This window comes from Papaver somniferum, chromosome 11, assembly GCF_003573695.1.
Source record: "Papaver somniferum cultivar HN1 chromosome 11, ASM357369v1, whole genome shotgun sequence".
In the NCBI taxonomy this organism is placed as follows: domain Eukaryota; kingdom Viridiplantae; phylum Streptophyta; class Magnoliopsida; order Ranunculales; family Papaveraceae; genus Papaver; species Papaver somniferum.
Genome location: NC_039368.1, coordinates 55951098 through 56023186, shown reverse-complemented (window position 1 = coordinate 56023186; position 72089 = coordinate 55951098). Strand labels below are relative to the sequence as shown.

The 72089-nt window shown below is 38.7% G+C and overlaps 3 protein-coding genes across 4 annotated transcripts; 2 read left to right on the top strand and 1 right to left on the bottom strand.

Moving 5' to 3' along the window:
- Positions 1-31215: 31215 nt before the first annotated feature.
- Positions 31216-36529, top strand: LOC113321916 (protein ZINC INDUCED FACILITATOR-LIKE 1-like). The gene is made up of 18 exons (XM_026569875.1): positions 31216-31371; positions 31599-31732; positions 31832-31872; positions 32342-32402; positions 32535-32637; positions 32755-32857; positions 33130-33183; positions 33263-33325; positions 33480-33529; positions 33621-33696; positions 33902-34084; positions 34249-34336; positions 34466-34551; positions 34668-34775; positions 35064-35108; positions 35252-35340; positions 35466-35509; positions 35769-36529. Exons 1-18 carry the CDS (start codon positions 31343-31345, stop codon positions 35864-35866), a joined length of 1455 nt encoding a protein of 484 aa, XP_026425660.1. The 5' UTR covers positions 31216-31342; the 3' UTR covers positions 35867-36529.
- A 249-nt stretch (positions 36530-36778) lies between these two features.
- On the top strand, positions 36779-40468 carry LOC113322799 (protein ZINC INDUCED FACILITATOR-LIKE 1-like). The gene is made up of 17 exons (XM_026570950.1): positions 36779-37277; positions 37408-37448; positions 37535-37595; positions 37702-37804; positions 37896-37998; positions 38083-38136; positions 38235-38297; positions 38379-38428; positions 38515-38590; positions 38822-39010; positions 39096-39183; positions 39306-39391; positions 39480-39587; positions 39685-39729; positions 39846-39934; positions 40015-40058; positions 40229-40468. Exons 1-17 carry the CDS (start codon positions 37112-37114, stop codon positions 40324-40326), a joined length of 1464 nt encoding a protein of 487 aa, XP_026426735.1. The 5' UTR covers positions 36779-37111; the 3' UTR covers positions 40327-40468.
- Positions 40469-41146: 678 nt separating this feature from the next.
- Positions 41147-44919, bottom strand: LOC113320198. 2 transcript variants are annotated; one of them, XM_026568136.1, is made up of 9 exons: positions 44652-44919; positions 44095-44178; positions 43421-43990; positions 43214-43332; positions 43021-43097; positions 42569-42641; positions 42349-42439; positions 42203-42247; positions 41147-41856 (listed from the first exon to the last, which is right to left on the bottom strand). In XM_026568136.1, the coding sequence occupies exons 2-9, from the start codon at positions 44173-44175 to the stop codon at positions 41353-41355; spliced, it is 1560 nt and encodes a 519-aa protein (XP_026423921.1). In that variant the 5' UTR covers positions 44176-44178; positions 44652-44919; the 3' UTR covers positions 41147-41352. The 2 variants fall into 2 exon arrangements, with proteins under 2 accessions (XP_026423921.1, XP_026423920.1); XM_026568135.1 differs by having other exon boundaries at positions 44680-44919.
- Between the last annotated feature and the right edge of the window lie 27170 nt (positions 44920-72089).

The following is a 72089-nucleotide window of genomic DNA, read 5'->3' as shown; positions in this document are numbered from 1 at the left end:
GATTGAATGTAATCTGACATAGTTGAACTGTATTTCTTGATGGAGGAAAGAGATTCCTTGAGATGAATAAGATGTGCATCAGTTTTGGATGCAAAGAGAGCATCAAGTTTGGTTCATATAGATAACAAAGTATCACACGCCTTAACCTTACCTAGGATTGGAGCAATGAGAGAAGACATAATCCAGCCGATAAGGAGTTTAGCTGTGCGTCTCCAGGACAAAAATTGTGGGTTAGGGAGATCATTGACAAGGGCTGGTGGACTTGTAAAAGAACCATCTACATATTTCTCTAAATCATAACCCTGTAGATACAACGTAAATTGAGCTTTCCATAGAAAATAGTTGTGACCTGTTAGCTTCTCTAAAACAGCACCATGAAGACGCTCAAAAGGTACTTTATCTAAGGGTAAAGAAGTGGCAGAAAAAGAAGACATTGAGGAAGTTGTAAAGGACACAGATGTAGTTGAAGAAGAAGAAGTGAATGAGGATTGAGAGGCTGTAGTATCCATGAAGAAGAAGATTGAGAGGCTGTAGGTGAGAAAAGAAAAAAAAAACTAAAAACAGGTCGTAATTTGGATCGACCTGTCTGATACCAAGACAAGATTTATATTTGAATAAGTTTCTCAATGTGAGAAAACCAAAGAAAAGAAACTATATATATATATATATATATATATTGGGTTACATACAGGAAATACAATATCCTAACTTAAGACACGGTACATAAAAAACTTAGCTAAACTAAAAACAGAAAGACTAAGTATTAACATGAAACAAGTAAAAGTGTTCTTATTCTCTAACACAACTGCACTCTCTGACTCGTTGGGGTGTCCCTCCTTATGTGCAATCGGCCCCTATTTTCAAAGCTGTTATTCAACAACACCTTTTAAATTTTTGAGTTTATCTTTGACAAAGAAAGGAAGGGAATATTTGGTTTGGGTTTGGCAAAATCGGCTATCCGTCAAATCTAGTAAAATTTCTTCATTTTTCCAAGATTATACAACTGGAAGGACATCAAAATATGTGTCCTTGTTATCAAAAAACTAACACGTGATATTGGAAAAGCGTTGAAGACTGGTTACTAAAATTAATATCGCATTGCTGGGTGAAAACTGAAAAAACCTACTCGGTATCAGATAAACAACAAAATTCATGTTAAATATTGCAGATAAGCAAAACATGGACAAAACCTGCATCATAAACAACTGGAAGGTAATGTATATCTCTATAAGAAAACCGTAGATTTAAGAAAGATAATTTAATTTAAAGCATAAGTAACCAACGTTGACTTGTCAGACGAAGCAAAAGCAATATCAGATAAGCCTCTTGGTACTTCGAATCCATGCACAGTGACAGTAAGCCTCTTCCTTAACACCTAGCAAGATATTTGTCATGAATATTGGGGGTTAAGGTTAAAAAACATGTATGACCAGGTTGGAAAAACTTGTTGCATGTTTTAATGGCTATGGATATGAAGACAACTATCTGATGGTGCTAGCACCTTTACGGTGTACTAAAGAATGCAAAAACCCATTTGCTTTTATCCATTCATCAATAGGTAAAAGTTATCTAAAAAAAGTGATGTATTTTTTTTTTAGTTTTCAAACTTCTTCCTAAAAGTTATTTGAGTTCATGTAAAATGTAATGCATGTTGAGATTGCAGAATCAGCATACAACCAATGTAAATCCAGTCCTTGTGTTAATGACAACATAATGGGAGTTCATTACCAGTACTCATTAAGCCTCTTATACCCTAGATCTAACGAATGATTTAAGGATAGGATCCCCTGAAACAGCTGCGAACAACCACTAAATTTCAACTACGTTGTATAATTTTTCTATTGCAATCTCAAAACCAGCATTGTTCTTAACAAACACATACATCCATCTTTGACGTCGTTAAGAAACTTCCAAGTGCAGCAAATTTTCACAGATTGTATGACAAAGTAAGAACAGGCAAGGCTGCACTCAAGTACCCAGGCTAGGATGGTTGCTTACTAACCATAGTGCATATTCTACTATGTTAATCTGAAAGTAGTTATTCATCTAACGGTGATTATTTATTACTTGGTTCCAAAGATATCCTAGCTTAAACCTAAAGCAGGATTGACCTTTTTAGTCTATAAAAGGAGAACCTCAAATACTGGGATCTTTGAATCCCTGACACTATTCTTGTGTATGGCCGGATTTTGAGGTTGCTCTTCAGGAGTCATATGACCAGATTTTGAGGTTTGATAGACTTGTCTATTGCAATCGATTTCCTACCTCATTTTGATCTTTGATTAGAACAGAAATCACATATAGGATTATCTGTGGGAGGCAGATTGGTTTAAAGTCTTCAATTGAGTTGAAGCAACTTTTAGGTTGTAAAGGACGTCATCTAAGGGAATCATTTGCGCGGAGTCCTGCTGAGATTCAGGAGACATAAGGAGCGCAACTGTAACTGAATTGTTGTGACGGTTTAATTAGGTCTCAACTACATTCCAGTCTGAAGTTCTGATAGTAGGATAGTGTAGCGGTTTAATACAGTTTGGTTTCAAATATGGACTAGGTCTCGGGGGTTGTCTGCATTTGTGGTTTCCTCGTTAACAAAATATTTGGTGTTTGTGTTATTTATTTTTCCGCATTATATTGTTTATCTTTATAATTGAAATATCACAGGTTGTACATCAATCAATCAAAGTGGATATTTTAGCGCCCCCAAAGCTAGCAGCTGACTAACCCAAGAGATTAACTAAATAAAGAGGCACTAAGGATCTAAATCATATACTTAAACATTCAATTAAGAAATATGCTACAAAACTTAACCCAAAAACTATCCCCTCTCTGAAATATATATATACAAGAATTACTCTCAAGTGATACATATACAATAGTCATTTGGTTTGCAAATAGAATACACCATAATAAACATAGCAGAAGTTAACTAATTAACGGAGTCAACTTCTCGAAGCTTTCGCTGCGCCAACTCTGATCTGTCTCTAAAACTTAAAGTGGGAAAGGGTGAGCACATTATCCCTAAAAGGGGTACCCAGTAGGAATAACATTTAACTTTAAAGAAATCATGAGCAAGATTTGGAAAACAATACATGTTTTCCCAAACATCAAAGTGACTAAGTCACTGGAAATGCACAAACATGTATATGGACAAACTCCTTCTCCAAACAATTTATATTAATGATGCCGGTTTTTTCCACACCTACATAGCTATATTGATGCCGGGTTGTTCCACACCTAATAAGCATAAAAGCTTAAATTAAATAGATATAAATATGAATGAGCGTATCCTATATACCACACGTGGAAAATCTCATTTCCCATAACAATTCATAATGAAGAACATTACAAGTCCTTTCCAATTCGTGGAAAGATTCAAAGAATCAACATAACAATTATAATAGAAACCCTAATTCTACTAATCTCTTAATCGACCTTCAGAACAACTTCACAACTTCCTTTATATACCAATTAAGAACAAACCCATCTTCTAACTTCTCCTTAATCACCTTTAATCGAATTCTATATCATTTACAGAAACCTTAACTCACTGGTTCGTCACTGAATCGACTTCAAGTCTTCAATTAAACAACTATCGAAGACTCTTCATCGACAATAACTCCATAATTCATCTTCCAACTCTTCAGAACATCATTCAACTCTAACTCATATCTTCTCTCTTCGTCCAGCCAAGAACAACACCACCTATATCAATAAACCATGACTCTTGTCTAATTATATCGACCTCACAATCTCAGAACTCTAACACGAACTCACCGGAGGTGAAGAACAGAAGAAGAAGAAGAAGAAAATCAGGAAAGAAGAAAGAGAATACAAGAATGAAAAAGAAAATAAGAGAAAAGAAGATGAGTTTGTCTTCTCGGTAGGGTGAAGATAAGACCAAGGATAATACTATTGCACGCACTCGCTTCACTAAGGGAAGCCCAGGTCGGTCTACTTGTGAAAATACTATTTTTATCTTCAAATAAATCTGATGATATCTTCTTCGTCTGGTATCCGATTGACACGTTCGGGTAGTCTATTTCGCATAAGTTTCGAGATCTATTTAACGGTACTAGTTTCGTATCTAGATCATTTTTAGATTAATTTATATTAATTAACGTCCGTTTTAAACTAGTCGAGATATTACTAGCTAATACGTCTCTTGACTAGTCTAATAGCGTTGAAAAGATTGAGGGTCTTTACAGATATATCCATACTTGTTTGTTAGATACGACTTGATTGATTCTTGGATATTGATCTTTGGAATCGTCCAAGTACTCTCACACATAACCAAGTTCACGGTTTTGGTTGTGTAAACTTTCTGATTGTGAGAGAAAGAGACATACGCTCTTCATATAATTGCTTGATTGAGTTTCATTAAGTTGAAATCTCGGAATTGTATTCGAGTTTAGTCCATACAGGTTGCCTAAGAAAAATTTGGTGGTGTATTTTGGTACCCCCATGTTTTCAGAAGTTATAACCTGCAGCAGGTCAACTATCCACGAAAGAGCTGAAACTAGACTGAATGCAGTTATCATCTCTCTTGTTAAAATAAATATCCCAGTTGTGCTACATGGGATAAAAGGAGAGGCTGCAATCTATACTTTTATTTTTCTCACAGTCTCACAACATGGAATGAGTACTTCTAGGGTGAGATTGTTTCCTACTAGAAATTGTGCAAAACTACTACCAAACTCAACCAAGATGCATCTGCCAAGCTACTCGATGACATCATGTGACTTGATTCCTCATCCTTAAAGTGTCATGTACCAGTGTTTGAGGGTTAAAACAGTTTCTGCTGGTTTCGGTAATTTCGTGTGTTGTGGGTGAGAAACGAGTCTTAACCCTAAACGATATACTGCAAGGGAGTACTTTAGATTCGAGAGATCAATCTGTACAAATCTGGCCTAAACCAAGAAATGGTCGTTCCAGACTTGTTTCGGTCACAAAGTGAAGGAGAAGGGTTGGTTTTGGGGATGGAAGCGAAGAGAGTGTTGAGACCAGAGTAGTTGATTCTGGAAGAGTAGTTGTTTGACTTGTATCAGAAAGTGAAAGCTAACAGATGTGAAAGCTAACAAGTGATTTTTGAGTGTTGCATGCTCCTCAAAACTTATTGTTCGGTGGTAATAGGTAAGACCTATTTATACAAGTCGAAGTGAAACGTACTCTGATCACGTAAGAATGGAAACGGATGAGTAAATAGGAGGAGGTGGTAAGTGGTAACGCCTGGAATTGATGTTCCATAATGAAGGAAAGCGTTTCACCATTACTCCCTGTATTTACTAACCGCCTCATTCTTATGACACTGTCTGGTAACGGGCGTAGTGTACACTGCATGCTGTAAACCGCCAAACCAATACCCAAATGAGCATCCCCCAGTTTGTGACATGTGTTGATGTCTCGAGTTTTTTCGTGGAAAACATGTAGCATGTTGTTGTTGTTTGGCAAATTGAGCTTGGGAGACTTGCCGGCTCGGTGGTGACCCTCGACGGTTGAGATTTGCATCTTGAGAGGAAAGGTAGCCGTTAATTATTGCAACCCTTCATTTGGTAGCCAGAGGCATGAAAGCATGGATGGCATGGCTTTGACATGGTTAGGCATGGCCAATCTTGGATTTTGGCATAGTTTAGGCGTGACCAAGAACTAGGGTTTTGGCATAGTTTGGGCGCGGCTAAAATTAGGGATTGGCGTTGGGGAAAAGGTCGCCATGCGTTAGCTAGTGACCTTGGACGACTAAGATCTGCATATTAAATGGAAGGGCGGCCATTGATTGTCGCAACCCTTCGTTTTTGCAGCCGACGACATGGAGAAAGGCTGGCATGTCTTTGGCACAGCGGTGCTGCTGGCATGGTTGGCATGCCTTGGCGTGGAGATGTGGCGGGCATGCTATTGGCACATGTGGAGTGTCGGCATGGTTGTATGCTTTGGACGCGTAGATGTGGCGCGGCATGCCGTTGGCACGTGCGACATGGTTGGCATGCCTTGACGTGGAAAGGTTGCACGGCATGCCATCGGCACATGTGGCATGGTTGGCATGCCTTGGCACGGAAAGGTTGCACGACATGCCATTGGCACATGCGGTGCGGATGGCATGGTTTAGGCATGGACAAGCTAGTATTTTAGCATAGTTTAGCCGCAGACAAAAACTAGGGTTTTGGCATAGTTTGGGCGCGGCCAAAATTGGGGCTTGGCGTTGGGCCAAAGGTAACCACGCATTAGATGGCGACCTTGGACGGCTAAGATTTGCATCTTAAATGGAAGGGTGGCCATTGATTGTTGCAACCCTTCGTTTTGGCAACCGTGAAGGAAAGGTCGGTCATGGCATGATTTAGGCGTGGCCAAACTAGGATTTTGGCATAGTTTAGGCGCGGCCAAATACTAGGGTTTTGGCATAGTTTGGGCGCGGCCAAAATTAGGGCTTGACGTTGGGCCAAAGGTTACCACGCGTTAGCTGGCGACCTTGAACGGCTAAGATTTGCATCTTAGATGGAAGGGTGGCCGTTGATTGTTGCAATCCTTCGTTTTTGCAGCCGTGAAGGAAAGGTCGGTCATGGCATGATTTAGGCGTGGCCAAGCTAGGATTTTGGCATAGTTTAGGCGTGGCCAAAAACTAGGGTTTTGGCATAATTTGGGCGCGGCCAAAATTAGGGCTTGACGTTGGGCCAAAGGTTACAGCGCGTTAGCTGGCGACCTTGGACGGCTTAGATTTGCATCTTAGATGGAAGGGTGGTCGTTGATTGTTGTAACCCTTCACTTTGGCAGCCAACGGCATGTAGTAGGGACGACATGGCTTTGGCACGGAGACGTATGTGACATGGTTTGCCATTGGCACGGTGGCGCGGCTGTCATGGTTGGCATGCCTTGGCGCGGAGACGTGGCTGGCACGGTTGGCATGCCTTGACGCGGAGACGTGGCTGGCATGGTTTGCTATTGGCACGTTGGCGCGGCTGGCATGGTTGGCATGCCTTGGTGCGGAGACTTGGCTGGCATGGTTTGACATTGGCACGGTGGTGCGGCTGGCATGGTTGGCATGCCTTGGCGCGGAGACGTGGCTGGCATGGTTTGCCATTGGCACGGTGGCGAGGCTGGCATGCCTTGGCGCGGAGACATGGATGGCATGGTTTGCCATTGGCACGGTGGCGCGGCTGGCATGGTTGGCATGCCTTGGCGCAGAGACGTGACTGACATGGTTTTCCATTGGAACGGTGGCGCAGATGGCATGGTTGGCATGCCTTGGCGCGGAGACGTGGCTGGCATGGTTTTCCACTGGCATGGTTTTCCACTGGCATGGTGGTGCGGCTGGCATGGTTGGCATGCCTTGGCGCAGAGACGTGACTGGCATGGTTTTCCATTGGAACGGTGGCGCGGATGGCATGGTTGGCATGCCTTGGCGCAGAGACGTGGATGGAATGGTTTGCCATTGGCACGGTGGCGTGGCTGGCATGGTTAGCATGCTTTGGCGCGGAGACGTGGCTGGCATGGTTTGCCACTGGCATGGTAGTGCGGCTGGCATGGTTGGCATGCTTTGGCGTGGAGATGTGTCTGGCATGGTTGGCATGCCTTGGTGCGGAGACGTGTCTAGCATGGTTTTCCATTGGCATGGTGGTGCGTCTGGCATGGTTGGCATGCCTTGGCGCGGTGGGGTGAGAATTATGGTTTGGTATGTACGAAAATGATGTCTGTCAATATTAAGGGTTCAACCGTGGAACATGACACATGTATAAAAAAAAAGGTACCCTGTTAATTCTTACGTAAGCATGTTGAATGATTCAATAAATGCGCTAGTGGTCATAGTGTCGTCATATCAAATGTAAGGATTTACGATTTTAATCCTAAGCTAAAATCCACCATCAACATTAAGTCCCCTGCTTAGCTCGGAACATGAGCATTGTTGTGAGGTAAGCATAAGATGGTGACAGGCAAGGACAAAATCAAAATGGAAAGTCATGAAAAGATGGTCAGGAAGACCTGAATAACCTTTTTTGAGAGGAAAGAAGAATTCGTGATTCTTGTGTTGGCGGCCTTGCGTAAATTCTATTCGCGGTGTTGCTGGCTAGACCATGAAATGGTAGAGGCGGTTGCTGGTTGAGATGAAGACTGTCGACTTGGCTTGGTCACGCGTCATCTGGGATGGGCTAGGGAACACGGAGGTGCTGGCTTAGCAAGATGTCGGCGTTGGTGTGGCTTGAGCGGAGCCGCTGGCGTTGGTCGGCTTGGAATGTGAGTCAGAGGCGTTGGTCGGCTTGGAATGGGAGCCGCAGGTGTTGGTCGACTTGAAATGGGAGCCACAGGCGTTGGTTGGATTGGAATGGGAGCCGAAGGCATTGGTTGGCTTGGAATGGAGCCGTTAGCATTGTGCGGCTTGGAATGGAGCCACGGGCATTGCACGGATATGAGTGGAGTCGCAGGCGTTGCACGTCTTGGAGTGGATCCGCAGGCATTGCGCGGCTTGGATTGGAGCTAGCTTGAGTTCCTTGAAAGGATGACGACTGGCTTCAGTTCCTTGGAAGGATGACGACCGGCTTCAGTTCCGTGGAATGATGGCAACTTTGTCTAAATTAGGGTTTGGTATGTCGAAACCCTAATTAGCGCCCTTTTACTAGAATCGCTGTAGAATTCTCGTACAACCTCGGATTTTGACGGTCCGCCCCTCTATTATGAACGAAAAAGAATTTCTTATCTCCTTATCAGGGAATATTTAGGTTTTGAGCTCGTTTAGGAGGTGAAAACGGCCCGACAGTGAAACTCAGGAAGAATTCAGGAGGGATGTTGCGGGCCCGGGGTAGCATAGTCGCGTCGATTCATCTATTCACGTTCATGTAGCAAGAAGGAAACTTTATTCTTTGCAAACTCTAGAAACTCCGTCCATATGAAAAGAGGTATTGACCTTCTTCTATTTTCTGCTGCTCGTCCGGATCCGTGCTTTCGTCTGCAGTGTCTCTCCAGTGGATTCCAAAATTTACCAAACTCCATTGCATTCTTGGGACGGATGGATGTGGTTGCATTGTCGGTCCATCCTTGATTTTAGGTTGTTCAGTACCTGGACCTTCTAATCGCGACGACAGTATGATGTGGATGCTTGTATGGTCGAAATCTTTCGGAGCCACTGGATAAAATAGATGAGTTGGGAGACATTTCCTTACCGACGTGTTGCTATCTGATGAGTGCTAAAAAGTGCATATTTCTATATATTTTTCTTGGCATTTAACTCATCTTTTGTGCATTAATTCTACATTTTATCCCATATTCTGTATTTTCATTGTTTTCAAGAATAAATATTTTTGTTAATTAATTTTGCATTTTTAGGTAATAAATAAAGTTTGGATGAATAGCGGAGCGAAAAGAGCAGAAAAGTAGTGAAAAGCCGGGAGGAATTACGCTAAGAAGCCGCGAAGAATGTTGTGCATAAGACCAAAAGGCTAGAAGTGGGCTTGAAGAGGAAGAATTGTTCTTAAATAAGATATGGGCTTGGCATACCCAAGGCCCAAAACCCTCACCCAAATCCATTTCATATATCCATACCCGTTTCCCTTTCTAGCCGTCAGATTGGATCATCTCAGCATCCTACGGTCGCAGCATCGTCAGTGCATCAAACTCTGAAGTCCTGTCTAACACTACAACACCTAACTCCATCTTGGACCGTCAGTTTTGACGTATCTCAGATCCAACGGTCTTTCCACACCCATCTCCATCACGCCGTTGGATCATTCCTTCATCTTTTCATCCAACGGATTCCCCTTACAAAACATCAAATATTGATGATCCCGCACAACACTCTAGTACCTAATATCTATACCCCAAAACAAACGATCCCTAAACCTAAATCCATCGATCTCTTCTCCTCCACCTCCTCCCTCACCGTCTGCAGAGAACACCCATGTCCGCCTCTGCCACCACCACAACTCTCACCAAAGACATCATGGCTCCTACCAAATGAAACCCACTCTTCCCCTACTCCTCTAGCTTTCTATAACATCAATTCCTCGATCTTTTCCTCTCACAGGAACCCTAGGTTAGGGGTTGATGAAATAGATGAGCTAGAAAAGCAATTAGGGCATAAGAAGAACAAGAGAAGCATCAGGAGAAGAATTGGAGGCATGGGTCGACATCTACCAGTGTCATCAGTGATTAGGTAAATTTTAATAGAAATTTTTATAAGAACCCTAATTCCATAAATTGGGGATTTTTGGGGGAAATTGATTGTACGTCTAATTAGAAGCATGGGTCACGTATTAGGGTTGTTATCAGTGTGTTAGGTGAGTGAATTTTGGATTTTTGGGTAAACCCTAATTTCACTGATTTGGAGGATTTTTGGGATTTTGCTTATATGTATAAATAGATGATGTGGGGGTGTGTTGTAACTATGCTGGAATAGCCAGTGTCATTTGGTCTGATTTTGGGAGAGCTGGATTAGCCAGTCTCTCCAATCTTTGTGTTGTTCATATTTTGCTCTTGTTTTATCCACTGTTAACTGTTACTGTGAGGTTATTGTTGTTGTTTTCTTTTAATTTTAGTTTTACCATGTTTTAGTTTGTCACCTTGCTGAGGAAAAAGATGAAGCTTCATGTGAATGCTAGTTAACTGATATGTAGAGAAGAGTTTTGTGGTCTGAAATTGTGCAGGATAATCATAATTTAAGCACTTAGTTAGGCTAGCCTTGTGACTAATGGTGCTGCAGCTCATGCACAGTTGTTGCTAAGCCCTTAGACTAGTTGTACTTTAATAAGACAATTAGTACTTTGGTAAGTATTTTAGCTGTAATTAGGATATCCCATAGGAAGAACAAGAGGCAGAAATTTGAGTCACATTGAAGATTGATTAGCATAAGTTTGAGGTGAAATCAAAAACCTCAGTGTCACTGCCCTATTACCATTTTGTCTCACTGTTTCTACTTCACTATTAACTTAATTTCTCATCTCCACTGCCCTTGGCTTAGGCCTTGGTTATCTCTTTGTCATTCTTTGTGTCACTGTCATTTTTCCAGTCACTGTCATCAGCTAGTAGTTTCTTTGCTTTTTTAGTTTACTTGTTCATTGTTTCACATTTTATCACTTTCACTGTCACCTTCTCACTTTCACTTTGTTCCATTTTGTTTTGCTTTTGTTCTTTGTTTAGTTTCATTGTTCTGTCACCTTCTCATAATACTTTTGTTCTGTTTGCTTTTGTTCATTGTTTTGCTTTTGATGTGTTCACTGTCACCTTCTCACAACACTTTTGTTACTTCAGTTTCAAGTTCTGTCACTTAAAAGCCCATTTGTTCTCTTGCTTGGCTAAAGCCTAGTCCATAGCTCAGAAGCCTAGCTCAAGCTAAGGCCCAGATTCATTACAAAGCCCAGTTCAGTCTTGGGTTAATCTAGAAGCCCAGTGCACTTCAAAGGCCAAGGCTAGTGCACTTCAAGACCAACTGAGCCCAAGCTCAGTTCACTTCATTGTCAAACAAGACTATAATCCAAAGGTACCCAAAGCCCAAAAGGCTTCATAGTTAACCAACAACAATTTAGGAGCCCAAAATAGCTAGAAAACTCCAAAACACTCCCAGTCTCTGTGGATCGACCCGTACTTGCACGAGCTACAACTGACGACCGTGCACTTGCGGTATTACTGTAGGCCCGTTTCATTTCGCTTCAATTTTATACGCTTTCCCGGGCCCACCAAGTTTTTGGCGCCGTTGCCGGGACTCGGGTTGTTTTTTCTTGTAGTTTTATTAGCTATTTTTGCATTTCACTGCATAGCACTTGCATCTGCATCTGCTTCATTCTTTTGCTGTTGGGTCTGCTGTTCTAAACCTGTTTTTCCTCCGCTGGGACGCCACCAAGGAAAAGAACCAAAGCCCAACTGGGTTTTTGCAACAATATCAGAGCAGCTGGGCTGTGCTTAAAAGGTAACCCATTTAAGAGAACCCGAATTGTGGGCTTCCAAATTTTAATTGTGGGCTTGTAATAATTTTGTTTCTATTTTGGTCTTGTAATAATTTTTACTTTATTTTTTTTTTCCTTTTTATTTATTTATTATTTTGGGCTTGTAATAATTTTTTTTTTATTTTATTTCTTTTTCCTTTTTTTTTATGGGCATGTAATTATTTGTATTGTTATTTTTATTTTCTTTTGTGGGTTGTGATAATTTCTAATAGTTCAAATTTTTGAAAAAAAAAAAAAAAAAAAAAAGAAAAAAAAATTGCTCCCATTTAAACCAAATTCCCAAATAGGCTTTATCCTTAAAGTCTAAAACCAAAATTTTGAAACCCATAACTGAAAATTGTGGGCCTTATTCTCTTTTTAATTGTGTAATTGCTTGATAAACATAACATGTCTGGATTTTGGTCTGCTCCTGGGGATGGAAATAAAACTCTTAGAGAACTTGCTTATGGGCATGTGCCACATTATGAGCCCTTCATAGACCATGATGTCAATAGTTATAGGGATTGTTATGGACATTTGCATAGTCATGAGCCTCAATACATATACCCTGATAACTATTCACACATGTATCAACCAACACAACCTGAAATCTATGCATGTACCTTATGTGGTGGTTTAGACCATCCTGTTGAGAACTGTTATATGTTGCATGATTCTAGACAATTTAGAGAGTCCCATGAAAATCCAAATTATGAAATGCCCACAAATTGTGAGGCTGGTAGTCATTGGGACCATAATAAATCCTTTGAGGGTTGCGATCAATCTTTTATAAACCCAAATGACCATGCACACATGCACCCATCAACACAATTCGAACATGAAGAATTTTGTTCCCCTATGAAGTACGAATCTATCATGGAAAATCTCAGACTCATTGATCAAAATAATGCTAGATTGGAATTGCGAATGCAGGCATGTTTAGATCGGATGTTGCTTATTAAACAAAATGATAAAATTCATGATGAAATGTGTGTTGTTCCTAATGAAGTGTCTAGTCCCATTCATGTAAATGATGTTGAATATGATCCTAACCTAGAGGAACATGAGTCGACTAAGGATACCACAATTGCTAATAGGGACCAATATGCATGTTACCATGATAATGATTATGATGATGACGTTATGTTAGAAGAACATGAAAACATTATGGAACCTTTTGGTTCAATAACATATGGCTTCTCGCCCTCGACCTTCATGAATGTTGTTTCTTCTAATTCTAATAATCATTGCAACTCATATGATTTTGAGATTGATTTGGGGCTTGTACAATTGTTCATTGAAGATGAGAATGATATAGGAAAAATTGAATCTTCTGTAGACACTAATGTTCCTATAATTGAAAATGAATTAGTTGTGTCTGATTCCATGCCTAAGTCACAAGATGCTGTCCCTTCTGATGTTGATGTGAGTACTTTGGACAATCATGATCCCGATTTAGGTCTTGATGTTTTGTTCCATGAATGTGTGCATGATTTACCTATTTCTGATTTAGGGAAAGTATGTGCTAGTACTATTGATCGTACAAATGAAAATAACTTAGATGCACCTACTTTCTTGCCTAAATCACAGATTGAGATTTTTCCACCCAAGCTAGATTTGGTTTGTTACAAAATTTTTAAACCAACTATTCTGAGAGTCCCTAATCTAGGATTGGAACTGTGTGCCTCCCAAGTCCTTTTGGACCATTTTGCATCTAAATATAACATCTTTAAAGAAACACAGTTGGAATTAATTTCTCTGACCATCCCAAACACAGTCCATTTTGAGTTAGACCTTGTGAATCCTGCACCCCTAAAATTGAAAAATTTTGTGCTCAAAAGTAAACCTGTTGAAAAATATAGGTTTGGGGGTGATCCATCCGGTTTTTCACTCTCACTCCCTTTTCAGTCCAATTTTAGTTGTTTGAAACTATCGACGTTTCAATACTTCGTCTTTTGGGTTGATCCTCAACTCTTTAGACTATATGTGTATGGAGAATTTTCTTGTATATAATCCAGTAGATAATTTTTAACTCTTTTGTTTCTTTTGTACATATTTTTTCTAATCCAACGGAGTTTTAATGGAGTTCGGTTCGTGCTTTCGACGAATCGGGTATTCTCTCTCCTTTTTCTCTACTCAACATGATCCTCTTAATATGTTGTATTATAATTTTGTTCATATTTTGAAACATTGAGGACAATGTTTAGTTTAGGTTTGGGGGTGAAAAGTAGATACTTTGATAATATGCCATAATTGAAAACAAGAACTCCTTCTTTTTGAAAAAAATGAAAAATGAAAATAAAAAATAAAAAATTGAAAAAAAAAAAACATAAAAATGGAGCTCATTTACCTTGAAATGTTGACTCTTGTGCAAATATGTAATTATTAGGAGTCTTAGTCTAGATATTTAGGCACCCTGATTCTAGCACAATTCACATAGTGATAAGAAATTTGCACGCGCACGATCTACCAATACATGTATAGCCTCGATCTTCAAGGTGTTTGATAGGAAGTCACGATTGCCAATCACTTTAGAATACTGAACGAAACTTGACTAGCTTGTTCTTTGGTTGGTTGGGATAGAAGGTGGAGGTTACATTAAGAAAAACAACCATCGAATTTAACTGGGTGCATCAAAAAGGGCTACCTCTTGCAAAGTGTCATGTAATTTTTTGTTTCCTTTTGTATATGTATCAAAACTGTTTCCTTATCAAAAAGAAATAAAAAATAAAAAAAATAAAAAAAAATCAAGTATTTATCAATTCCATCCTCTCTTGTTCCAAAAATAAAAGAGAGTAGTCAATGTAAATAAGAGTCATTTTGTTGTTTCATTGTAATAAGCAAGGAGGGTGTATGCCATTGATGTACAACGCGAGTAATTGTGAAATACCTCCAACTCATTCACAATTCTCGTAAAGTCCGGACAGCTAGCTAGATTTCGACCTCGATTCTTAGCCTGAGAAACTATCTCTTGGTGATTAGTAGTCATAACATCCGATCTTTCTTTACACATGTAGATACACTTTACACTCTTATCACATGTCTTTATTTGTTATCAGTGCTAGGATTGTGCCTTAGATAGCTAGATTGACATCTCCATTTTGCTGTGAGCTTAAACTGTCTTGCACATGTCACATTTGATGGAATATGAGCTTATATTTTGGCCTAGAACTTTGTAGGTACGTTCTAAGCAAACCTTCACGAGACTTCACTCGTCCACTAGGGACACTTAGTGGTTTAAAAGGCTTAGTGCATACGCTAAATGCATTCGAGAGACCAGCGACAGTGGTGTAGGTAGGATTTCCTTAGTTTTTTTTTACTTGAGGACAAGTAAAATTCAGGTTTGGGGGTATTTGATGAGTGCTAAAAAGTGCATATTTCTATATATTTTTCTTGGCATTTAACTCATCTTTTGTGCATTAATTCTACATTTTATCCCATATTCTGTATTTTCATTGTTTTCAAGAATAAATATTTTTGTTAATTAATTTTGCATTTTTAGGTAATAAATAAAGTTTGGATGATTAGCGGAGCGAAAAGAGCAGAAAAGTAGTGAAAAGCCGGGAGGAATTACGCTAGGAAGCCGCGAAGAATGTTGTGCACAAGACCAAAAGGCTAGAAGTGGGCTTGAAGAGGAAGAATTGTTCTTAAAGAAGATATGGGCTTGGCATACCCAAGGCCCAAAACCCTCACCCAAATCCATTTCATATATCCATACCTGTTTCCCTTTCTAGCCGTCAGATTGGATCATCTCAGCATCCTACGGTCGCAGCATCGTCAGTGCATCAAACTCTGAAGTCCTGTCTAACACTACAACACCTAACTCCATCTTGGACCGTCAGTTTTGACGTATCTCAGATCCAACGGTCTTTCCACACCCATCTCCATCACGCCGTTGGATCATTCCTTCATCTTTTCATCCAACGGATTCCCCTTACAAAACATCAAATATTGATGATCCCGCACAACACTCTAGTACCTAATATCTATACCCCAAAACAAACGATCCCTAAACCTAAATCCATCGATCTCTTCTCCTCCACCTCCTCCCTCACCGTCTGCAGAGAACACCCATGTCCGCCTCTGCCACCACCACAACTCTCACCAAAGACATCATGGCTCCTACCAACTGAAAGCCACTCTTCCCCTACTCCTCTAGCTTTCTATAACATCAATTCCTCGATCTTTTCCTCTCACAGGAACCCTAGGTTAGGGGTTGATGAAATAGATGAGCTAGAAAAGCAATTAGGGCATGGGAAGAACAAGAGAAGCATCAGGAGAAGAATTGGAGGCATGGGTCGACATCTACCAGTGTCATCAGTGATTAGGTAAATTTTAATAGAAATTTTTATAAGAACCCTAATTCCATAAATTGGGGATTTTTGGGGGAAATTGATTGTACGTCTAATTAGAAGCATGGGTCACGTATTAGGGTTGTTATCAGTGTGTTAGGTGAGTGAATTTTGGATTTTTGGGTAAACCCTAATTTCACTGATTTGGGGGATTTTTGGGATTTTGCTTATATGTATAAATAGATGATGTGGGGGTGTGTTGTAACTATGCTGGAATAGCCAGTGTCATTTGGTCTGATTTTGGGAGAGCTGGATTAGCCAGTCTCTCCAATCTTTGTGTTGTTCATATTTTGCTCTTGTTTTATCCACTGTTAACTGTTACTGTGAGGTTATTGTTGTTGTTTTCTTTTAATTTTAGTTTTACCATGTTTTAGTTTGTCACCTTGCTGAGGAAAAAGATGAAGCTTCATGTGAATGGTAGTTAACTGATATGTAGAGAAGAGTTTTGTGGTCTGAAATTGTGCAGGATAATCATAATTTAAGCACTTAGTTAGGCTAGCCTTGTGACTAATGGTGCTGCAGCTCATGCACAGTTGTTGCTAATCCCTTAGACTAGTTGTACTTTAATAAGATAATTAGTACTTTGGTAAGTATTTTAGCTGTAATTAGGATATCCCATAGGAAGAACAAGAGGCAGAAATTTGAGTCACATTGAAGATTGATTAGCATAAGTTTGAGGTGAAATCAAAAACCTCAGTGTCACTGCCCTATTACCATTTTGTCTCACTGTTTCTACTTCACTATTAACTTAATTTCTCATCTCCACTGCCCTTGGCTTAGGCCTTGGTTTATCTCTTTGTCATTCTTTGTGTCACTGTCATTTTTCCAGTCACTGTCATCACCTAGTAGTTTCTTTGTTGTTTTAGTTTACTTGTTCATTGTTTCACATTTTATCACTTTCACTGTCACCTTCTCACTTTCACTTTGTTCCATTTTGTTTTGCTTTTGTTCTTTGTTTAGTTTCATTGTTCTGTCACCTTCTCATAATACTTTTGTTCTGTTTGCTTTTGTTCATTGTTTTGCTTTTGATGTGTTCACTGTCACCTTGTCACAACACTTTTGTTACTTCAGTCTCAAGTTCTGTCACTTAAAAGCCCATTTGTTCTCTTGCTTGGCTAAAGCCTAGTCCATAGCTCAGAAGCCTAGCTCAAGCTAAGGCCCAGATTCATTACAAAGCCCAGTTCAGTCTTGGGTTAATCTAGAAGCCTAGTGCACTTCAAAGGCCAAGGCTAGTGCACTTCAAGACCAACTGAGCCCAAGCTCAGTTCACTTCATTGTCAAACAAGCCTATAATCCAAAGGTACCCAAATCCCAAAAGGCTTCATAGTTAACCAACAACAATTTAGGAGCCCAAAATAGCTAGAAAACTCCAAAACACTCCCAGTCTCTGTGGATCGACCCGTACTTGCACGAGCTACAACTGACGACCGTGCACTTGCGGTATTACTGTAGGCCCGTTTCATTTCGCTTCAATTTTATACGCTTTCCCGGGCCCACCACTATCAAGTATTCAAGGACTTTGTTCCAAGAGACATCCTTCGAACCATCTTATGAATCTTGGACTATTGTATGCAATGGGATGCGGAGTGCAGTCCCCAGTTATATTTCTGTTAGATCCGATGGCACGGCCGAACATGTGAATATATCTCTGTGGCGTGATTTTGGAGTCTTCCATGCACATGTACGGCTTCGTGTTGAGAAATTCCTGCAGATCGTAAAACTTCGACAGTGATGATGTTGAAATCAGAAATAACCTGGTTGAGGGGGGGGGGGGAGGGGGTGAAAGCTCCCCGTGCTGGTAGTCCCCATGTGTAGCCTACTTTCATTGCATCGCCTTGAATCCACGTCCACGGGATTTGAGACAAGCTTATTGTACTCTTCTGGATGCGACGCTGGGATGCTCAGAATATCATATGGATGAAATACTCTGGATAGTAAAGTGGTAAAAATGAGAGAGTTTTGTTGTTTATTGTGGCTCCCTCTGCTTTTTCAGGAAAATGTTTCAGCCGCGTCTCTAGGGTTATCTCATGAATCTTTGATGGTCATCGGGATGGACTGCGATGAGCAGTCCCCAGTCGCACTTTTCTTTAGTTTATGAAGTTATTTCTTCTGAGCAGGCTTGGGATCCACCGCGACCTCGTAAATTGTTGCATGCGTCTTCTAGACAGAGAGGTGATGATATTCTTACGCTGCACCCTTGAAGAGTAAATGACCTCGTCGTGACTATGACCTTTTGGTTGATCGTGTCTTCTGAGCTTTGACAGTGAAGGGATTCCATGTAGATCCTCAGTCCCCAAATGTGTTTTACATGTTTCCATCTTTGTAATGATCGTGCTTTGGTGAATCTCTCGCTGGTATCAACAAACGAGCGACACCGGTTCTTGGCAACAGATGTGATCAGAAGAGACTATATTGTCATGGGAACAAAGTAGACTGGATGCATAAGCGAGCAAACTGTCCATGACCACGAGCTTTGGCGGAAGGAGGCGTTTAAGCGGCTTCGATTCTTGGAGAGTACGTTGAAACTTATAGAGAAAAAACACTAAAGCTTCGTCTTCGGATCCTGAAGCAACTTATGGAGAGAACGCTGAAGCGGAGCGGCTGCTGGAGTGACCGTTAAAGCGGAGCGACTGCTGAAGCGAACGTTGAAGCGGAGCGGCTGCTGAAGCGAACGTTGAAGCGGAGCCGCTGCTGAAGGACGTTGAAGCTGAGAGGCTGCGTCAATCAGTGTGCTGTCAAACTGGACATCTTTCAAGCGAACAGTGGTTAGGAGTCCCCAGTTACATCCATCGATCGTGTTTTCCAAGAGAGGTTGGGGTTTGGGAACGGCCTCCTGGATGGAAACAGTTGCTTTCCTGATGCAGTGCGGTTGAGGGCTGCAAATATGTCTTGACGTTGCGCCTTGGGGAAATATAGAATCTCACATAAATGTCTCATCATAGACTGCACAATTTTGCGGGCGAAGTCCCCAGAAATCATGCATCTCCTGACAGGAAAAGAGTCTTTGCGAACTCAGGGGGGTTGATGATTTTCTTTGCTTCGATTTTGGAGAAGTCGTTCCTGATCTTTACGTGTGATGAAATTAGATTGCTGATTCCATTCTACATGGCATTCAAAACAAACGCTGGAAGGATGCAAGATGCTGGCGCTGGGAAGATACAAGCTGTTAGCGCTGGAAAGATGCAAGCTGCTGTAAAGATGCAAGTTGTTAGCGCTGGAAGGATGCAAGCTGTTAGCGCTGGAAGGATGCAAGCTGTTAGCGCTGGAAAGAATGCAATCTGCTGGCGCTGGAAAGATGCAAGCTGTTAGCGCTGGATCGGCTTGGAATGGGCGCTGGCTTGGCATGGACGCTGGCTTGGATTTGGTATAGCGCGGACTGTTGGCTTGGCACGGCGTTGGATTGGCACGGCGCTGGATTGGCGTGGCGCGGACTTGTTCTTGCGGGCCCAGTTGCCTCTTTCCATATGTAGATCAAATAGGAAATCCTTTCCTTTTTTAAATTCCAACAGTGTTATGTGTATGAAAGGGGTTGGCTCTCCTTTTTATCTCGTATCTTTGTTCTCACATCCTGGTGTTAGCGGTAGCGCGGTAGAAATAAAGTGGGCAAGCATATTCCAGTTATGTACTCCAGCGTTCCTCTTTCAATTTTTTTTCTTGTTTTCTTGTGTTGGTGCAAACCCTAGCCATAGGTATGCCTTCCATAAATCTGTAGAAATATTGTTCTTCTGAACTGGTGTAAACCCTGACCGTGGATATGCCTTTCATAAACTTGTAGAAATACTTCATCATAAACAATTTCTCTTTGAATATCATTGTAGTAACGTGGGCTACCTCATGAATAGTGACGGGTAATCATCATTATGCAAAGTAGGCATGTATGGGTAGGTGACTTTTTTTCTCTGAAAGGCAAACAAAGCGTCTGGTTTATGGTTTGATTTGAATTGATAGATAACTGTTATATATGAGGGTTTTGGATTATTCTTTTGGAATGAATTGTTTTAGAATGATGTTATCTTGGTTACTATTGCAAGCGACGCAAACATCCCAGGAAAACCACGGAACCGCGAGCGTTGCGTGTCGGTAGAGAGCAAGGGATGAAACATAACATGGCTATCGGTTTTATCATTCACGTGAAAACTTGAAGTAGTAAACCATGTATTTTTTCTAAGCAAGACTTACTCGGTTTTTTCCGATCTCTTGACGAAAAATGAATCTTCCGGGTGTAAGTCCAGGTTTTGTGGGAAGCACCGCCGTGATTTTGCACCTGATAAAGTCGTCGATCCATGGGCGGATCGTTTGCTTCTAGCATCTGGGAAGTCCCCAGTCACCTCTTGTCGTGTCATGACTGGTAACTGAGTCGCCTATCCCTGAGCGGATCGTTTGCTTCTACCACCTTGATGTCCGGGTTGAAGTATGAGATTGGGAGTTGGAAATCGATATTGTAACCGAGAAATTAATCTCCCACTGTGGTCGCTAATTGTTTGAGGGTGAAAACAGTTTCTGCTGGTTTCGGTAATTCCGTGTGTTGTGGGTGAGAAACGAGTCTTAACCCTAAAAAATGTACTGCAAGGGAGTACTTTAGATTCGAAAGATCGGTCTGTACAAATCCGGCCTAAACCAAGAAATGGCCGTTCCAGCCTTGCTTCGGTCACAAAGTAAAAGATAAGGGTTGGTTTTGGGGAGGGAAGCGAAGAGAGTGTTGAGACCAGAGTAGTTGATTTTGGAAGAGTAGTTGTTTGACTTGTATAAGAAAGTGAAAGCTAACATATGGGAAAGCTAACAAGTGATTTATGAGTGTTGCATGCTCCTGACCAAAACTTGTTGGAAGGTAATAGGTAAGACCTATTTATACAAGTTGAAGTGAAACGTACTCTGATCTCGCAAGAAATGGAAACGGATGAGTAAATGGGAGGAGGTGGTAACTGGTAACGCCTGGAATTGATGTTCCATAATGAAGGAAAGTGTTTCACCATTACTCCCTGTATTTAATAACCGCCTCATTCTTATGACACTGTCTGGTAACGGGCGTAGTGTACGCCGCACGTTGTAAACCGCCAAACCAATACCCTAATGAGCATCCCCCAGTTTTTGACATGTGTTGATGTCTCGAGTGTTTTCGTGGAAAACATGTAGCATGTTGTTGTTGTTTGGAAAGTTGATCTTGGGAGGATTGCCGGCTCGGTGGTGACCCTCGACGGTCGAGATTCGCATCTTGAGAGGAAAGGTAGCCGTTGATTGTTGGAACCCTTCGTTTGGTAGCCAGCGGCATGAAAGCATGGCTGATCGAAATTTTGATAGTGGTAAATATGTTGTCGTTCATTCGGACTTGTTGAGAAATTGTTCAAAGACTTAATAAATTAAATAAGGAAAATATATACAAATATGATGACAGGATGAGAGAGGCTGGGACTCAGGATTCCACTGTTTTTCATGTTCATGGGGTTCATAAATTAATTGTAGACATTTATAGCTCAAAACAAAGGAAATATCAACTATATTCTTTGCCAAAGTAGATTTCATAAAATATTACGCGTAGGTCATAAGCATGGCGCATCAAAATTACTTAGAACTAAGCATGCTCCATCAAACAGAGTCACGATTAGTTAATAGAAATCACAATTCGTTAAAAATCAATGCAAATAGTAAATAAAAAATTAATTGAATTACCCCAATGGTGAAATCCAGCTTCCTCCATTGTCCCAATGTTGGGTTTTAGCTCCTCATATTGTAGACACGCTCAAAGGATAATTTATTGCTCAAAACAAGTGTTTACAAATGATGAAAATGGGAGAAAATGATTACAATCGGGTTTATAACAAATATAATTGTTATAAACCAAACTGTTACAGAGAACGATATGTGGTACTTGTCACTGTCACTGTAGCACTACGACCCTCACTGTTGTGTCGTTCTCACTGTAGATGAACGACAATTCTTTAGGGTCTTATGTTCTTCGTTCTCTCCTTCAATGGAAGCAGCAGAGACAAGCTCTGCAACTCTATTTCTCACCCTTTTTCGTCCCCTAATTCTCCATTCTGTTCTTCCCCCTAACGCTCCCTCCTGATTCTAATCAAATCCAACACATTATATACTCCTCCAGACACCAGAATCATGCCTCATAACTTCATATATTCTTCAATTAATCGGCAGTGAAGAAAAATATTCTCGGGAATATTTTCTTTCCAGATTTAATTCCTGACGCGTTGATTTTCTCCCAGCACGCTCCAATCTCGTTCATTTAGAGTAAAACACGGTATAAACACACACCAACAACTAATTCTCACAGAAAATCTTCAACCAACTCGTGACAGTATGAGTGAAGTCCGAAAAATACTTCACTTCTGTTTTGCTTCACTTCAGGTTATCTGGTCAGTTTTAGTCGAGCCAAAGACCCAAACCAAGTCTGTTAGGCCCAATCAAGTCGTCACAGAGAGTTTCAGCCGTTGAGTCTCTCTATAACACGATCGAAACTCGAACCCTAAATCTGCCCGTGTGCTGCAACATTTCCCCCCCAAAAGAATATTCAAACGAAGAAGAAAGGGTCGCCCCTTATCCAACAACTGGGGTGAGAATAGCAAAGAAGGTTCTCCTTAGCAATTGAGGTACCCCTTATCCAAAATGAGTGTCCGTTTAGCATATATCCTCTGGGGGTGCCCCGAGCAACTTTTCGAGCCGAATTTTCCAAAAATACCTAAAAATACATAAAAACACAATATTAATACAAAAATCGAGTTCCAACAACACAGACATTGAGTACAATTTAGACACAAAAATGTGTCTATCAAATACCCCCAAACTTATTATTTGCTAGTCCTCGAGCAAATCTAATCTAGAAAATAAAATCCTAACTCACCAGGTGGCCCTAGTGACCGAGATATAGTCTCGAGAGGGTTTACCAGAGGTGTACCCACAAAACCTTTACTCCAGACCTTAGCTATCTACGTAAGACCTTGTAAAGCACTAAAGAATCTCCTTGGTCGGCATACAATATCATTGACTATAGGAGGAAGTACCCTGATGCGAAATTCCAATTGTTGTACACGAGTTTGCACTCAAGCATACTAAAATTCATATATAAGTGACAGAGCTTTACTCAGATAGTTTCTGGACATCATAACTGGAGTCAACCAATCACATGTAAAGATTAAGAAGATGGATAAAGATAAAAAAAAATAGATGGTTTAGAGTGAACGGTTTTTTCCATATCTGTCTGAAGGCCTCTGCCAAGATGAACCTAACCTAATGAACTGAAATACCGGTCTGACTAAAATCAACACAACTGGCATATACAAGGGGACCAGTCACCGATAAACCTAACTCTAGGTCAACACAACTGGCATATACAAGGGCACCAGTGATCGAATTTATTGAATTTATTCCAGTTGGTCTGATGGTCTGGTCTCGATATTATTTTTTTTTATTTTTTGTATCTCAATCACTCTATATCACCTAGCAATGGTAACAACTTGAATCGTGTGCCCACCAAATCACTTAAGAAATAAAAACATAAGGGATTAGGATTCAACAAGATATGGCGAAACTACCATGTTTTTTTTTTTTTTTTTTTAATTCTAACACCTGAGCTCTGTGCTTTTATGAATGGACTCTTTAGATATTTCCATCTAATCAGATTGGTTCCTCAACTCCTATAACCAAGATGCTTCCATCCACTTAGATTGGTTAGTGCCATCCTCAATAAACATAAATTTCCAGGCTCTGGAGTTTATTTATTGCAACTAAAAAGTTTCTCCCGTACCCCCAAACTTAAATCTAACATTGTCCTCAATGTTCTAGACATAAAATTAAAAACATATGAACAAGGAGAAACTGTTACCACTTGAAGCAAAAGAGTTAAGGAAAGATATTACCGTGTTGCAAGAGCATGAGTTACCTCCCAAGAAGTGCTAAGTTTAAAGACTTCAGCCAGACTAAGAAAGGATTGGTCACCCTATAGAATCATAAAGTAATAGACGGAATAACTGCGGATCACCAAAACCAAATAGAGCTATCACAAGTAAAAGGAATCTGCACCATGCCAAGAAAGTTAACAAATAAAACACACCATTGTCTAGTTTCCTGTTTAAGACAACTACATCTAGTTGTGGTTCAGGTTCAGGTTCAGGTTTTATAACTGGGTCTAGATAACATATTTTCCTGGGTTGCATTTCCTCAAAAGTTGTATCTGAATGTTTAGGTTCTAGAGTCTGGAAAAACTCAAATAAAAACTTAGAAGCACATAATAATAACCTAAATAATTGTGGATCCTTAAAGTCAATCAAATTTGACTTACACAACTGACCACAAATAGAGTGGTGGTCTTCCTTAAACAAATATGTCGACCATAATCTCCTAAAGTAATTAGGTTTAGTCTCGAAACTTAATATCTGACACATTTGAATTTCATAAGTTCCCACAATTGGAGAAAAAGTTTTTGGTGGGAAAACAAAGCCAATAGAGGTATCGTAGCCTGGGTTAACCACATCAACCAGAGGATGGGTTTCTAACAACTTAACTTCTTTCTGGACATCATTAGGTTCAGGAAAACGTGTATGAAGATAATCTTGTAAAATGGTTGAAGCATATATGTTAAGTTCCAAGTGGGACCTTTGTAAGAGTTAAAGCATATGGAGAATAAAAATCACCCCCAAACTTAGAGTTTTCAGTGTCTCTATAAACACTAGTCACAACTTCCCTAGTTTCAAGGTCATCAGATTCCTGAAAATGGTCATTTGATTCTTCTAAGTCAGGTACATCCTCACTCATCTCTACGATTTCATTTTGTTTTTCTAAGACTAATGTTTCTAAATCGCTAGACTCGAAAACAATATTCTCAGGATAAACCCGTTCCTCTAAACTATCATCGCCTTCGTAATCAAAAGGAAATACTACATCATCTAAGGAAGTCTTATCTTTAGTCAAATCCTCGTCCTTTTGAATAGGTGAATAATTATTAAAATTATTTGGATTTGAACTAGGAATAATATTATCATTATAAAGCTCAGTTGGAGTAACAAATTCCTGATCACTATGCCTAAATATTTCAGATTCTTCATCAGCACTATCCTCATCATAATCATAATAACATGAAAATGGTTGAACCTCATCTAAAGTATTGCTTACAATTATATCCTTGTCATCTTGATTATGTAAATAAAATTTTTCCTCACTTTCAAGGTTGATTTTTGAAGCAATGTATTGGCAATTCAGTGTAATTCGAGCAATTCTTTCTTCCGTCTCTAACTCAAGCCTGCGTGTTGACTCAGCAAACTCACGTGTTGACTCAGTTAACTTACATGTTGACTCAGCTAACTTCCTGAGGTTATCTTCTAAAGAAGGTTCACTCATTGTTACAGTTCTTTCGTCTATAACTAAGTCATCTATGTATGCTGACTTATGTGTCGACTCATGTAACTTACGCGTTGACTCAAGTATCTTACGTGCCTCATCTAGAGAAGAGGAATTATAGGAATTTTGCTCGTATGACCGGTATTCATTTGAATAGTAATTGGGCTCACCATGGTATGACCCAAAACCTTGAAAATGTTGGCGTGCCCAACCACTATTCACACTATGATCATAAAAAGAGTAATGTCCATGTTGTTCAGTTGGATAATCATTGTATTGGCTATACCAGTTCGACATCCTAACTGCAAGGGAATTCTAAACAAGCACAAACAAGGCTGACTCGACCATAACAAGCTTATTTTATCTAGCAAACAAAAATCATGATTGCTCCACTTAGATTGTTTCTAGACCAGCTTCAATTCTTTCGAAAAGGAATTCGTTACAATCTGAGCAAACCTCTCTGGAAACCATCATGAACTTCAAAGTATGCTCAAAAGAGTAACCAATAGTTTTCGAACGACTTTCCTAATAAGCTCGTTACCCTATCGGTCTCGTTCTAGTCCAAATTTTAAGGCTTAGGTTCGCGTAGGTTACGTGTTCCTAAGGCGGGCAAGAAGGAAACGGTGATGAAATCCGAGTCCTTATCTTGATTTGTCCAGGCCTTGCCCTTTACTAGAAAATTAAATCCGATTTCAGGTTCTCAACATATATGCATACAAAATCATCCAGTAAACCCGCTGACAGGGGATTCACGGGTGTTTAGAATTCTTACCTCCCATTCCAGACGGGGGATAAACCGTTGAAGTCGACTCGGGCCACCGACTCCAATTTCAGTATACGAACCCGAGGGCCGAGGCGATATCCGCCATCCTTCCCTGTGCAGTTTATATTTAAACTAACCCTTCCTTAGGGTTTTAAAAATAAAGTCCAATGTTCAATGTCCAAAAATAAAAGATTACAACAATAAAAACCTTAATTACAGTTTCTAAATAAAATAAAATAAAATTATTTACAAAATCTTCTTCGTCGCTCCTTTTGGATTTCTCTTTTCTTTCCTTTTTGGGCTTTGCCTTTCTTTTCAGCGCTTTCTCTTTTTTTTAGCTTAGCTCCAAATCTGAAAGCAAACAAAAATACCAAAACGCCTAAAAAAACAAATAAAATAAAACCTAAAAACAAATCCGCGTCGGCGGCGCCAAAAATTGATGTGATTTCAAGTTGTTGTTGTAGTAATAAATATTCGAACTCTAAGACTTGTGAAGACTAAATTTAAAGGTTTAATGAAAATAATAAAAGAGAGAATTACTGGGACTAGGATTCCACTGAATTCATATCATAAAGTTCAGTTATTCATTCTTCAGCAATTATAGCTCAACAAATAAAGTCATGGACTCTAATTTTTGCCAAGGTAGATTCTCAAAATATCAGTTGTAAATCCTAAGCATGGGACATCAAAACAACTAAGCAAGCATGACCCATCAAATGAAATGACAACTAATTAATCAAAATCATAATTCAATTTTAATTAGTGCAAAAATCATAAAAAGAATTAATTAAAATTACCCACGTATGATATTCGGCTTCCTCCGTCGTCCCAGTGATGGGGTCTAGTTCCGCATGATGAAAACTCACTCAAAAAGATAACTCATAACTCAAATGGTGTTTTTATTGAAGAAATGGTAGAAAATAGAGATTTGCAATGGTATAAGGGTGTTGCAAAACCCACTGTTACAATGAACGATAAAACAGAAGTGCAGCAGTCACTGTTGTAAAGTCGCTGACAAACTGTTGCAATTGAGGAAAAATACGACTGTGTTTTACGACTGTCCTGGATAGTGCAATGTTCTTCGTGTTTTCTTCTTCATGCAGCAGCAGAGAAAAACTCTGCAACTTTCTATTCTACGCTCTGTTTCCTCCCCTAACTCTCCATTATGTTCTTCCCCCTAACGCTCCCTGCTGATTCTAATCAACTCCAACACATTATATACTCCTCCAGACACCAGAATCATGAGTCATAACTTCATATATTCTTCAATTAATCGGCAGTGAAGAAAAATATTCTCGGGAATATTTTCTTCCCAGATTTAATTCCTGACGCGTTGATTTTCTCCCATCACGCTCCAATCTCGTTCATTTAGAGTAAAACACGGTATAAACACACACCAGCAACTAATTCTCACAGGAAATCTTCAACCAACTCGTGACAGTATGAGTGAAGTCCGAAAAATACTTCACCTCTGTTTTGCTTCACTTCGGGTTATCTGGCCAGTTTTAGTCGAGCCAAAGACCCAAACCAAGTCTGTTAGGCCCAATCAAGTCGTCACAGAGAGTTTTAGCCGCTGAGTCTCTCTATAACACGATCGAAACTCGAACCCTAAATTTGCCCGAGGGCTGCAACATTTTCCCGCCAAAAGAATATCCAAACGAAGAAGAAAGGGTTGCCCCTTATCCAACAGCTGGGGTGTGAATAGAAAAGAAGTTGCCCTTATCCAAAATGAGTGTCCGTTTAGCAAATGTCCTCTAGGGGTGTCCCGAGCAATTTTCGAACTGAATTTTCCAAAAATACCTAAAAATAAATAAAAACACAATATTAATACAAAAATCGAGTTCCAACAATACAAACATTGAGGACAATTTAGACACAAAAATGTGTCTATCAATGGCAGGCATGACTTTGACATGGTTAGGCGTGGCCAGACTTGGATTTTTGCATAGTTTAGGCGCGACCAAGAACTAGGGTTTTGGCATAATTTGGGCGCGACCAAAATTAGGGCTTTGCGTTGGGCCAAAGGTCGCCACGCGTTAGCTGGTGAACTTGGACGGCTAAGATCTGCATCTTAAATGGAAGGGTGGTTGTTGAATGTCGCAACCCTTCGTTTTGGCAGCCAACGGCATGGAGAAAGGCTGGCATGGCTTTGGCACAACAGTGCGGCTGGCATGGTTGGCATGCCTTGGCGCGGAGATGTGGCTGGCATGTCATTGGCACATGTGGAGCGCCAGCATGGTTGGTATGCTTTGGGCGTGGAGATGTGGCGCGGCATGCCGTTGGCACGTGCGGCATGGTTGGCATGCCTTGGCGTGGAAAGGTTGCACGGCATGTCATTGGAACATGTGGCATGGTTGGCATGCCTTGGCACGGCAGCACATGTGGTGCGGATGACATGGTTTAGGCGTGGCCAAGATAGGATTTTGGCATAGTTTAGGCGCGGACAAAAACTAGGGTTTTGGCATAGTTTGGGCGCGGCCAAAATTGGGGCTTGGCGTTGGGCCAAAGGATACCACGCGTTAGCTGGCGACCTTGAACGACTAAGATTTGCATCTTAGATGGAAGGGTGGCCGTTGATTGTTGCAACCCTTCGATTTGGCAGCCGTGAAGGAAAGGTCGGTCATGGCATGATTTAGGCGTGGCCAAGCTAGGATTTTTGCATAGTTTAGGCGCGGCCAAAAACTAGGGTTTTGGCATAGTTTGGGCGCGGCCAAAATTAGGGCTTGATGTTGGGCCAAAGGTTACCACGAGTTAGCTGGCGACCTTGAACGGCTAATATTTGCATCTTAGATGGAAGGGTGGTCGTTGATTGTTGCAACTCTTCGTTTTGGCAGCCGTGAAGAAAAGGTCGGTCATGGCATGATTTAGGCGTGGCCAAGCTAGGATTTTGGCATAGTTTAGGCGTGACCAAAAACTAGGGTTTTGGTTTGGGCGCGACCAAAATTAAGGCTTGACGTTGGTCCAAAGGTTACCGCGCGTTAGCTGGTGACCTTGGACGGCTAAGATTTGCATCTTAGATGGAAGGGTGGTCGTTGATTGTTGCAACCCTTCGTTTTGGTAGCCAGCGACATGTAGTAGGGCCGACATGGCTTTGGCATGGAGACGTAGCTGGCATGGTTTTTCATTGGCACGGTGGCACGGCTGGCATGGTTGGCATGCCTTGGCGTGGAGACGTGGTTGGCATGGTGGCGCCGCTGGCATGGTTGGAATGCCTTGGTGCGGAGACGTGGCTGGCATGGTTTTCCATTGGCACGGTGGTGCGGATGGCATGGTTGGCATGATTTGACGCGGAGACGTGGCTGGCATGGTTTGCCATTGGCATGGTGGTGCGGCTGGCATGGTTGGCATGCCTTGGCGCGGAGACATGGCTGGCATGGTTTGCCATTGGCACGGTGGCGTGGCCAGCATGGTTGGCATGCTTGGCGCGGAGACGTGGCTGGCATGGTTTATCATTGGCACGGTGGTGCGGCTGGCATGGTTGGCATGCTTTGGCGCGGAGACGTGGCTGGCATGGTTTTCCATTGGCATGGTAGTGCGGCTGGCATGGTTGGCATGCCTTGGCGCGGAGACGCGGATGGCATGGCATGCCATTGGCACGGTGGTGCGGCTGGCATGGTTGGCATGCCTTGGCGCGGAGACGTGGCTGGCATGGTTGGCATGCCTTGGCGCGGTGGTGTGAGAATTAGGGTTTGGTATGTACGAAGATGATGTCGGTCAATATTAAGGGTTATGTCGTGGAACATGACACATGTATAAAAAATAGGTACCCTGGTAATTCTTACGTAGGCATGTTGAATGATTCAATAAATGCGCTAGTGGTCGTAGTGACGTCATGTCAGATGTAAAGTTTTACGATTTTAATCCTAAGCTAAAAACCACCATCAACAACCGGCTAAAAAAGTGGGTTATCTTTATTGAGTAGTGTAGATGTACACACGTTGGTTACTAGTGGTCGTTAGATATAAAGAAGGAAAACCTAGCTTCATTAGTCGAAGATTCTATAAAGAAACTCCTATCCAGAATTATTAATCCAATTCAATCGTTAACTCGATTAGGTTGTGTTCTTCACTGAACCAGATAGGCTAGATTCCTATAACCAAAAGGTTACCTTTATATATTTGATACAATCTTGTCAACTACATGACAGTATACCCTACGAATAACCGTTTACTTCACTTTTCTATTAATTCTTTTAACAAAATTCAAAATATTTATTTATTTCTGAATTTAACTTTTTTCGATTTTTTTTCCTCTTACTCTAATGTTTATCTGAAACATTAATAATAAAAAAAAACAATAAATTTATATAAAAATAATTTGGATTCAAGCGAAAAAGAAGAAAAAAGTAAGTGTTTTCTAGAGTTTGCCCCCACAAATGTGTCTGTATTCAGCAGCGGTGTTACTTCCATCATCGGAGAGTGGAGACGGTGCAACATTGCAAGGTCGCCAATGATGATTAAATAGCGTGCCAAAGCTTAACGGTTTGTATGGTCCAGTGATGCGGGTACGAGTGTGGGGTGTTCCTGTTCCTGTATCTCTACTGCAAGCATCATTTTTTGTGGCAGACCCATTTGATGCCTTTGGGGTTTTGTCGCTATCGCACCAGTTTAGAATTTGCAATTTGCGATCTTCAATTTCGTTTCGTCTTCTTGTCAATCAAAAATTACTAGACGTCGCCTGCCTCCGACTCTGGCTCTGTGCTCGAATATGTCGATACAAAATTATAAACAAACACTAAAAGTCAATAAAACTTCACACGGAAACGTAACCCAGTTTGCTGCATTACGTGAAAACCCTACCATGACTAGTTCGCTGAAATTGTTAATACTATCACTTTTGTTTTTAACTGTCTCCTACGTGTTTGATTCATTTCCCAGCTGAAGGCAAACTTCATTGTCCTTACAGATATTCCTTGTTTCTGTTTTTGAACTGATTGCGATGGATTCAGTGTCTCTAAAACGCCAAACGCAACCAAAAAGTATAAAATGAGTGTTGTTAAATCAAGATCGGAAACGTAAGCAATTGCGTAATCAGAAAAGCCCATATTTTGTATTTATTTCTGTTTGTTATTATCACTTAAAAAGATTAGGTTTAAGAGGTTGTATTTGGGAAAATCTCTTAGCCTCTCGCTGTTTTGTATTTTCTTCATAAGTTTTTATTTTTATTTCTTTTATTGGTTTCTTCCATTCTCGAGAGTGATTGATAGTAAGAATTCTTAATGGAGAATGATAATGATCACAGAGAAGCGTTACTGAAGAAGAATAAGGTGTATTATGAGAATTGTCCAGGGTGTAAGGTTGATTATAGAAAAGATACACAGACAGGGATACCTTACAAAGAATTCTTTTTTGTATGGATAGTAGTGCTGGGAACTGGTAAGTGGTTTAATAATAATTCTGTATGGGTAATTTGAGAGTTGAATGTTGTGTTTGTTCTACTGATCGGTGATTTTTTTTATATGTTTTTCTTTTCAGCTCTACCAATATCGTCTCTATTTCCGTTCCTATATTTCATGGTACGCATTTTATATTTGGAGTTTTAGTATGAATTTATTTGTTCTAGTTATTCTTCCATTTAGTACATTTCCTCAAAATTAAGAGACATTTTCATAAACGAGGAAAATGATTAAAAATTACTTTAGGAAATTAGGAGGAGGATAAAAAAATTCAATTGGATTCGAAAATTGAACTTCCAATTCCTATAGATGAGTTAGAATTCTGTATGCCAATTGGCTTATATAATAGTGCGAGAATGATGTTAGGAAAGACCTGTCTCAACAAAGGGGAGTAAACCCCTGACATTTATACGTATGTGTTGTCTTAGCACCATTTACTTTTAGAAGTAAGAATCTCTATATATAGCTTCACTTCGACTGATTTCAAATTTTAAAAGTAATCTATCACTCTTGACTTCCCGCTTAAAGTTGTGCACTTCTTTAGTCCAACCAACATAGTATTCTGGTTTACATTTCGTTTCTTATGTAGATAAGAGATTTCCATATTGCAAAGAGGGTTGAAGATATTGGATATTATGCAGGATATGTAGGTCAGTATGTATTTTGTATACAAAGCTTTATATAGACATGTTGTCTATTGAATACCAAACTCAATGAGATAGACAAAGTAATGCTAATTATCTCTTTCATCTTCTTTGGTCTTCCTTTGCTTATTCTTAAAGGAAGTGCATACATGTTTGGAAGAGCTTTGACATCTTATTTTTGGGGAGTCTTTGCTGATAGATATGGTCGAAAACCGGTCATAGTATTTGGCACCATGATAGTGTTAGTATTGCTAGAATCTATTTATCTTTTCAGACTTTGTAAGTTTCTACTGGTATCTTTTGAAAGTATTCGCTGATACAACTTTTGCTGGTGGCTTTCGTGATTTATCTACCCCAGGCTTATCTTCAACACGTTATTTGGTCTTAGTACAAATTTTTGGATGGCAATTTCTATGAGGTTTCTTCTTGGATGCTTGAATGGTCTGCTTGGCCCTATTAAGGTAAAAATATGAGTTTTACCCCAGATTGTGGATCTCACAGAGACCTGTGTTGGCAGTAATCATAGTTATCGAAATTGATATCATCCTCATAGGAAAAAAGGTTGTCTTGATTTATTTTTTTACCAGTATCAACTTAGAGGCTTTAGACAATGCCATCTTTTGTCTATGTGGGATAATGAAATGGTTTCTAAGTTCTAACGTTCTACTGCAGTTCCCTGCAGGACTGGTAATTATATGTATATTTTGAATTTAACCGTGCAAATGCATTTCAGGCGTATGCTATCGAGGTCTGCCGTCATGACCACCAAGCATTGGCATTATCACTTGTAAGACTTCTCTTTCCTTTTGATGATTATTACATTCACCGGAAATTTGTTATGGTATTTACCGGAAATTTGTTTTCAGATTAGTACAGCATGGGGAGTGGGATTGGTTATTGGTCCAGCTCTTGGGGGATTTCTTGCACAGGTATTGATAATATTTCTTCACGTGGATATTTCATATGGTTCGTGGAAATTGAGCATCACATTTATTTTCAGATACAATTTGCATCTCTTATTTGAAAATTCTGTTTGAATTTAGCTTTCGCAATTCTTGTCTCTGAACAAAATATATGTTCTAGCCTGCAGAAAAATATCCAAATTTATTTCCACAGGGATCTCTGTTTGCAAGGTAAGCATTATTATATCTACTTGTTTGATCTTTTGTAATTTGTGAGAACATTACTTGACAGTATATGCTGGTGCTTTTCTTTTTTTTGCAGATTTCCATACCTCCTACCTTGCCTCTGTATATCAGCATTCTCCGCAATTGTTCTTGTAGTTTGTTGTTGGCTTCCTGTATGTTTCCCGACTCCATACATTTATGCTCAAAGTATTATTGCTTATCAATACTATCCGATAATTTTATAGCTAATGTTGGATCGTGGAGAAACCATAAAAGTTGAAACAAAGACGGTTCACATATTGGCTTAACGAATCATAATTTAATTTTAATAACCCAATCCGTAATTAACGATGCGCTGCATTTCTTTGTTTGTTGTAGGAAACATTGCATAAACATGCTGGAAGTAACGAAGAATCATATGGAAATGATGAAAAGGACATTATGCAAGATACTGATGGGACAGGCTCAGATTCCAATGAAAGCCTATTTAAGAACTGGCCGTTAATGTCATCTATCATTGTATATTGTGTCTTCTCACTACATGACATGGCTTATACAGAGGTAAACTATCAATTTTGTTTCCATGACATTGACTGTGTTGATATTGCTCTCTCTCTCTCTCTCTCTCTCTCTCTCTCTCTCATGGGGGTTTTGGACATTGACTTGGAAATTCTTATTTACTGGAGAAGTGGTTATCTTTTTCACCAAATGAAATTTCTTAACAGATATTCTCACTGTGGGCTGTCAGCCCTAAGCAGTACGGTGGATTGAGCTTTACAACAGAGAATGTTGGTGAAATTCTATCTATCTCAGGTATATAGATGCTTTGCATGTGTAATTTGCTCAATGTTAGTATTCAACATTTGCTTATACAGATACAATTGTTAGTTTTGATTTATTTGACTCAAAACCATGCTTGACTACTAATTCTATTATTTTTAGGTTTTGGACTTCTACTGTTTCAACTTACTATTTATCCAACGGTCGAGAGAATTCTAGGACACCTAACGGTATCTCGCATTTCAGCGGTATGCTTTATGTACCATTTCATATAAATCTAAAGTTAATCTATTATGAAAAATTTTGAATCATATTTGATCAAACTATTTAACTTTCTACTTTTTTTTTCTTTCTTTTTTTGAAGGTTTTAGCCATACTCTTGTTATCATGTTACCCATCAATAGCTCAGCTATCTGGGCTCAGCCTTACAATAGTACTAAATTGTGCGTCAATATTGAAGAATGTTTTCTCAGTAAGTAATCATGCAAACATAAGTATATTAACTGAATTCAAGAAGTTCTGTTATAAACTTATTGTTGGTAATGTGTAAATAACATGAATGGAAATATCAACTGAGGTTTGATAAACACATAGTATACCAACTTCAGTGGTTACTGTGGCGCCTTCATATATTAGTTTGGCTTTTCTCTTTCAATAATAGTCAAATATATAAATATAGCACTTATAATGTTTTTTTTTTTGTAATTTAATTTTTAAACTTTAATCTTCTAACACTATCCTATCCATTACTATTGAACAGCTGTCGATTATCACTGGGTTATTCATCCTACAGAACAATGCAGTGGTAATTCTCTTTTCTTTCAATTAGTTTCATGTTCCATTTTTTGAATGTGCTTTTAACTCGGCATTTTTACTTTAGTGATATTAATAACAGTCTCTTAATGTGCTTTTAACTCAGCATTTTCACTTTAATGATATTAATAACAGTCTCAACACCAAAGAGGGGCTGCAAATGGCATTTCTATGACTGGGATGTCTCTTTTCAAAGCCTTTGGTCCAGCTGGTGGTGGTGCTTTGTAAGTATCGCTTCAAGTTAGTGATACATGAATAATTTGTGTGGTACTATGGACTTCAGATCGTTTAAGCATATTTTACTATTCTACATGTTTGGGATTCAATATCATGACCTTGATATATGCAGGTTTTCATGGGGACAATCGCGAAGGAATGCTTCGTTTCTTCCAGGTCTGAAAATCTATCTCATATCGTCCTATGCCAGTTTGAGTTTGAAATCAAACCCCGTTTCTAAATTTTTCCCTGCGACCACTCATACAGTGCTCTGTGAAATCAGCATCCAGTAGATGTTTTTCGAACCCTCATTTTCGTAGTTCATTTTCTTTTCCTAAATACATCTTTAGCGAACCCACTTCGATATTCCATTTCTCTTCCTGAATCAAGGTTGTTTTTCTGATAAGATGCCATTTTTCCTGTTTGAGATGTGCAGGCAGTGAGATGGTTTTCGTTGTCCTAAATATGGTTGAAGTGGTAGGATTACTGATGACCTTCAAACCATTTCTTGCACTCCCTCAACAACGTGGATGAAGTATTCAAGAATTACAAAACATTTAGTTATATAATTCCTCTAGAGGGAATCCTGGTGCAGCAGAGGGCAGGGATCATCTCTCAAAATGAAGGTTGCGATGTGGTACAGATCTCTCATTTGGCCTTTGAATATTACAGATTATCTAGCTTACTCAACGGGACACAATTTTTGGATATAATATCCTCAGATGAACTTGGTGTAGTTGAAGCTTTCACCTCTGACATGATTCCATCCGTAGTATCTGCCGGATGGAAGAATTTGGTCTTAACATATCGCTAATTCAGTCCGTTTCAAAATATTGTTTTAAGAAGTTTACAACATCTCAGGAGAATGTCATTTTTAGAAGAATAGAAAAGGTGTTTTCAGCAGACATAATAAGTATTACTCGAATAGACCAGACATTCTTACTAGAATTGAAGTTCCGAACACGTATTACAGGTTTAAGTATGTAGGCAATCAGAATTGGAAAATGGTTGTATGATCCAATTTGGATGTCTGCCTTTTCTATTACTCATTTCATCCTTTCTGCTTTATCAGCTTTTTGCTTTTGCCTGTTTGACTCTCTAGCTGAGAATCTGAGATTATCCATCTTTGTAATTGTAACCTAGCTATTTGGCTTGTTAATGAAAATTATATGATCATGATGCCAATTTTGTTTTTTATTTGGTGAGGTATAACTCACAAAAATTGCAATTCTCATAGATGAAATTGATTTGCAGTGAAGTACTTGTGAGGGGAGTATAGAAGAATATGCTAGAATTTTCCCGGTCTTTTAAACTTTTTTAAATATCAAATAATAGTCTTTTCTCCGTCTCCTTCTCATCTTAGATCTGCTGTCAATTATTTTAACTCAGTTAACGCTTTCAGAAAGAACAAATCTCTGCCATGTCGACTTTGACAGGGCAGAGATTCACATCGATGGAGACTCATTTCTTATTGTACTTCATGGTATCTTAATACTAGACACTGGGATACTCCAATTTGAAATAGTGGAAAAGAAAACTTTGGCATTTTATGGTATTTTTATAAATCAAGATTGGAAGTTAGCAGTTGTCGATCTTGTTTTTATTAGTTTGTTTAAGAGAAAGATTCCAAGTTGAATTTTAATGGAGTTGGGTTAACAGTGACTTTTTTCTCTCTTTAAAATGAGTTCGTTTGTCTGATATGTTCATATTCAATGAAAGAACTTGGAAATGTAGGAGCGGAGAGTATTAACTGTTGTTGATGCAAGGATTATCTAACTAATGGCAGATCAGAATAGTAATAGAACAGGATTGTTGTCCAAGACTGAGAAGGATGTTGTGTACTATGCGAATTGCCCAGGTTGCAAAATTGAAGACAGGAAAGCAACGAACTTGGGAATACCTTACAAGGAATTAGTTTATATATGGATTGTTGTATTAAGCGCAGGTGAGTGATCGTTCTCATTGAGCAATGCAGAGATGGGAAAAACAATATATAGCCAGCTTTTCTCTCTCAAGATGCATGCCTTTACCTCTTTTCTGCTCTAACAATATTCCCTTGGTGTTTTTCATTTCAGTTCTTCCGATATCATCTCTGTTTCCATACCTATACTTTCTGGTATGTTACTATAGAACTCTGAAATCATGAAAGTTGTATGTGTATTATTCGAAAGGCACATTACATATTCATTTGTCTATTTGTAGGTAAGAGACTTCAATATAGCCAAAAAGGAGGAAGATATTGGATACTATGCGGGATGTGTAGGTTAGTGCCTTCACAGTTAACCATTAAGAATCAAGTAGGTCATTTTGAGATATCGATCTCTATAAGCCAGTTCTACTATGCCTTTCATATTTGCCTTGTGTTTTAGGGTCTGCATATATGTTTGGAAGAGCTTTAACGTCTTTGTTGTGGGGAGCCTTAGCTGACAGATACGGTCGAAAACCTGTTATACTCGCCTGCTGTACTACAGTGTTAGTACTGATCAAATTTATTTATTTGCCAATTTCAAGTTTCTTAAGATTTAGTGTTGCAGTAATTGATCTGGTAAAAGTTTCATCTCAGGATTATATGCAACACTCTATTTGGTCTCTGTACAAACTTTTGGATAGCTGTTGCTATGAGATTTCTTCTTGGATGTTTCAGTGGTATATTTGGCCCAGTTCAGGTATGTGCTTTTCGTTTCTGCTTTTGCTCCAGATTTGTTTTTGTCCTTGTACTTATTTGAATTTGCCTGTTGAATGTTTTTCAGGCTTATGCCACTGAAGTTTGTCGAAAAGAATATCAAGCTTTAGGACTATCATTTGTAAGATTTCTTCTCATTTTTCATGGTAATCGACATACTTGTAGTCTCTTTACATAAGTTGTGCCGGATGGGTACATATATGTGTCACTTTTCTTCAGATTAGTACGGCATGGGCAATAGGATTGATAATTGGTCCTGCTCTTGGAGGTTTCCTAGCACAGGTATCTTAGAACAAATAGTTCCTTGCATATGAATTGCATTCATTTGTTCCCATGGGTCTAAATAAGTTAATGTTTTTTTAGCCTGCAGAGAAGTATCCAAATATATTTTCAAAAGATTCTCTTTTTGCAAGGTAAGAAATTTTTCATGTTTGTTGCATTTTATATGTTTTCCGGAGATTTTCAACTTACTTTGATGCTTCCAACACTATAAATGCAGATTTCCATACTTTCTACCTTGCCTCTGTATATCAGTATGCGCAACAGCCGCAACTATAGCATGCTGTTGGCTTCCGGTGTGTTTCTTAATCCTTGTGTATTTTGTCAGAGATATGTTCAAGTAAAAGTTAGACACACTTTTCCCACTATCATTTGATGGGATAAGTTATACTTATTCTATAAATTCAGGAAAGAAATTCGTGTTGCATTTGCCATCAATTTTTTTTGCTCAACATTCACTTCTTTTAATGTTTTGTGAACACACACTTCATTAGTTTGAGAGCTGTGCTAATCTCTTATTGTTATAGGAAACATTGCACAAACATAGTGCACCAAATGAAGAATCCTATGGGGCTGATCATGTGACTGAAAAGATACAAGAGAGTAAGGAAATAAGATCAACAGATTCTAAGGGAAGCCTTTTCACAAATTGGCCGCTAATCTCATGTATTGTTGTATATTGTGTTTTCTCACTTCACGATATGGCCTACAGCGAGGTGATTGATCCACGACTCGGTTTATCTTTTTATGTTTAAACTACGCCTTCTCTGTAAATTTGATGTGTATGAATTACTTTGACAGATTTTCTCATTATGGGCTGTAAGTCCTAGAAAGTTTGGTGGATTGAGCTACACCACTGAGAATGTTGGTGAAATCCTTTCAATCACAGGTACATAGATCCGATAATTCTCTTTAATTGATCTCAACTGTTGAGTTGACTACCGAATATTGGTTGAACATTTCTCTACTCATCAAGATGACAATACTTGACTACTACTTCCACTGTGTCAGGTGTTGGTCTTTTCCTCTTTCAACTTGTAATATATCCAACAATTGAGAGGACTCTGGGAACCCTCTCAGTAGCTCGCGCTGTGGCGGTACGTATGTTTTAAGTACATTATCTGTAAACGATTTGCAGTTCATTATACTTGATTTTGTCTAATTTATGATTTTTTCTGTTTGAAGGTTTTATCTGTACTCTTGCTTTCAAGTTATCCATTCATAGCTAAACTATCTGGGCACAGCCTTTACTTGATAATAAATACTGCATCAGTTTTGAAGAACATTTTCGCTGTAAGTACAAGCTCAAGTTGAAAGTTTCCTTTACCTCTAATTTCAGTAGTTAAAATGAAAAACGATGTTTGACATTGGTTGTTCTATCACTAAACAGACTACTATCTTCACTGGCTTAATAATCATGCAAAACAACTCGGTCGTAAGTCTCTCCCTCGCTTAGGACCCTTACCCTTCTTTTGTTATGCATTGGCTGTTGAATTTAATTGTCACAGTAGATGGATGGTTTTATGAATTTGGGTACCGTTTTAATGACAGTCTCAACACCAAAGAGGAGCCGCAAATGGAATTTCTATGACTGCCATGTCTCTTTTCAAAGCATTTGGTCCAGCCGGTGGTGGTGCTCTGTAAGTGCATGTCAACTTGTTGAAAGCATGTCATGTTGTTTTAATTTACTTTCTCAACCAATTAGAATATGTTTTTGCAGCTTTTCATTGGCACAAAAGCGTATAAATGCTACCTTTTTACCTGGTACGTATCTGCACCTGATTCAAACTCTGAAAATTGTCCCTTTTAGGTACTTTAAATTCTTAAGGACCATAATTTTTGGTTTCCCACTTCGGTTATACGCACTCCTATGTTATTAGATACTTTGTTTGTATTGGTAGAGAAATTTAATCAAATTTGATAAATGCTTGCAGGTAACTATTTGATTTTCTTCATCCTAAATGTGAATTTGGTGATTGGATTAGTCATGACTTTCAGGCCATTTCTCGCACTCCCTCGACGATCCGGATAATTTATGAAGCAGGGTAAAATAAAGGATGTTATTAGCTGCAGTAATAGTTTAACATGACGGATGAAAATTTTGTATTGAAAAACAAGTGCTGTTTTGACATTCTACAGTAATTTTAAGTACTGTATATCATCTTGCCAATGAAGTTAAGTAGCCAGTGCAGTCAATTGCTAGTAACCAAAAAAATGTCACATCTACACCAAAATTTGCTTCATAAGTATTGGTACAATGAAGGGCAGATGATATAAACTCAAAAATCTAATGAGAGAAATTAACACCCTAACTCTTCCTTCTAAAACAATCAATGACCTCATGACAATTCAGCTATCACTCTGACACACTTCTCTTTCAGTATCTTTAAGGCTTCAATGATTAACTCTTCTGGAGGCAATGCCCCAGATAATTCGATAGTGACTGCAGTCCACACTCTTTTATTACCACAATTTCCCTTGAAGATATTTTAGGCAGGCGTTTCCCAACTACACATTTTTTATCGGCATTTTCCGTACTTCCAACCTCGCCTCTGCATTTCAGTATGCGCAATAGGATGCTGTTGGCTTCCGGTTGTTTCTTAGTCCTTACGTATTAGTTTTTCAGAGTGACATTCAGGCTAGACATACTTTTCCCACTATCAGTTGATGGGATAAGTTTACTCTTCTACATTCCCAAATTTGTGTTAAATGTTTTTCCCACTTCATTAGCTTTAGTTAGTAGACTTTATGCTCTTAACTTCTGTCATTTACTTTTCAGACTAGGGAGCTCGTGGAAAGTTGGGAACATAATTTGTTCTTCAAGATAAAAAGACGTATGCAGACACTGGTAATGGAAGCTAAATGTTTGGCAGTTCATTATCTTTCAAACTGTTTCAATTGTAAAACAAGTACAACATTAGGAAAAACATGCCTGGATCATCAAGCAAATACTCTATAATTCACAAAAACCGCAGGATACTAGTTACATTAACAGGATTCTATCCAGTATTCGCACAAAATAGAGAAGGAATATGTACAAGGAACCCTTTTCTTCACCCTACTCTGTGAGTTCGCCCTCTTCAGTGTCAGATTCCTCCTTCGTCTCGTCATTATCCTCATCTTCTTCATCACCTTGTAATATAGAATTACTATGATCCAGAATTGGAGAAGATATCTCTTCACTGATCTCACCTTTACTCTCTCCTTCTTTAATGGTGATCAAAGGAAACTCTAATCGCGTGTCTGGCCAGTCTTTGAAGAAAGAATTTGTCACCATAAACCTGAAAACTTGCAGAAGATGGCTCCTATCTCTCTTAATATCTGCACTCAGAAGTTTCTGAAGAAGGGTTGGCTCCCTGCACATATCAGGCTGTGCAACTGAATCTTCTCCGTTCCCCGCCTTCTGCTTTTTGGAGAATCGGTTTTGCTTGCCACGTCTTCCCCTTTTGTTGTGCTTGTTTTGAAACCTTCCTTCCTTTTCAGAGTCTGTTAAATAATTTGGCGGTAATTCAGCAATATCACAACCTAACTCGGCCTGCTTCGCAAGGATCCCCTTAAGTTGCTACAAGACCAATCGAATTGAGGGAACAAATCAATTAATTTAACACTTGTTGTTCTAAACAAAGTTTTACAAAGACATTAAGCAAGGAAGAGGCACCCCGGGCTTCATCAGAAGAAATAGAATTTCATTATGAACCAACATTAATTGATAACAGCATAGCACACAATATGCCAAGCAATGTCAGCTGATGTAAGCTACTAAGGTGCCAAGCATTTCTCGAAGTACGATTATTACTTATTAGGTGGATGCCCGTCACATATTCACAACTCCTAAGCCCATGCTTCAAGAAAAACAAAAACTCCTAAGCACTAATACAATATTCATATGTTTTTAATAATTTGTATACCTGACGCCGCCTTTTCGCCTCTTCAGAGCGTTTATCAGCCAACTTCTGAAAGTATGGATAACTGATTTTATTAGATCACATGTTTTAGATTAATTGAATTTAATGTTATGCATGTACTGCATCTATACAATTATCAGAAATATAACCTTCTCCGCATTGGACCTCAGAGGATGGTTCTTCTTTCTTTCTTCACGCCATTGCTGGATTTCTCGTTCTGAATAATTTGGACGGGGAAATCTTACAGAAAAAAAAATCAAATAAACAACCATACATGGTATTATAGTTGAAAGCCTTGTAGATTTTCTTATTTCGAAAGCTCTTTTCTTGTGCCAAAGAGGAAAAGACTAAGAACATGGTGAAGTCTACCTTTTAGGTTCCTCGCTACCATGCTTGACAGAATTATCCAGTAGAGATTTTCCAGGACCAGCATTTTGTGGACCTATATCCACCAGTAAAAGGATTCCAAATCAGTCCTTCGCCGTGTGAAAGGGGTTGATTTACATGGCATGAAAAGATGTGTATAGTGGTAACTAAAGTTCTTGAATGATGCGGAGATATTTACTGAAAGCATGTTCAAAGCAAACGCATATAAATGAAATTTAATTTTTTGTTTTCACATTTCATTCCTTAATCTTAAGTACAATTCTGCAATTGACCTTCTATTTACCATACAAAACCATGTGCTCAACTGCGGGTAGTATAGTCATGTTATTCAAGGACAAGAGAAAAAGTAAACCGATACCGTAATGCGACCTAATTACCAATTTACTTATAAGATGTTTATCTAGTAATATCACAGCACAAAAAGAGCACAAAACCTTTTCCTCCCTTTCCCTTATTGGACTTGAAATTTCCCTTGGCATTTTCCCTGGCTTGAAACTTGGATTTTTGAAATCTGAGAAATTTATAATAAATAAAAAAGTCATTTACAATTTATAAGACAAATTCCATACATAATACATAAAACTTAAGATATGCTGGGAAATTAGCATGTACTGTAGCAAAGCAGACCTTGAATTTGGTAATTCTCCTCTACCAGATTCCTGGTGATTCTTTGTAAATTTTTTGTTGTGAAAGCTTTTCTGGCTGATGTTTGAGGCATCTTTTCCACCATCATTAGTTTTGTTCCCCTAAGACCGAATCCAAACATATACGTACTATGAGAAGGATGGAGAGATGGCAGTTGCTAAACAAACTAATGCAGTAAAACAAAAGTACCTGTGAAATTTTTTGAGATGTATTCTGAGCTGCTGGGATTGGGTTAAACGAATGCAGACCTTGTGCATTCTGCGATGCAACTCCACTGGAATTTATGAAGCCCATTTGTTGGTTCCCCCACAAGGGATTTGGACATGGATGTGCACTATGAGGCAGACCTTGAGAAGGATTGACAGGCATTTGTACAAACTGACTCTGTGGATAACCAGTAGGTTGGTTCATGGCCATAGGCTGACTGTATGGATTAAACATTACTGCCTGTGGATATGACTGAAAGGGTGGTCTATTGTGATTTTGCATAAACAATGGCCCTTGCTGACTCGTATTCTGCGGAAAGTTTTGAGAATTCCCACATTGTGGAGATGTCATGACAGAATTCATATTATGAGGACCAGAACCAGGAAAAGGTCTCCCAACATGGCTATTCTGCATTTGTGGATGAGGGTTAGCGACATTCAGAAAGTGGGCATTAGGCATGGCAGAAAAGATTCCATACGGAGCCACAACTCCAGGATTGAAGCCATTAGAAAAATTTGATTGGTTTGTGACACCTTGATTGGATGGCATGACCTGGTTTATGCAGACAAAACATTGTCATTATCAATATCATCACAACACTGAGTTACCAATACACTAAAATAAACATTACAGTTCAAAAAAAGAAAAGAAATTACCTGTTGTGGAGTTGAGAAGTTACTTCCTCCCATTTGTATTTGGTTGGGAAGATGGGGAAAGGGGGGTTGAAAAGGAAACATTTTCTGAAATGAGACAATGAAAGCTTTAACACAAAAATCCCCTAAAAGGGTAGTAAATAATTAAGAAAAAAAATTAAACAAATAAAAGCATATAAGCTAGCCCTAGATTAGAAAGGCAGAAGGACTTCACCTTTCACCTATAGATGTTTCAATGAATAATTATGAGTGATATAACAGGGAGTCTACCTAGTATCTCAAATACTACTAGTCACTATTATTATTATCAAAATTGCTACTACCAGGATACCATTTGTTTAGATCAAATTCAAACCTAGAAATCTCTCGTGAGCATAGTTTTGTTTTTGTTAAATAGGCAACCTGAGATATATATATACCCTAATTAAATTTACACTCTCTAATCAGCAATTCGAACCAAATAAGAACGTGGTAGGGAAGTTCATGCAAAACCAGAAACGGATTCACAGGGAAATCAAGATTGGAAAGAGGAAAGAGACAGTTATGGAAGAGAAGTTTACACAGATGGGAGGTTGGTAGAGAACATGCCTTGTTGCAGAGAAAGAAGCACCGACTGCCAAGTGAACCCTAGTTTGGAAGGCTTTATTAACGAACTTTCAAGTACTGCCAAGTGATGATGAAGAACCCTAGCTCGGACAAAGACCTCTGAGAGAGGCGTTGAATAACGAGACAGAGTAACTTGCCTCAAACTTTTAAGTGCCGAGGGGAGTGGGGTTTAAGGGTTACAGAGAAAGAGAGAAAGAGAGGGAGAAAGGGTTTTAGTTACGCCCCTCCGTACGGGGTTGAACAGTTCACGAACTCATCCAGAATGTCTTCTCTATATATCCCCAGAAATGCTAACAATACCCCCGTACCCCCGCAACCTATCTTCCTACCCCATCAACATACTTTTTGATAAATTACCCCTACTTTTAACTTTGCACTAAAAAAATGCCCCCGTTTTTTTCAAACTTTCTAAAATGCTCTTGGTTTGACCGTTTTATACAATAAACGGTAAAAAAACGGTAAACGGCAGTTAACAACCGTTATTGCTTAAGTGGCAGGTCAAAGAAAGTCTAAAAAGGGCCTTTGAGCCAAATAGAGTTGAATCTACTTGAATCGTCGGGTTGAAACGCCGATTCGATTCGAGTCAATAAGAAACACGTGGCATCCATTTAACCATCAATGTAAAAGAAAAATCAACTGCCCACAATAAGATCTAATCTCCCAACGGTCTTATTCCCAATTCCATCTTCTTCAACCTGTATATATACAGATGATCTTCCATAGGTTTCTGCAACTCAAAAAAATTCACTATAAGCTAAGAAAGCAATACCTGGAAAGAAAAAAGAAAAAAAAACAACAACAAGGCAGTTAAAGTTCACATCATACAAACTTAGTAAAGTTGAGATGCAAAAAACAAATGGGACCAAAACAAATTTTGATAAAGTACTTACTTTGTCCAATCAGGTTTGAATGGCTTCAAACAACAAACAGCATGTTGACAAACAATGCCTCTGAGTTTCCATTGCAGACAACTGCACTGCTTTTCTTCCAAGTTCACAATAAAAACTGTCTTGCTACCCTCATTCGTAACTTCATACAATTTACCACTCACACATGGGTCTACTTTAAATGCACCAACCAACTTACACAATTAACCAATCAGTTTCATAGCAGTAGGAACCAATCCATTTGGATTCCATTTTGCACTTTCTTTTCTCCTTTTGTGAAACAAACTCATAACCATCTGATTATAAAGAATTCCTAGTCTGCATATTGGTTTGTCCCTAAAGTTTTTTGCCATGGAATTAAATGACTCACTAAAGTTTTTATTGAGATGTTCACACTTACTAGTGTCATCAAAAAAGGCTCTAGACCATGACTCAAAACCAGCTTTTTCAAGGTACACCACAGCAGCAGGATTCTCCTTCTTCATATCTTCCATATGTTTCTGCATACAACAAACAGAAACCATAAGCAGGTTATAACACATATACAAACCATAAAAAAACTATAAACATATCAACAATAAGAAATATTAGTAAGATGTTACATAGAAATGTTTCTTCTTGTAGCATTTGGCTGCATTCCACAGACATCTATACAACTTTTGTCCTTTAATGTGCTGCTTCAAATTGTTATACAAGTGCCTGAAACATCAAAAACTTATAAATAGCTAGCACACTTGGTAGACGCATTTATGTGTCTAATATGTCTCAATTGTATGTATTATTAGTGCTCGATTTTGTATTTATTTTGTTATTTTATGTCTTTGTAGATATTTATAGAGAAATAAGCTCTTGCGGCAAAAATGGCTCGAAAAGTGGTGTTTTTCACCCCAGGATAAAGTACTAAAGGCATTCCAGAAATGCACCGGAAGCACCCCAAAAATGTGCCGTAGAAACCCCAGAAAAATTACTACTTACGCCCAAAAAATACTATTCGCACCCCATAAGGCAGGTGCTAAAGGGAAACCCGTACAGGATTAGGGGGAGGACATCTTCTTCCCAAATTCAAAAAACCAATTTTGGAGGAGTTTTTGTGTGATTCAATCACTGAAACTTCATGGGTAGTTGTGATATGTCCTAACAGAGCTAGTATGGGTGTTTGTTTCGATCAAATTTGGCTGGATAACTTGGTTTAATCCAAACAGGGAGTTGGACGAAAAACATGAGCTTGCACGAGTTGTGACGAATTTAAACGTGTACTGCACGTGCTTGGAAGAGTTGATCGATATTCTGGAGCGTGAAGAAGGTATAAAAGGAAAGAAATACAGCTGCAGACGCGTAGGAAAACGATTTTTGGAAACAATATATTTTCGAGAATAAAAGAAATAATGGGATTAAATAAAGAGATTTTGGGAGATTCAATGTGGCAATGATGTATAAATAGGTTCCTAGGATCACATAAAAGGGGGACGGAGAGTTTGGGGTCGAGAGGAGAGCTCGGGAGGCGTGAATCAAGAGTTTTCATAACTCTGTTTCTACTACTGCACCAAGAACACGAAGAACAAAAGACCACCAGAGGCATTCATTCATGCTACAGTGACAACGACAGCCACACGAGGGTCGCAGAGATACAACAACAACAGTTCTTTTTTATCGTTCTTTGTAACAGTATTTTGCAACAATTATAAACGTTGCAAACACCCGATTTTCATTATTTTCTCTCCATTTCATCTTTGTAAACAAATTTTGAGCATGAATCAATATTTTGAGCAAGTTTATACAATGATGAGCTAAACCCATCCTCTGGGGCGACGGAGGAAGCTATTTCGCCAATGAAATGTGGTAATCTCTATTTTATTTAATTTATGCAATTATTATATGATTATTTGCCTTGATAAATAAATAGATAAAATGGTTTTTGTTAAACAATTGTTATTTCAAATGATGGAGCATGCTAGCCTAGGGTTTTGATGTCCCATACTTTCGATTTACAGTTGTTATTTCTAAAAAATCAACTTTTGCAATATTAAGAATCAACTTGAATGAAGGATTTGCATAATTATAATTAGAAAATATAAATCACTTTGATATTGGTAATTAGTGGAATCCATAGCCCCAGTCTTCTCCATGTTTTTCATATCACTTTTATTTAAGTTTTCTATATTTTTTATTTAAAATTAAGTCTAAAATCTGCTTTCACAAGTCTTGAACGAATCTTATTACTACAACAACTTTGAAAATCACATCAATTTTTGGCGCCGCTGCCGGGGACTTTTCTTTAGGCTAGAGTTTTTAGATTTTTTTTTTAGGTTTTTATTTTTATTTGTTCTTCTTTACGTTTTTGGATATTTGTCTTTTTCTTACATAATTCGGAATTTGGAGCGAAAGAAAATTTTGCCAAAGCTTTTGGTGAATACTTAAAGACTTCGAGTGAAAGGCAAAGTGAAAGGAGCGAAAGAAGAAGATTTTTTATTTTATAAAAAAAAAAGAGAGAGAGAAAAAAAAGACATTTTTATTTTTGTAGATTTTTATTTTTTTTAGACTTTCTTTTTCTTTTGCACTTTATATTTTTGGACTTTGGACTTTAAATTTTGGGACATTATGTTTTAAACCCTACGGAAGGGTAGTTTAAATATAAACTGGTTGCAGAGAAGGACGGTGATTACGATATCACCTTGTCCCCTCGGTTTCGTACATGACATAGGAGTCGTGGCCCGAGTCGACTACAAAGGTTCATCTCCCGTCTGGTACGGGAGGTAAATTTGTCGAAACACTCGCGAATCCCCCGTCAGCGAGTTACTGTCTTCCTTCGTATGCATATATGTTGAGGACTTGAAAACGGCTGCTTTAATTTCCTAGTAAAGGGCAAGGACTGGCCATACAAGATAAGGGTTCGGATTTCATCACCATTCTCTTCTTGCCCGCCTTAGGAAAACGACACCAAACGCGAACCTAAGCCTAAAATTTTGACTAGAACGAGACCGATAGGGTAACGAGCTTAACATGAAAGTCATTCGAAAAATATTGGTTACTCTTTTAAGCATACTTCGAAGTTCTTGACGGTTTCTGTAAGTTGAATGCGTGACTGCGCCGCCTTGTAATATCGGTGAGGCCTTGGGTATCAAATCTCCACCGATCTTCCCTCGCCTCTATTCAACTTACTTTAACTCGGATTGATTCCAGAGGAGTTTGCTTAAATTGTAACGAATTCCCGTTCGAAGGATTGGAATCTGGTCTAGAAACAATCTAAGTGGAGTCATCATGCTTTTTGTTTGCTAGAAATCAGTAGGTTTATTGTGGTGGAGTCATCCTTGTTTGTGTTTGCATAGAACATCCCTTCCTTTTTAGGACTTTTCTTTTTAATTTTGTTTTTCTAGTGTATGCCCGAATTTTTAAACGGGCTTGGAAAAGAAACACTCTAGGTCGTTTGATTAGTGACAAACCTAGTAGTTCTTCTTGTGAAAGCGGGGAGCTCGAAGACTCTTCTTTTGAGAGCCCCGTTTTCGGAAACTTCAGTTTTGAGAATCTGTCTCTTCGTGAGGAAAGTACCCCTAGTACTCCTAGTCTTTTGGTAGTGCCAGAAATGGCAACTTTGAAAGCTTTGCTAAACCCAACTAGGACCTCTCGTCCGTCTTGTATCAAGTTAGCTGAAACCGAGGAAAATTATGAACTGAAACCTGGGACTTTACAGATGCTCCCAATGTTTTTAGCGAAGGAGAATGAGAACCCCTATTTTCATGTTAGGGAATTTGAGGAAGTTTGTAGTACTCTGAAAATTAAAAACCTAAGTGATGATGCGTTGAAACTTAGGTTATTCCCCTTTTCCTTAAAAGATAAAGCCAAATCTTGGATGTATAGTTTGGACTCTGAGTCAATTGAAACCTATGACCAACTTACTTCTGCCTTTATACATAAGTTTTTCCCAAGGCATAAAACATCGTCTATTAGGACACAAATCTGTACTTTTTCCCAACAAGAGGGAGAATCTTTATATAGGTACTTGATATCTCAATGTCCTCATCATAGTTTGGAGAAGGTTAGGTTAGTTCAGATCCTCTACGAGGGTTTAGATTATTCAACAACAACCATGGTTGAGTCCTTATGCACAGGTGGGTTTGAGAATAAAACTGTTGATGAAGCGATGACATTTTTGAATGAAATCGCCGATAAGACCCAACAATGGGAAAATAGTAGGGAACCCCAGAAAATAATTCTTCTAAGTAGAGGAAATGTTAATAGGGTAGAAGGATCTCATGAGTCAGATGCCAAAATAGAAGTTATAGCCAAAAGGTTAGAAGCCTTAGAATTAAGTCATTCTAGTGGTAGTGGAAGAAATGAGCCTTTTTGGGAAGGCCATGCTGTTGAAGAGCAAGCCAATGCTCTTTATAACAACACTAGGTTTGATAACCGACAGAAGTTTGACCCATATTCAGAAACCTATAACCCTGGCTGGAGAAGCCATCCAAACCTTTCTTGGTCCAAAGTCCAGAATCAAGGTCAGTCTAGTAACGCTCAGGTTCCCCCAGGTTTTGGCTATACTAAGAATCCTTCAGCTCCGGCACAGTTTCAGAACCCTTCGGATAAGAAGATTATGAGTTTAGAAGAGTCTCTTGCTTTGTTAACTCGTAACACTATGCAGTTTCAGCAAACCTTTCTTTGTCCAAGGACCAGAATCAAGGTCAGTCTAGTAACGCTCAGGTTCCCCCAGGTTTTGGCTATACTAAGAATCCTTCAGCTCCGGCACAGTTTCAGAACCCTTCGGATAAGAAGATTATGAGTTTAGAAGAGTCTCTTGCTTTTTTAACTCGTAACACTGTGCAGTTTCAGCAATCTGTTGCTCAAGGTTTAGAAGAAAATAAGAGAATAGGTCAGGCTAACTCTCAGGCTATTTCCGAGTTGAAAACCCAGGTTAGTCAGATAAATGAGTCTTTAAGAGAAAGAGGTAAGTTTCCTAGTCAGACTCAACCCAACCTTAGAGGACTTAATGAAATAGGTGAAAGACCATCTGATCATGTGAATGCTATTAAAACCTTTAGGAGTGGTAGAGTGATATACAACAAGGTTTCCATGCCTGATAGTGAACATGTTGTAGTTCACCCTTCTGAACCAGAAACTGAGGAGACTGATAGAGTCTCTAAAGAGACCAGTGAGGGTCATATTGAGCCCGGCTTTGTCCCTAGAGCCCCATTCCCACAGCTGCTAGTTCCAACTAAGAGGGAGTCCAATTTTAATGATATATTGGAGGTTTTTAAGCAGGTAACTATCAACCTTCCACTACTAGATGAAATTAAGCAGATTCCCTCTTATGGCAAGTTTCTCAAGGATATGTGTACCCGAAAGCGAAAGCTTAATGTCCAGAAGAAATCCTTTCTAGCTAGTCAGGTGAGTTCTATTATTCAGAATACCACTACTCCTAAGTATAAAGACCCAGGGTCCCCTACCATTTCTTGCACAATAGGTAAATACCGTGTTGAGAAACCGTTGCTTGACTTAGGAGCTAGTGTGAACTTACTACCATATCATGTGTACCTTAAGCTAGGACTTGGTGAGATGAAACCTACCCAGATAACACTTCAGTTTGCTGATAGGTCCGTTAAAATTCCTCGTGGTGTGATCGAGGATGTTCTCATAGAGGTTGACAAGTTTATTTATCCAGTGGATTTTGTTATCCTAGATACCCAACCTGTCCCTGACCCAGAGAACCAGATACCGGTAATTTTAGGTCGCCTGTTTTTAGCTACATTCAATGCGATCATTAACTGTCGAAATGGTATTATAAATTATCTTTTGGTAATATGACTATTGAGCTGAACATTTTTAATATTAATAAGCTACCCTCTGAACTAGATGACTCGAACATAGAAGAGGTGAACATGATAGGAACATTAGTCGAGGAGTCATTACCAAACACTTTGTTAGAAGATCCATTAGAGAAATGCCTAGCTCACTTTGGGATTGATTTTGATGATGATAATGTGATTAATGAGGTGAATGCTTTGTTAGATTCAACCCCTTTGTTAGATACTAGTAATGGATGGAAACTTAAATTCGAACCACTACCAGTTTCTAAGTCTACCCTAGTTCCTTCATTAGAAGAGCCTCCTAAGTTGCAACTAAAACCATTGGAAGATTCCCTGAAATATAGGTTTTTAGGCCCGTCTGAAACTTTACCTGTGATTATTTCTTCCGTCTTGGATAGTGACCAGGAAAGTAGGCTAGCAACCGTCCTTCAAAACAACAAGGAAGCTTTAGGGTGGACCATAGCTGACATTAAGGGTATAAGTCCCACTGTTTGTATGCATCCGATCTATTTAGAGAGTGATACCAAACCTTTTAGGGAGATGCAACGTCGACTAAACCCTAATATGAAAGAGGTAGTCCGAAACGAGGTCCTTAAGTTGTTAGAGGCAGGCATTATCTACCCCATTTCATACAGTAAGTGATCCCCGTTCAGGTTGTTCTCATTAAATCCGGTATTACTGTAGTCCATAATGATAACAATGAGTTAATCCCGACCTGAGTGACCACGGGTTGGCGTGTTTGTATTGATTATAGGAAATTGAACAAGGTCACTAGGAAGGACCACTTTCCCCTTCCCTTCATCGACCAAATGCTAGAGAGATTAGCTGGACATAGTCACTACTGCTTTTTAGATGGCTACTCTGGATATAATCAGATCGTTATTGCCCCAGAAGACCAGGAGAAAACCACTTTTACCTGTCCCTTTGGTACCTTTGCGTATAGACGCATGCCTTTCGGGCTTTGTAATGCCCCTGCGACTTTTCAGCGTTGCATGATGAGCATATTTTCTGACATGGTAGAACGGTTCTTAAAGGTCTTTATGGATGATTTTTCAGTGTTTGGTTCGTCTTTCGATGAGTGCTTGCATCATTTGTCACTAGTATTGACTAGGTGTAAGGAAAAGAATTTAATGATTAATTGGGAGAAATGTCACTTCATGGTTCGTTCAGGAATTGTTTTAGGGCATATCGTATATTCTAAGGGTATAGAGGTAGATAAATCCAAAGTTGACCTTATTAAGACTTTACAGGTCCCAAAAACCGTAAGAGATATTAGGTAATTCTTAGGGAATGCAGGTTTTTATCGTCGATTCATTAAGGATTTTAGCCTAATTTCTAGACCTCTTTACAATTTGCTTGCAAAAGATGTTAAGTTTGTCTTTGATGATGCTTGTTTAGAGGCTTTTGAGAAGCTTAATAATTTACTCACTACCGCCCCCATAGTCCAGGCACCCAACTGGAATCTACCCTTTGAGATCATGTGTGATGCTTCAGATTATGCTATTGGTGTTGTGCTAGGTCAGCGAGAAAACAAATTACTTCATGTGATTTACTATGCTAGCAAAACTATGAATGATGCCTAGTGGAACTATACCACTACCGAGAAGGAAATGTTAGCCATTGTGTTTGCCTTAGACAAGTTTAGACCCTATCTCTTAGGTTCTAAGATCATCATATATACTGATCATGCTGCTTTGAAATATCTTTTGTCTAAGAAGGATACAAAACCTAGATTGATTAGGTGGATCCTTTTGTTGCAAGATTTTTCTCCAGACATTAGAGACAAAAAGGGTGCCGAAAATGTTGTAGCAGACCACTTGTCTAGGCTAGTTGTTAGTTCCCCTGATGATTCCCTTCCTATAAGGGATATCTTTCCTGATGAACAATTGTTCTTTGTTACCCAATTACCTTGGTATGCGAATATAGTGAACTATCTTGTTACTGGTCGAATGCCCCAACATTGGGGTAAACAAGATCGTTCTAGGTTTTTAGCTGAGGTTAAGCACTTCTTTTGGGATGATCCTTATTTGTTTAAGTATTATCCAGACCAGATTATTAGGAGATGTATAACTGAGAGTGACCAGTCCAGTATTATTTCCTTTTGTCATGATCATGCTTGTGGGGGTCACTTTAGTGCTAAGAAAACTGCTGCTAAGATATTGCAGTGTGGATTCTATTGGACTTCGTTGTTTAAAGACTCCCACAGTTACTGTGTGACTTGTGAAAGTTTCCAGAAATTAGGAACCATTTCCCGTAGGAACATGATGCCCTTGAACCCTATTTTAGTTGTGGAGGTCTTTGACGTGTGGGGTATTGACTTTATGGGTCCCTTTCCTAATTCTTTTGGTAACTTATACATCCTTGTCGATGTAGACTATGTATCTAAGTGGATTGAGGCGGCTGCGTGTAAAACCAATGACCATAGGGTTGTGATTGAGTTCTTGAAAAATAATATACTTACACGTTTTGGTACACCGCAAGCTATAATTAGTGATGGAGGGTCGCACTTTTGTAATGGACCTTTTAGGGTTTTGATGAAGAAATATGTATTGCACATAAGGTAGCTACCCCGTATCATCCACAGACTAGTAGTCAGGTAGAACTATCCAATAGGGAGATAAAACGTATATTAGAGAAAACAGTTAATCCTAATCGGAAAGACTGGTCGTCTAGGCTTACTGAAGCCTTATGGGCTTACCGTACTGCGTTTAAGACCCTCATTGGAATGTCACCTTATCGACTTGTGTATGGCAAGGCATGTCACTTACCTGTTGAGTTAGAACATATAGCTTATTGGGCTGTTAAGCAGCTAAATTTTTCACTTGACAAGGAAGGAGCCCATAGGAAACTCCAGCTCAATGAGTTGGAAGAGATTCGTAAAGATGCATATGATAGTGCTAAGAAGTATAAGAAAAAAATGAAACTTTTGCATGATAGAAATATCTTAAGAAAGTCATTTTCTCCAGGTCAAAAAGTTCTTCTGTATGATACCCGCTTGCATCTTTTCCCTGGGAAGTTACGTTCTCGGTGGACGGTTCCTTTTATTGTTCGCACTGTCTTTCCTCATGGAGCTGTTGAGATCGAGACACCGGATGGCAGTAGTTCTTTGAAGGTTAACGGTCAGAGATTGAAACCCTTTTTAGAGCCCTTTCTTACAGGTGATATTGAGGAGGTCCCTCTGGAGGACCCCGTTTAACCTTGATTTACCATCGAGGCGATTGTATGTTGTATATTAGTTTTTGATTTCTCTCTTCACCCATGTACTATCTTCCCGACTACTCTCTTTACTAATTCTTCATGTTACTTTACTGTTTGGTATTGCTCTTTCATTAGAAACATTGAGGACAATGTTAGATTTAAGTTTGGGGGTGGGGAAGAAACTTTTTGTTAGCTTTTAGTTGCAATAAATAAACTCCAGATCCTAGAGATTTATTCTTATTAAGGTTGGAACTAACCAATCTAAGTGGATGGGAACATCTTGGTTGTAGGAGTTGAGGAACCAAACTGATTAGATGGAAACATCTAAAGAGTCTATTCATAAAAGAACGGAACTCATGTGTTAGAATTAAAAAAAACATGGTAGTTTCGCCATATCTCGTTGAACCCTAATCCTTCTATTTTTAATTTTTTTTAAGTTATTTGGTGGGCACCGATTCAAGTTGTTACCTTTGTTAGGGTGGAATAAAGTGATTGAGATACAAAAAAAAAAAGACCAGACCATTAGACCAACCGGAATAAATTCAATAAAGTCGACCACTGGTGCCCTTGTATATGCCAGTTGTGTTGACCTAGAGTTAGGTTTATCGACCACTGGTCCCCTTGTATATGCCAGTTGTGTTGATATTAGTCAGACCGGTATCTCAGTCCATTGTGATAGGTTCACCTTGGCAGACGCCTTCAGAAAGATATGGGAAACACCGTTCACTTTTAACCATCTCTTTATCCATCTTCTTAATCTTTCCATGTGATTGGTTGACTCTGGTTATGATGTACAGAAACTATCTGAGTAGAGCTCTGTCACTTATATATGAATTTTAGTATGATGAGTGGAAACTCGTGTACAACAATTGGAATTTCGCATCAGGGTACTTCCTCCTGTAGTCAATGAGAGTATGCCAACGAAGGAGATTCTTTAGTGCCTTCCAAGGTTCTGCATAGATAGCTAGGGTCTGGAGTAAAGGTTTTGTGGGTACACCTCTGGTAAATGAAAGACACATTTATGTGTCTAATATGTCTCAATTGTATGTATTGTTTGTACTCGATTTTGTATTTATTGTGTTATTTTATGTCTTTGTAGGAAATTTTAGAGAAATAAGCCCTTGCGGCGAAATGGGCTTAAAAAGTGGTGTTTTACACCCCAGGATAAAGTGTTAAAGGCACCCCAGAAATATGCTAAAAGCACCCGTAGGAGTTGTTAAAAACACCCAGAAAAATTACTATTTCCGCCCCAATTGCTAAAGGGACCCCAGGAATGGATAAAGGGGAGGTCCCTTTCTTCCAAAATTTGAAATCAGAAAAAGGCGGGAAAAATGATGCATGCAACTGGCAGAAGTTTGATCGGACATTTGGACGTTATTTTGTGCGATTCAATCGCTGAAACTTTGTGGAAAGATGTGATATATCATAATAAAGATGGTATGGGTGTTTGGTTCGACCATAATTGGCTTGAATTGGCTAGGCAACCCACGAGATGGAAAAAGGGGAATACGTGCAGGGAAGAGTTGTTCACGGGATTCAGCGTGTTTGTACGTGTTTGGATGGAGTTGGGATGCTGTAGAAACTTGTTTGGAGTGTGTTCCACATCAACAGAAGCGCGGAAGAGGAATTAAAGGAAAGAAAATCTCGTATTTCTTTGAAAAAGGAAAGAAAATATCCCGAGTAAAAGAAGATTATTTGGGATTAATGGAGGAGATTCAACGCGTGTTTTTGGTTTAAATAGGTTCCCTGGGAGTCCTAGAGGGGGTGTCGAGAGTTTGGGGTCGAGAGAAGGTCCAGAGAAGCAGAAATCAAGAGTTGATGAAACTCTGTTTCTGCTGCTGCTGATGATGAAGAACACCAAGAACACGAAGAACAGACTCGCAAGGACAGTGGTTTATCAACAGTGTCTAAGACGCACAGTCGTGGGTCGCAGTGCAGTCTAAACATCAGCAGCACTTGTGTTTTATCGTTCATTCTGTGACGCTTTTTGTGCGTCGCAGATTACAGTTTTACACCATTTTCTCCTTTTCTCTCCATTGTAAACACCATTTGAGCTATAAAAATATTTTTTGAGCGTGTTTTCATCATGAGGAGTTAAAACCCAACACTGGGACGACGGAGGAGGCTGAATTTCATCCTTGGGGTAATTTATTTTATTCTTTTTTATGACTTTTGCATTAATCTAAAATTGAAATATGATTTGAATTAATTGGTTGTTATTTAATTTGATGATGTATGCTTAGCTTAGGTGTTTTGATACATCATGCTTAGGACTTACAATCGATGTTTTGAGAATCTATCTTGGCAAAATCAGAGTCCATGTTAATTTTATTGAGTTTTAAATTGTCAAAGAATATATGAATGAACCCTGTGTAGTGAATTCGGCCAAATCCTTAGTCTCAGTACCTCTCGCCCATTGTTAATATTTTTGTATATATATTTTTATTAAATCTAAAAATTCCATTTCCTTCACAAGTCTGAAACGAATCCTATTTACTACAACTACAATCAAAAATATTAATCAGTAAACCCCCAGGAGACAACACTCCGCCGCTAGGGCCGCCTAGCGGTTTAACGGCTTGCTGCACGTGCTAAGTGTAGTCATTTTTATTTTGTAGTTTTGATTTGCTTGAGGACTAGAAAATAATAAGTTTGGGGGTGTTGATAGACGCATTTATGTGTCTAATATGTCTCAATTGTATGTATTGTTAGTGCTCGATTTTGTATTTATTTTGTTATTTTATGTCTTTGTAGGTATTTATAGAGAAATAAGCTCTTGCGGCAAAATTGGCTCGAAAAGTGGTGTTTTACACCCCAAGATAAAGTACTAAAGGCACCCCATAAATGCACCAGAAGCACACCAAAAATGTGTCGGAGAAACCCCAGAAAAATTACTACTTACGCCCAAAAATTACTATTTGCACCCCATAAGGAAAGTGCTAAAAGGAAACCCGTACAGGATTAGGGGGCGGACATCTTCTTCTCAAATTCAAAAAACCAATTTTAGCGGGAAACCATTTCACTTCACTGGCAGAATTTCGATCGAATGTTTGGAGGAGTTTTTGTGTGATTCAATCGCTGAAACTTCATGGGTAGTTGTGATATGTCCTAACAGAGCTAGTATGGGTGTTTGTTTCGATCAAATTTGGCTGGATAACTTGGTTTAATCCAAACAGGGAGTTGGAGGAAAAACATGAGCTTGCACGAGTTGTGAGGAATTTAAACGTGTATTGCACGTGCTTGGAAGAGTTGATCGATATTCTGGTGCGTGAAGAAGGTATAAAAGGAAAGAAATACAGCTGCAGACGCGTAGGAAAACGATTTTTGGAAACAATATATTTTCGAGAATAAAAGAAATAATGGGATTAAATAAAGAGATTTTGGGAGATTCAATGTCGCAATGATGTATAAATAGGTTCCTAGGATCACATAGAAGGGGGACGGAGAGTTTGGGGTCGAGAGGAGAGCTCAGGAGGCGTGAATCAAGAGTTTTCAGAACTATGTTTCTGCTGCTGCACCAAGAACACAAAGAACAAAAGACCACCAGAGGCAGTCGTTCATGCTACAGTGACAACGATAGCCACACGAGGGTCGCAGAGATACAACAACAACAGTTCTTTTTTATCGTTCTTTGTAACAGTGTTTTGCAGAAATTATAAACGTTGCAAACACCCGATTTTCATTATTTTCTCTCCATTTCATCTTTGTAAACAAATTTTGAGCATGAATCAATATTTTGAGCAAGTTTATACAATGATGAGTTAAATCCATCCCCTGGGGCGACGGAGGAAGCTATTTCGCCAATGAAATGTGGTAATCTCTATTTTATTTAATTTACGCAATTATTATATGATTATTTGCCTTGATAAATAAATAGATAAAATGGTTTTTGTTAACAATTGTTATTTCAATTGATGGAGCATGCTAGCCTAGGGTTTTGATGTCCCATACTTTCGATTTACAATTGTTATTTCTAAAAAATCAACTTTTGCAATATTAAGAATCAACTTGAATGAAGGATTTGCATAATTATAATTAGAAAATATAAATCACTTTGATATTGGTAATTAGTGGAATCCATAGCCCCAGTCTTCTCCATATTTTTCATATCACTTTTTTTTTAAGTTTCCTATATTTTTTATTTAAAATTAAGTCTAAAATCTGCTTTCACAAGTCTTGAACGAATCTTATTATTACAACAACTTTGAAAATCACATCAACACTCTAACAAAATTAATGATCAAAGCAAAACAATTCAAGAGAAGCTCACCTCCAGCAATATCTGTGATGTGAGCCTGGGGATACTAAAGGAACTACTTCAAGTAGCCCTTTTTGCCTATCTGAAATGAATGTCAATGGTTGTTCATGGCTTAAGAGTAATGGCTTCAAGTCAGTGAGGAACATAACCCAATTCTCAATTGTTTCAGCAGGAAAAACACCAATTCCTAATGTGACTAAACCATTTTGACCATCTAACCCAGTTGCAGCCATCAACACACCACCACACTTACCATTTAGATGACAAGCATCTAGCCCAATAACTCTTCTACACCCTTCCTTCCACCCTTTGATAGCTCCAGCAAAGCTTATTCTCATTGACTCAAAAGCCATGTCAGCATTACAATATGAGAAAGTTGCAACTGAATTCTTGTTGGAGTGACACACCATCTTACAAAACTGAGGAACTAGTTTGTAACTCTCTTCATAACTTCCATACTTAGCTTCCTTCACTAAGTTCCTAGCCTTACATGATGATAAGTAATATCAATGAGATGAGAAACCTTTAAATCCTTTTGAATTTGTCTTGGTCTTGGAATTACTTTTCCAGAGCCATTCTCCAACTGCTCTTGTATAACTTCAGCTACTAATGGAGGGTCTGCAGATCTATTGGGAATCTTGTCTTCTACAATCGTTCCATTGCAAGTATGGGTTAAGTTCACAGACCTAACCTTAAATGTAGACTGCTTTGGTAGTATTGAAGAAAACACAAACCACTCACACTCAATCTCTTCTCTATGGTCAAACCTATTTTCACACCAAACCCTAAGTCTTTTCTTGTCACTCTTTATAGCCTTAAATTCACATTCATTTTTAACACAGAATAACTCAATATGTCTTTTGAATGCATCTTTATCAGGAAAGGTAGTACCTACTACCATTTGTGAAGGATCTAGTGGTTTAACAAAATCTGAGTCATCAAAAATCTCACCAGGTTCATCCTCAAACTCAGGGTTATCTTCTTGTAAATCCTTGTAATACTGTGGGTCTTCTTCACCCTCTTTACCTAAACAAGTACAAAACAAAAAGCTCTAGTCAGTTCTACATCTTCATAAGTCATATAAACAAGCCATAACAAAACAAAAATTTTAATGGGAGCCCAACAATAATATGCTACAACCATAAAAGCAAGAACATTAAAGTGCACTGTACTGCTTCTACCTTGGTCATTTACTTCTGCACCATCATCACTTGCATCATCTTTATCTGCATAAAAATAACTTGAATCAGTTAGTACAACATTAACTAATGTATCAATAAATATCAAATGCAAAAAAGTACAAAACAGTAACTCAAGTGTTTAGGTTATAAGCACCTTCAACTGCATTTTCACTTTCAACATCACTTGAATCTTCATTGTCTTCATCACTATTATAAGCAGCTACAGCTTCGGGATCTTCTACAGGATGTCACTCATCCAGTTCTTTGTTCTCAAGTTGAATTACAGTCTCATCTAGTTCTTTTTCTTTCATTTTCTTTAACCAATATTCTTCATCAAAAAATTCATCATCAACTTCAACTGGTTCATCGTCTACTTGAACTGGTGTACTACTTGATCCTTCTCTCAGGTTATCACCAACAACACTTGCTTGAGTAGGTTGTGAACTGTCCTTCCCAAACAACTTCCTATCAGTGGCACCGCCTACACTTTTGTTCTTCTCACCACCCAAGTCTTGGGCTTCTTCTCACTTGATCAGGTGACCTTGATACTGTCTTCTTAGGTGTGACCTCCCATTCTAAATTTTTAATCTTGACAACCAACTGAATGAAACCATTGCCATTTACCACAACATTGTCCCAAAACCAAAAAAAAGATTGATCATTCTTTAGAGTCCATGTATGTCCATGTTCTGATATCCACATTAGAATAACTTCATCTATATCTTCCAAACACAACCTCCTGTGAACCATTTGCTGAAACATCCTCAGATTGATCTTATCTCTCTCTAACTTCTTGAAAGCAAACTCAATCTTACTGTCAGTACAATAACAACTTATGCCTCTAACCAACTTGTTTTTTCCCTTATCAATGGTGCCACTGAAGTATATAGAAATACAAAACAACATTATAAGGCATTCATACAAATACAAACCAAATACAGACTCAATACACATACAAATACAAACCCAATACACATACAAATACAGACAGAAATTATAACAAAATTAAACAATTAAAAAAAATTAAATAAAATACTTTCATCAGATTCAACTGCAGATTCTTCACATCATCATTTGTTTTCAATTTTAAGTGATAGACAAAAACAAAAGGAAGATTCCCTTTGTTTTTCACAGACAAAACAAAGGGAACAGATAAAAAATGATGAAAAAGTGAGGGTTTCAAAAAAAAAAGTTATGGGTTTCACTTTATATTGATCGAAAAAGCTTCCAAATCATTCGATTTAATCATGCAAGTACAGATCTAACAAAATCAAAACTTAGGGTATCAAAATATCTTACCTGGACATCATCTTTTCCTTTCCAGTCGTCGCCATCGATCAAACCATTCAATTTAATCTTCAATAGACTGATCAATCAAACCAAAAACATATATAACATCTATCGATTTAACTAATCGATTCAATCAAATCGCCTTTTTTCTTCTCTGAGACGAAGAAAGAGAGACATAAGAGAGGAAAAAAGAGAGGGTCACGTGAAGATATTTCTCACCCTTTTAGATAAATGATGGGTTTTTAATAATTTGACCCAGTTTTTGACTAGGTAAACGCCCATTGACTCTATTATGCGGGCCCAAGTAATGAGAGAGCATTTTAGAAAGTTTGAAAAAAAAACAGGAACATTGATTTTATGGGTTTAAAAAAAACGGGGGACCTTTATAAAAATTCCCAAATTATTACCTTCATCTTCCTTCCTCTCCACACAGATCTTAAACGCCACTTCTTGTTCTTCTCTCCTTCGATAAATCTCTAGAAAAAGCCTAACCTTTTTAACCTCAAATTTTACCCCAGAACAACAACAAAAAAAAACCTAGTTTTTCAGATTGATTTCTTTTCTTCTTATTAAAAACCTTTCAAACAACAATTTCTCATCCCATGATTCAGTTTTTGCGCCTCTTTTCATCCCCTAAACCAAAGGGTTATGCATTCTGTTTAGGGAAAGTGGGAGATATGAAGGGGTTGGGTCGACGAGAATTATGATGGGTTTGGTGAAACATGGGCGAAAGAGCCGGAATCGATAGTTTGGGCTAGGGCTGCACAACGGGTAGGGTGGGTAGGATATGTCCTATACCCGCCACCCTACCCGTTTATTGGGGTTAAGAAAAATTTCACCCGCCACCCTACCCGCCATTAAACGGGTAAGATCCTACCCAACCCATTCTCTGGCGGGTCGGGTAGGGTAGGGTGGCGGGTATAACCGTTTTTTTTTTTTCTGCAGGAACAGATACATCATCAAGTACAACAAAATGGGCTATGTCTGAGATGATGAAAGTGAATTACAGGAACTAAACTAACAAGAGAAACTGCTGGTTCTTGTTGTACAGTTAAGAGTTTTCTGCACTTCTTGAGCAAGTAAATCTACGTTTGGTGATCCAGAAGATGAACCTACTTCAGAAATTGAAGGAGGAGGAGTCGAATAAACGGGTGCTGCTGGTGTTGTACCTCTACCCCAAACACCACCACCGCCATGACCTCCAGCTACACCACCACCAGCACCATGATCTCCAGTTACACCACGACCAGCAAGTCAATCCACGTTTGGTGATCCAGAAGATGAACAAACTTCAGAAATTGAAGGAGGAGAAGGAGTCGGAGATATGGGTGCTGCTGTTGGTGTTCCTCTTCCTCTTCCCCAAACACAAATACCACCACCACCACCACGATCTCCAGTTTCACCAACACGATCTCCAGTTTCACCGCCTCCAAGACCTCCAGTTACACCACCACCACGACCTCCAGTTACACCACCAACACGACCGCCAACATTTCCACCACCCCGACCACGACCTCCAGTTTCACCACCACGACCACGACCTCCAGTGACACTACCACCCCGACCTCCAGCATCACCAACGCGACCACAAATTCCACGACCACAAATTCCACAACTTTAGCTTTCTTAGCCAACAACTAACAAGCATTGCAGCTCTTCATATTGACCTTCTTCTTCAATCATCATCTACGATGATGGAATAAGTACTAAGATCACCAAATAAATCTGCATACAAGTAATATCACAACAAGTTGAGTAAAGAGAGAAACAAAAAGAGTTTTAGAGTACTAGTTGAATGGCCATAATGGTTTTTGATTAATCAATTCAAAGTGTGACACTATAGAGATATATAAAGACAACTCCATAAAACAGACGGCCAAAAAGAATGTAGGAGAAAAGCAAAAGGCAGTGAAGAAGTAGTGGTGGTGGTAGTCACTGGGATTTGGATCTGCATACTCAGTCAGATGTATCCATATCTATAGAATGCCAATCCAACAACATGTCAACAACGATCTTGAATAATGAATGTATATATCTTTAGGTATTTATTTAGACTACTATGTATAAAGTTACTGGTAGCTTCTAGTGACTCCAAATACTTCCGACACTTGGTCAAATGCCAGTTCAAATTTGATGTGCCATACTTCTTACCACCAGCCCTATATTTACCACCTTCACAGTAGTTACATTTCCCCCATTTAATACCAGCTTCACACTCTTTTGGAAATGCTCCCACACCGAAGATGCTCTGTTCCGCTTCATACTTTCCCTGACCTCAGGTTGAGAAGATGGTGGAGGTGGAGGTGGCGGAGATATAACAACCCTGACCCTTTGTTGCACGGATTGAGATGCATCTTGAGAGGGAATAGGAGGTCTCGTTGACATCAATTCTGTAATCTCAACCATGCTTCCTCACTAGAAAGAACAAGTGATATGAATAGAAAGCAAAAAAAGTTAACAGGCTTCAAAGGTTCCTAATAACAGCACTGAAATCTAGAGAACAGCACTGAAATCTAGAATTAGACAGTAGTTATATCCGTCTGTTGGTTAAGATACCCTTGGAGAATTAGAGGGTTCTATTGGTATCGATGATAGTGCTATTCTGCGTTGTATTGACTTGGAATAAGGAATTTGAGACTCATGTATAGATCTTTATTGGGAAAGTGGCATTCGAGATATTCTGCAGACATACAAGCATTGTGGAGACAAGTTATTTGCGAGAAAACATATATACTGGACTCCAGTGTCAACTGTCTATTTAAACTACAAAACAAATCTCTCTTTTTCTCACCCACCTAGCAAAGGTCTTAAATGTACTCACTCACCTGACATGATGCTAATGTTCAATCAAACCAATGATTTTCATTAATACTACTATTGTTGTGAGCAGAATCTAAAGCTAATTCAATTGCTTTAGATAAACCTTTAAAGACATGGGTGTCACATAATCAAAATCTCACTGAAATTGTTTGAAATATTGATAATCTAAACATTTAAAGACATGGGTTTTAGATAGAAATCATGAAGAGACAATTTATCAATCAGTTTACATATGACCACAGATTTTAAATCCCATTCAATTGCCTTTTCCCATCTCCTAACAGAATCGCATTGAAACTCGTCATTCATGAGGAACAAACTAAATTTCTATGAGAAATTTCATCAATCAGTTAACATGCATGTCAATTTTTCACGATGGCAATCATATTACTCAACTGATTTCAACTAATTTCTTCAAATACAAATAAAATCACCAAGCAATACAACATATAAAAGAAAAACCCATTCAAATTATTAAAAAAATTATTCAAATTTTCACCTGAAAATTAGTTTGGATTTCAAATTAGGAGGAAGAACCACTCTCTAAACCCTTCATTAGCTTTCCAAACTCAGATTCCTCATATCCAGCAACATGCATGAAACCTTATGATTTTTCAATCAATTTAACACAAAAAAAAAATGAAACAAAATGAACTTTGAAGTTAGATCTTACCTTGAATCAACCTATTAAAAGGTTCTAAACGAGATCTGTTAACAGATTTGAAGTTCTAAACGAGATGTGAGAGGTACTGGTAAATCAGAGGTACTGGTTTTATGTTTCTTCCGTTCTCAAAAACTCCCCTGGCCAGTTCTTCTTTTGCGTTGTGGATTCACAAGAATAGGGTTTTTCTTTTCATGATCTTCTCTTCTCTAGATTTTTTTCTTAGCAATGAATTCAGTTCTGGGAGTTTCTCTGCAAAGATAAAACGAAAACTGAATCCAGTTTTTTAGTTTTTAGTGTTGTAGGAAAATATAAAGCAACGGCAGAGATCAATAGTTGAAAGATCAACGGCAGAGATTAAACGAGAACCAACGGCAGAGATCAATAGTATAAACAGGCGGGTAGGCGGGTAGGGTAGGATAATTTCGAGCTTTACCCGCCACCCTACCCATCTAGCGGCGGTTAAGAAATTTTTTACCCGCCACCCTACCCGCCAAATAGTGGATAGGGTAGGATACGGTTAAAAAACTGGCGGGTAGGGTAGGATTGACGGGTATGTGTAGGGTATGTGCACCCCTAGTTTGGGCTGAGAGAGTTGACTGAGTTGAGTATTGGTCTGTGTAAGATCAAAATAATCTTTTATCACAAGACAATAGATATCCAATGTTATTATGGTCTTGGCCATTAGCCCATTACCATTTCAGGTAATTTTCTCTATTTTCTCTTCTAAAGGGTCTGAATTACATGAAATTGAGATGTTCGGGTGTAGATTGCTTTGTGGTATATGACATTTATTGTCTACAGGGTGTACAGTATGGTCAGCGTTGTACTTTTGACATATATGAATGAACTGGATACTACATGGTTGGTGCTGTGTAATCGGCCGACCAAAGGAGGCCATCTATAGGATGAAAAGAAGTTATCTGTGTATATGAAAGAGTGGAACTCATATGTTGCGTTGTTTTGCAGCTTTGCTGATCTCCAAAAACTGAAAGCAGAGCTCGATGGAAAGGAGTGTGCAGCTGTTGGACCGAGTGGACTGATGTCTCTCTATGTGCGCTCCTTACTCAGGTTTCTTATCTACAATCTTTTCAATCCAGGACTGCATTTCAGACCTTGGACTCAATGTGTAAGGTCTGATAACTTAAAGAGTTATCTGTTATGCAGCTAGATGCCACTTCATCTCAGCTCCTTGTAACTGATCGAGGTTTTGGCGTTATCAACTTCAGAATGTAACCTTGTTATAAAGTCAAGCCATTGTTAAAAATTCATGTGATTCCTATTTTTAATGAGAAGGATGTTATCGGTACCAGGAAGGATCCTTATGAGGTGTAGTGCTCTTGACATTTGCATTTTACTTCTGTATTTTGATGGTCAATTTGTTATGACTACAACACTAGTTATGTAGACAGTTAACTTCGTTTTGTCAATGTTGAGTACGCATGCCAATTTAGTTGATAAATTCGGCAGATTGTACATCTATACTTTCTTGTTCATTATACATCTGGAAACTCGCATTTATTTACATAATCCAAATTTGTGTTCATGATTTTGAACCTACCTACAGGATGATTCTGATACTTTTCCTTCTCTTATAGTCATCTTGTCAATACCCATTGTTTCAGGACTCTTCTGGTATATTTTGGGATGACTGTTTAACAACTCTGTTGGCTTTAGAACTAAAAGCCGGCCTTCTTATTCTGTTGAGTGATGTAGACGGATTATATGATGGCCATCTATTTCAATCATGAGAATACAGGTTCAACCATCTATTTTAATGCCTAGATATGTTGTTGACGTTGATCTGTTATGTATGAGTGTGGTTTTCGGTCAGGCCAGTTTCTTCGTCGGCCCCCACTTTGTGCAATCTTCTAGTTACCTATGACCAAGTTTATATATTAGAGACTAAGGTGTTACAAGTTTCAATACTGATTGTTGGTGTTATGACTAAGGTCACGGAGTAGTGATTGTAAGTTTCGGAATTTCATTTTAGGTTCACCCGATACGTGTCTGTTTAGCGATAAGTTTACAGAATTGGAAGAGATGAGGGATGATATAGAAGATGACCAATATCTCATTGCTGGTATGAAGCTTACAGAAGCAGAATATCGCCAATAAAGGTACAAGCAAGAAATCTTAGGCCTTGTAAATAAGCGGTCAGAAGGATGATGTTAATGAGTTAAGGATGCCTGAAGCTTGTGATGACCAGGATAGTGGCGTAAATCAGGAGAAGAGATTTGCTACTATTGTGCAGCGATACAGGGATGGTGCTGCTGGAGACAAGATTAATCCACTTGCAGAACAGGATGCATAGGAAGCTCATCAAAGCGAGAAGGCAGCTCTATGGTATGGTTCGAAAAATATAGAAATGTCAAATGATTATCAGTATGTGTTTGAGGACCACATTGATTTCATCAAGGCCCTTGTCCTGTATGGTGAGAAGTATGAAGATCAACTGCCAAGTGATCAGACGGACAGTTCTAGTGACAAATCAGAGTTACAGAAACTCCAGGATGATAGAAAGACACTTCCAAGAATTACTGATGATTTGTGTAGGAGACAAATGGAATTGACTAACTTACAAGTTTCTGTAATATGTCTGGAACCAGACTAATCCTTCATGATGACACGGTAGTTTGCAGAGGAGCAAATGCTGATGGGGCAATAAGTGCAGAGCAAGTCAAATGCTATGATCTAAGGGGAGGCTGGGAAGCACTAAAGTGGGTTGTTCAACTAATGCTTACTGAAGTTATTTTTGAAACGGATTCGAAGGCATCCCTTTCAATCTCGGGCAGTCAGTCTGGAATCCACTGGAGGAACTTTGCTACTATTACTGAATTTATTTAAGAAACTTCTTAGTTTTGTTTAACCGTTGGGAATGTAATTTGCTGATAGAGATTGCAATAATATAGCAGACATTCTTGCAAGTCTAAAACCATCTCTGAGTGGTGCGGTGACTTCCCTGCCTTTTCGGTTGATAGCTGGAATATCTTTTTATGATTGCTGCTTCTCAAGTTGAATGGAAGTTCTTCTATGAACCAAAAAAAAAAGTCGATTGTAATGCGATTGAAATCCTCTTGCAATGTTTAACGCTATTTAGCGAAGAAGCAAGTGTGTTATTTATTTAGCGAAGAAGCAAGTGTGTTTGACACATTGTGATCCCATATTCCAAGTTTCTCATGAGATAGGAACAAAGAGAAGTAAATGTTGAATTTGACAAGTGTAGTTTTCAAAATGAAGTTAGAGTAAAATCTGTGTACGTTGATACTCCATGTATCAACAAAAAATCATGGTGCCAACTTGGGCTAGTTATAAATAGTAATAACCTCAACATTTTAATATTACTGTTTTTTTTTCCAGTCCCGTCTTAATAAATTTACCTCCATATATATTAATAATTGACACTATATTAGAAAAATATAGATCCTGTTACATTGTAATTTATGATCAAATAAAATATTTACCTACAATTGTTGAGAAGAATGGATAATTTTGGGTTGTTACCTTAATTTTTGGGTTGTTATAGGTTCATGAGTTATTTTCTAAGATACTAGTACTATATACAATTGTTCTTAGATACATAAATGTACTTGTGTACTGGAACTAAAAAGATGTATTACGTTGTCTAAAAGGTTTACATTCATTGAACTATAAATTTTTAACATTTCAGGTATACCTCCCCATATTAATAACCTCCATATATTAATAAAATTTATGAATCCCCAATGTATTAATATATGGAGGTTATACCGTAGCTCTCTACATATTTGAGATTCTTGGAAGCTAACTTTAACGTCTAAGCCTTACAAACTCGATTTCATAGTTGAGTTATTTAGGGTTTTTATATGATTTTCTATATGAACTAATTAGGATGTTTTATTAGAAAAAGAATACTCGCGGGGGGTTTGTTATTTTTAATGAACTTCTCACTCACGATTATTATTTTTTTTGATGCGAAAGAAACTCTAGTGACTCCATACTTTCTGCTGAACTTAACAAGGGTATCAGCAGCTTTATTATAATTTCTTGGGGCAAAAAAATATTCCCAATAACGAAAAGAACTTAGTTTATCCATTGCGTCAAGCAGACAAGTCTCACTTTCCCAAGAGATCACTGGAGCAGCCTTATTGATGTAACCTTCAATTCCCTGGAGGTCCGTCTCTACAACGATCAGTGAAATTTGCATCTCCATACTCCAACTGACAGCTTCAAATAAAGCTAGGCAATCTGCTTGCTCCGCACTTCTTATCCTGCATAGCACTTTGAGACGCATCCCCTCCAATTTCCTGCAAAATCACGTAATATAAGTGTTATGCCTGTAAAACCAGTATTTGGATCAAAAGAAGCATCACAATTACTTTAAGGAAAAGGAAAGAAGGGGGGTTTCCAGAGTCGCTCTAAAGGCCTGTGTCATTTTCATGTGCGTTATGATTATAGTGTCTGCTGTAGAGATTAACTATGTATAACGAAAAACTCAACGCCTTTTTTGCTACTGCTTGCGGCTGAAAATTCACATCGCATCTTGTGTTCCATATAGACCATGAACCCTGTTGTTGATCATGCTTTACCCAGCTATCAAACATGTCAGCAATATTGTTATAAACCCCAGATAAGACAGGAGAACCTCCAGGAATTAGCATCCAAACAGCCCTAGAGAAAGGGCAAGAAAATAACACATGCATCACAGTTTCATCATGTTGATTGCAGAGAGGGCATTGCCTGTTTATATAATGGCAGTTCCTCGACAATCTAACCTTAGTAGGCAGGATATCAATTAAGCATTTCCAGAAGAAGTGCTTTATCCTTGGCCAAGTTTTAATACTCCAGAAATCCTTCAACGCATGTCAGTGCCTTGAATGGTTAGAGAAACTTGCAAGTTACCCAGACTAATCTCATGTAACTTGTTATATGTTGATTTCAAAGAAAAACACCCATTTTTAGTTAATTTCCAGACTAACTTGTCTTCAGCGGAGCTTGGTATGCGCATATCCAGAATCTGATCGGTTGTTTGTCCATCAAAAAGATCACGTATTAGACCACAGTTCCACCCTTTCCTATATTGAAGCATAAGTTCTTGCAACCACACATAAGCTTCACTGTTTGCAGCTCATTCTCTTGGAATTGGTGGATTCACAGTGCCCACATTCCAAACATCTGACCAGATATTTATCTTATCACCCTTTCCTAGCCTCCAACGACTATTTTGTTTAACAAAACCAATCTGTTTTTGACTACCCTTCCAAGCCCAAGAACATTACAATCTTTCTGCATAATGAATCAAGCTAGTACATGAGAAGTACTTAGCTTTAATAACTTTTACCCATTGAGTATCTGTACTTATACAAATTCTCCAAGCTGATCGAACCAGTAGAGCCTGATTGAAGATTTTCAAGTCTCTAAAACCTTGACCCCACAATTTTTATGCAGCCCTAAGTTTTTCCAAGAGATTACATAAGTACCTTTTTTTCCCTCAAAACCCCACCAAAAGTCCCTCTGTGCCTCTTCAATCTTGTTGAGTATATCAATAGGAATTTGAAAACAACTCATAGAGTATGATGGGATCGTATTTGTTACGGTTTTAACCATTAAAGATTTACTAGTTTGGGACATAGTCTTACCATCCCAAGAATTAAGGCCGCTGGTAACTCTATCCAATAAATGAGAGAAACTCTCCTTATTTTTCCTTCCAATGATGAGAGGTATACCTAGATATCTTTCATCTGCTTTCATTCTCGGGACTTTTAATCTTCTTGCTAAGTATCTATAAAATCTCTAGTGTACATGAACACTAAAATGTATACTAGATTTGTTAAAGTTCACCATCTGACCAGATGCACTTCCGAAATCTTCAATAATTCTAAACACATTGTTCACATTAAGAAGATCAGCCTTTAGGAATAGTAGACAATCATCCGCAAAAAATAAATGCGAGATGGATGGGGCACCCGGAGCAATTTTAATTCCCTCTATAAGCTTATGTTGTTCTCCATGATATAATTGCCTTGAAAAGGCCTCCATAGAAATGATAAAAAAATAAGGCGATAGGGGGTCTCCCTGCCTTACACCCCTTGTTGGTTGATAAGTAGCAAAGGGAGCTCCATTCAGTAAGATTGAGATTTTAGTTGTGGTAATGCACTGCATAATGAGATTGCACCACTCAAGACAAAACCCCATTTGAATCATAACGTCTTTGAGGAAGGACCATTCAAGCCTATCAAAGGCTTTAGATATATCCAATTTCCATGCCAAATATCTTGCATTTTCATTCTTATTTTTCATTGTATGCATGATTTCTTGAGATAGTAGAAAATTATCTGAAATCGGTCTTCCCGACACATAAGCTGCTTGGAGAGGTGAAATTATTTTTCCCATTATCTTCTTCATACGCGATGACATAAACTTGGAGATTATTTTGTAAGATTATTACATAAGGAAATAGGTCTCAAATATGATGGGAATTGTTTGTTTTTTGTCTTTGGGATCAAAGACACATTGGTAGCATTTAGGCTCTTGATTAAGTAGCATGTACGAAAGAATTGCTGCACCATCTCTATAGCGTCTTTTCCAACAATATCCCAATGAGATTTGAAGAAACCAGGCGGAAATCCATCCGGATCGAGTGCTTTCCAAGATTTCGTTCCTTTTAACACCTTGAAAGTTTCAGCTCCATCCGGAATTCACATTAGCTCACTATTATCTGCATCTGTTATAGTTTGGGGAATACATTGTAATATTTGATCATTCTTAACTGCTAAGCAAGTGGTATGTAACGTACCATAATGCTCGTTGAGTAAATTTTCCATCTCCAGTCTAGAAGTGCACTTACCATTTCCATCTTTTAGAGCTACAATGTTATTTCTCGACCTTCTCTTATTCACTTTTGCATGATGATGTTTTGTGTTTCTTTCCATCTCCGGGTAATACTCATCTCTTGCCTTTTGCCCCCAAAACTCGTTTTGTATTTGATGCCAATGTTCAATCTGATTTTCTAGTTGTTGTACTTGAGTGGTAGTACTATTGTCTTGACTACCCCCTGTATGGCCTCAATCTGTTGATGAAGAAGAAAGATATTGCTTTGAATATTCCTAAATTTCTCTCTATTTCATTTGGATACATATCATCTAGTGATAATCAATCGCTAGGACAATTATAAGTATAAGACCCATTTATTTGATGATCCCAAGCTGCCTCAATTTCATACTTTAGAGATTCTTCCCTTTCATAACATTGGAAATATTTCCAATTACGTTTTCTATCACTATCAGCTGGAGAAAGATCAAGCATAATTGGACAGTGATC

Coding starts and splice junctions, on each gene's coding strand:
- LOC113321916 (XM_026569875.1), top strand. CDS start 31,343: ATGAGTGTTGTTAAATCAAGATCGGAAAC. Junction 34,776..35,063: donor TATTGAAGAATGTTTTCTCA/GTAAGTAATCAT, acceptor ACTATTGAACAG/CTGTCGATTATCACTGGGTT. Junction 35,510..35,768: donor GAATGCTTCGTTTCTTCCAG/GTCTGAAAATCT, acceptor TGAGATGTGCAG/GCAGTGAGATGGTTTTCGTT.
- LOC113322799 (XM_026570950.1), top strand. CDS start 37,112: ATGGCAGATCAGAATAGTAATAGAACAGGATTGTTGTCCAAGACTGAG. Junction 38,298..38,378: donor TTGGAGGTTTCCTAGCACAG/GTATCTTAGAAC, acceptor ATGTTTTTTTAG/CCTGCAGAGAAGTATCCAAA. Junction 39,935..40,014: donor CCAGCCGGTGGTGGTGCTCT/GTAAGTGCATGT, acceptor ATGTTTTTGCAG/CTTTTCATTGGCACAAAAGC.
- LOC113320198 (XM_026568136.1), bottom strand. CDS start 44,175: ATGTTTCCTTTTCAACCCCCCTTTCCCCATCTTCCCAACCAAATACAA. Junction 43,098..43,213: donor GGAGAATTACCAAATTCAAG/GTCTGCTTTGCT, acceptor TAAATTTCTCAG/ATTTCAAAAATCCAAGTTTC. Junction 42,642..43,020: donor TAAGGGAAAGGGAGGAAAAG/GTTTTGTGCTCT, acceptor TGGTGGATATAG/GTCCACAAAATGCTGGTCCT.